General features: G+C 36.9%; 2 protein-coding genes across 3 annotated transcripts; one reads left to right on the top strand and one right to left on the bottom strand.

Moving 5' to 3' along the window:
• The first annotated feature begins 30,050 nt into the window (after window positions 1-30,050).
• LOC103427983 (kinesin-like protein KIN-UA) lies at window positions 30,051-39,208 on the top strand. Its single transcript, XM_008366069.4, has 19 exons — window positions 30,051-30,604; window positions 31,293-31,393; window positions 31,484-31,606; window positions 32,673-32,858; window positions 32,959-33,180; window positions 33,316-33,472; window positions 33,801-33,950; window positions 34,335-34,423; window positions 34,622-34,825; window positions 35,089-35,235; window positions 35,522-35,653; window positions 35,746-35,877; window positions 36,238-36,373; window positions 36,480-36,572; window positions 37,272-37,397; window positions 37,511-37,636; window positions 38,177-38,320; window positions 38,539-38,667; window positions 38,750-39,208. Exons 1-19 carry the CDS (start codon window positions 30,397-30,399, stop codon window positions 38,908-38,910), a joined length of 2,766 nt encoding a protein of 921 aa, XP_008364291.3. The 5' UTR covers window positions 30,051-30,396; the 3' UTR covers window positions 38,911-39,208.
• Window positions 39,209-58,313: 19,105 nt separating this feature from the next.
• LOC103427982 (AT-hook motif nuclear-localized protein 26-like) lies at window positions 58,314-60,174 on the bottom strand. 2 transcript variants are annotated; one of them, XM_070823477.1, is made up of 2 exons: window positions 59,822-60,174; window positions 58,314-59,589 (listed from the first exon to the last, which is right to left on the bottom strand). In XM_070823477.1, the coding sequence occupies exon 2, from the start codon at window positions 59,566-59,568 to the stop codon at window positions 58,642-58,644; it is 927 nt and encodes a 308-aa protein (XP_070679578.1). In that variant the 5' UTR covers window positions 59,569-59,589; window positions 59,822-60,174; the 3' UTR covers window positions 58,314-58,641. The 2 variants fall into 2 exon arrangements, with proteins under 2 accessions (XP_070679578.1, XP_008364289.3); XM_008366067.4 differs by having other exon boundaries at window positions 58,314-59,638; window positions 59,822-60,173.
• Window positions 60,175-72,089: the final 11,915 nt, after the last annotated feature.

Genomic DNA, 72,089 nt, shown 5'->3' with positions numbered 1-72,089 from the left:
ATCTTATTCGAGTTCTTCTTCTCCCAAAGGAGAAATCCATTATCTTATGATGCTACTTTCCTTTATATCTTTCAAGGAAACTCTTCTAAAGTGATAATTTTCCTTGGATCAAATCTAAGGGGATAAAAACTTTAGACATCTTACTCATCAACTTACATTCTTAAATTCTTTGAAAAACATGTTCATTTGAGCAACATCTATGGCATGCAATTAACAATTAAAGGCGGAATCATGCTGGTATGCACTCAAAAACAAAACATTACCCATGAAATTCAAAGCCTAGTAGAAAGGTGAACCAAGACTCAACTCAAGAACAAAGTGAGTTGAGAGATTTTATACCTTTGTTGATTCCTCTTTGCATAAGCAAAGGCTAATCACCCAAGGAGAGGGCCTTTATTCCTTGCTTCTTAGATCCATGGATTTCTTGGATGAGGATGGTTGAAAGGATTCTCCAAGTTCCCAAAATTGAGAACCTCTAATTTTTCCACACCAAGGAAGGACTTGAAGAAGAGATGAGTGACCTAGAGGAAGTAAGATTGCTAGCTAAAATCCTCTAGGGTAGCCGGCCTCTTAGAGAGAAAGGGAGAGACATTGTGTTCTCATCTTTTTTCTCTAAAAGAAACCCTAATGAAGAAAAGGCTATAAAGTCATAATTATACCTACCTTCATTAGAGTGGCAAACTTGTAATAAGTCCAAAACCCACTCCTTTATCAATTTGGCCGGCCATACGGTGTTATTGGGCTGTTTGGGCCTTTGTGAATATTTAGTCATTAAGTTGTCATACAACTTAAGTCAATGGGCTTCACGTTCGAAGCCCATTGGGCCTTGAGGCCCAAAACTAACCCGAGGTCTTTAACGAACTTTATTCGTTTGATTAATTAACATATTAATTAATCTTTGCCATAAATAATTAAACCGTTTAATTATCGTTACTCATCTCCGTTGTTTCTTCAATCTCTACCTTACACGGTGTACGATCCATTAGGTTCCTTTTAGCGAGGCAGTGGGCGATTAGAACTCTTTCAAATCGATTGTGAATTGAAACTTACTTTCAATTCTCCCTTTAGTGTTTATACACGTTTAGGGCTTCCACAAACCATGAGTGACACCTAGCAGTATGTCATGGTTACCCAAGCTAATCAGAAGAGGTGGAGAACCTATTCAGTTTAGGATTACAATGCAATACGGTCTTTCTCTAATACAATACTCTTGACCACATTGTTTGATTTGATAATTTATTCATGTCTACTATCCAATGTGATTCATTTACTTATATGATTACTTTGAATATGATTTGGAACGACTTCCTAAATCTCATTCATACTCTGGCTAGAGATTCTTAATCATATCATAGAGTATTCTCCCTCAAACGGTTTGAAGGTTAGAGATCCCTTGTTGCGCATTCACTTGCCTCCATGGCTAAGTGGCTTAACCCCAACTATGTCGTGGACACCTCTGACAGAGTGACTTTGACATAGTCAAAGATCAAGGACTTAACCATAAGACAACTATGATGCCTCAGGTCAAAGGACTACTTTGCATTATCCCAAAGAGTTCTCATGTGACATGAGTATGAGAACTCCTCGTTGATCGTGTTCAGTGGACTCATTCTCTATTGAGCACCTCCATGCTTGTCTTGGTGTCAATCACACCAATGACTCGAGACCAATCACTCTCCCTAAGAGAAGACACAGCACATACTGATCTTAACGGACTGTCAATGCCCAATTGGCACTCCTATGATCAAGAACGTTTAGGATATGTATACAAAAGAGAATGGTCTCATGAATCTAACTTCTTTAAATTACATTCTCCTAATTACATATTCCTTGGACTTATCGTTTAAGCATATAACATTTATATGAGACGGCTTAAAACAATAATCTTTGCCCTTGATATTAAACTAGATTAGTTTAACATGTGAAATGTCCGTAAAGTATCATCATATGATTGGTTTTAGGGCACATTTCCAACAGATAAAGATTGCAATTATACGAATAATTAAAAACCACATTACCATAGTGCACTTCTAAACAGAAAGTGATAGGAGTTAAGTACAACAGTACCACTCCTAGTCAGAGCATAAAGTCTTGGTGCAATCGAGTAGGACAAGTACTAGTTATACAGTACCAGGAATGTCCTACTATTATTTAGACAAGTCAGAATAGCCTACGTCCTCGAGCCACATCAAGCATACTTAAAACCTGGAGGGGCACAAAACAGAAAACGTGAGTGGGCAAAAACAAATGTTTTACAAAATCATTTCATTTATCAATATACTAACCCCTCGCTGTAAAACATGTATAATTTTCCCAGAATCAAGATATAAGCATACATATATATATATATATATATATACATATACATATATATCTGAAATCATATCAATTCAGTTCATGCTTCACATAATCATATTCACATGAATGCCATGCCAAAATGTAACAAAGTAAGCAATCCAGGTAATATTAAATTCAGAGAAATATGATATGTTAGCCGGAACTTCTGTGGTAGTCTGTACGGCTGAATTCATAGCTCAAACTCAATCTAGCCGGAGTCACTACTATGACCTATACGGCAATGTACTGCACATAAGTCGGAACCCCTAGACAGGGTCTGTACAACAAACAAGGTTAGGTGAAATATAATTATGCTCAACTCTATTCTCTCATAATAGCCGGGCGATAAATAGCTAGTCACCTACGAGTCGGAACCATGAATAAGGTCCGTACGACAAGACTGTGCACTTAGGTTGGATCCAATATCAGCATATAGTGCAGGAGGTGACGTAAATAAACAGGCCTGTAATTCATATCTCTGGCTAATTCACAATCACCCTAGGTGCAGCTTTATGAGCTCAACATTTCTTAATCACATATCACATATCACATCATCGATGACTCACACAACCGAATATAACTTATCTGAACTCACCTGTGCCTCCACAGCACCACATTCATATATATATGCAACCATGCAATGCATATTCAAAATATAGAAGCATTTGACATATTATTTCTATGCATACGTTCCTTAAAAATGCATTTCTGGAAAATATATCAAGTATATGAATATATACTAAAAACAAAAGCCCACTCACTGATAAGTCGAAGGGTCGTAGCCCCGAGTCACCCGTGGATACACTCATCCTTGGGATAAGTCTCACTTATATGCGAATTAACTATAAAAACGTTATTAAGCACATATACAAAACTAGCTAATAACTTCTCATACATTGCTCAAAATGGGTATATGAATATACCACAGTGATCTACATAACCTCAGGATCATCCCCATATTTTTAGAAATATTTTTGGACCTCCCACGCGCCGCCACGCTCCGATAAGGGCACGGCAAAACGCGCCCCCACGCGCGACCCAAACCTGACGGATTCCCTAACCACCGTTAGGGAATATTTTGTTAAACCTAATAGATTCCGTCTAATCTAACTAACACCATGAGAATATTTCATCTTCGTCCCCGATGAGTCGTCGGTCGCCGGAAAACTGGGTAAAATTTCAAACTCACTATTCTCACTCGTTTCTCAACCATTTTTCATGAAATTTGAACCAAATGAAAGCTTAGAGTGAGAAGAATGACGTTATACCTATTTGAAGCTTCAAATCTCACAAAATCACGTCGGGGAAGCTTCGAAATTCCGACCAAAACTGCAACTCGACGTTTCTCGTGATCCCGACGTCCAAATTCCTCGAACGAGCTACCCCGAGACTCGTGAGGACCTCATTAAGCTTCCTATAAGCTTAGAATTCCCTGAAATGCAAGGTTTTACGTCCACATGAATAGTGCATGAAAATTGGGTTACGGGTTCTTGAGATTTCGAAGGGATTCTTACCTGAAATGGGTACCAATCAACTCGTAACACCACGAGGAACACAATGGTGCACCCAAAACCTTCGATCTATGAAGTTTGGGTGATCTTGAAGCTTGTCCGTACGAATAGCAAGGAGAGAGAGAGAGTGAAGCCAAGAGAGAGAGTGTACGGGGAGGAAGAGAGAGAATGAGGTTTGTGTGTGTGTGTGTGTGATCCACGTGGGTCACCCATCCAAAACCAAAAAATAATCTTTAAGTCTCAATATGTCATACACACACGACAATTTCCCCGTCCAAGGATAAAACTGTCATTTCACATTATCGAAAAATTAATTATTTGGGACGGGCTATGACATTTCTCATGTCCCTTTTACCACTGAATATCAAATTAATTGCCATTCACTTGTTGGTTGCATGAAAGCCATAAATGCCATTCGGCACAAATATTCGTATCAATCTATATATCTAAAAGGTTAACATTATCATTAACAAAAATTATTATTTATTGGTATAGCATTTGGTAATCCATCGTGATTGATGTCACTTCTTGCAAGCAAAAGATAATACAGTTAATTGACAATTAAACTAATGGAAACTAATTGGGGAGAGTAAATAGTGTAAAAATATAGTTAGCCATTTAATTAATTATCACTATAACATTGGCCCACACGTGTGACAAGTTAAAAAGAGATTGGTTGTAAGCTTTTTTTATCAAATGTCAAGTAATTTGTATGTTTTTGTGTGCAAGATATTTGTTCCGCTCAAAATAACAATGAGCTAGAGTTAGGAACTTATAATCCATGATATGATGATTGAGTTGATTCTAGGATTGTTAGTTCATTCTGTACTGAACTAAATCGAAATAAGGTTTTATACATTCTACTTATTAGAAGGGCCTTTTGAACGTATCATAGTAGGTACTAGTTGAAAATAGATTTTACAGTTTAAACACTTATGCCTTGCCCCTCTATGCCATGCAGTAATAATCCTCTGGCATTACGACCTCTACCACTTACATAATTATCATTCTATCCTCATTTTATTAGTTCTAATTTTCTTTATTTTAATGTGAAAATGGTATGCCTCTTCAATTGTAAGTAAGAGATATTATGTTCGATTTTTGTCAAAGGTAAATTTGAACTAACATTTGTTAAAAAAAATGTGAAAATGGTATCATTTGTTAAAAAAAAATGTGAAAATGGTATAATCGGAAATTAAACGAAAGGTTGACATGTGTAGCCTTCTCTTAATCACCTTACTAGTATATGTGTCACAGCCCGTCCCTGATTTTACGAAAATGCACTAGAGGTGAAGGGTTTTTGACTTTCGTTGACCAACGTATAGTGAGAAGTACGAAATTATTTCAACGTATTCCTGAAATACTCGACAATAAGAGCAGAAGAGGATTTGGAGTTACTGTTAAAGTTTTATGGAAATCTCTAACCTGAGAAGTACTTTTACTTTGGTTAATATATATATATATATATAAGTATTATTATTTTATTAGTTGTTATTAGAATTAGAAATGGGAAAAGGAAAGAAAGAAGAAACAGAGAAAAGAGACTGGGCAGAAATGCCCAATCGAGAAAAGAGAGGGGAAGGGAACAGGAGGGACAGAGAGAGAGTCCAGCGAATCGGGAGAAGAGAGAAGGAGATGATGGCCAATTAGAAAGAAGGAAAGGAGAGGAAAGGAGAGAAGAAGGAGAAGAACAAACGGGTTGACCCGTGCACACCCGCAGACCCGCGCGACCCATGGAGATTCCGTCATTTTTCTGGCATTTTTCCGGCAAATCAAAGCAAACCACCACCTAGAAACATCTTCCTAGCCTTCCCTCTTCCATTTCCATTTAAAATTAGAAGGAAATTGGTGGTAATTTATTCAAAAACCGAAGGTGGGTGTCGTGGGGAACATTGCTCGAAATCTACCATTTGTGAAACATTTTCCTTCAATTACCACCACCATTAGCATTCCCTTAGGACCTGGAACAAAGCCCAAGCATTAATTGGAGCATCGGAGTGGTTTTGGATGTCGAATTGAAAACACCCATTTCTAGGGTTCTTCACGGGTTTGATGAAATTGGAGCCTTTCCATGACAAATTGGCCTTGGCCACAGGTATAAAGTTTGCTCTACTCTTTGAGATCTTCAATTCTGTATTTTTTGAGAATTTTTGGAAATAGTTGAATTTTCCGGCGAGCCGGGGTGGCCCGTGCGGCGGCGTGTGGCCAATGGCCAACCCATGTCATTCTTAGCATGTGTTTAATGTTCTAGGTTCAGTTTTGATAATTGATTGACGTAAATTGAGTAATTGAACCTAAGTTCGTTATGATTCATGGTTAGGTGAAAATGTGAATTGACGATCCGACTGTTGGATCATCACCAAACTTTGATACATTGTAATACGTAATATTTGAGGATTACAGGAACTTATGGATTGGGAATCCGATCTACGGATCTTCCGGAATTGGAGTTGTAAGTTTATAAAATAGAATATTAACCGTCACTTGGTTTTGACAATTGACGGAGATCCGACCGTTGGATGGTAAGGAAATTTTAGGATGTTATTCTAGAGATATATTGTGGACCTTTGGAAGTTATGGATTGGAAATCTGAGTTGCAGATCTTCTGGATCGAACTATGTAGTGACGTGTTTTATATAAGTTATATATTCTATCGATATGATTTCTGAGGTTTGATTTGATGATTGTTCTAGGCGTCGATCGTCATGACGCCTTGATGTGTTGTGCTAGGGAGTTGTAGGGCGAACTCCATGTGAGTGGGCAGTTATTTTCTGTTTATACCTATATACTACTGATTTTTCCCAGAAATTGAATTTAAATGAAAGTATGTTTTAAAATGCCATGCATGCATAATATATGAAATATATGAATTAGTATTTGATGCATATATATGAAATGGTGCTGTGGACGCACATGTGAGTATCAAGTGAGTTTTATGTTGTTCATATGATTTATTGTTTGATGTGAATTGTGTTGAGAGATCATAACCTGCACCCCTGGTATTACTGCTTATATTATTCACCCCGCACCACACGCTCACCTTGGATCCAAGTAGCAGCATGTCATACAGACCACTAGAGGTGGTTCCGACATGTTGTACAGACCATTAGAGGTGGTTCTGATTTGTAGGTGACTTTAGATTGTTATACAGTTGTTAATGAGAGAAGCACAAGAGCGTATTCTTACACCATTCTTGTCGTACAGACTACTTCAGGTAGTTCCGATTTATGTGCAGAGTAGCGCCGTACAGGTCACAGTTAGTGACTCCGGTTGGATTGGATATTGAGATATAGAATTAACCGTACAGGACAGCTGCAGGGTCTCCGGTTGATTCCTTATTTCACTTGTTATATTGTTGCATCTTTATTATGTTTTGATGCATAGCATGGCATATTTTCCTGAAATGTGTTTAAGACTTGTGATTTGAGTTTTGTTGTTATATATGATTATATATATATACTATTTTCTGGGAAAGTATACAAGTTTTACAGCGAGGGGTTAGAAGTGTTGTTAAATGAAATATTTTCGAAAAACTTTGTTTTACTGACCCACTCAATCTTGTTTTGCGCCCCTCTGTTGGAAATGTGCCCTAAAACCAATCATGTGATGATACTTTACGGACATTTCACATGTTAAACTAATCTAGTTTAATATCAAGGGCAAAGATTATTGTTTTAATCCGTCTCATATAAATGTTATATGCTTAAACGATAAGTCCAAGGAATATGTAATTAGGAGAATGTAATTTAAACAAGTTAGATTTATGAGACCATTCTCTTTCGTATACATATCCTAAACATTCCTGATCATAGGATTGCCAATTGGGCATTGACAGTCCGTTAAGATCAGTACGTGCTGTGTCTTCTCTCATGGAGAGTGACTGGTCTCAAGTCATTGGTGTGATTGACACCAACACAAGCATGTAGGTGCTCAATAGCGAATGAGTCCACTGAACACGATCAACGAGGAGTCCTCATACTCATGTCACGTGAGAACTCATGGTTGGGATAATGCAAAGTAGTCATTTGACCTGAGGCATCAAAGTTTTCTTGTGGTTAAGTCCTTGATCTTTGACTATGTCAAAGTCACTCCATTCTAGGGTGTCCACGGCATAGTTGGGGTTAAGCCACTTAACCATGGAGGCAAGTGAATGCGCAACAAGGGATCTCTAACCTTCAAACCGTTTGAGGGAGAATACTCTATGATATGATTAAGAATCTCTGGCCAGAGTATGAATGAGATTTAGGAAGTCATTCCAAATCACATTCAAGGTAATCATATAAGTAAATGAATCACATTGGATAGTAGACATGATTAAACTATCAATCCAAACAATGTGGTCAAGAGTATTGTATTAGAGAAATACCGTATTGCATTGTAATCCTAAACTGAATAGGTTCTCCACCTCTTCTGATTAGCTTGGGTAACCATGACATACTGCTAGGTGTCACTCATAGTTTGTGGAAACCCTAAACGTGTATAATCACTAAAGGGAGAATTGAAAGTAAGTTTCAATTCACAATCAATTTGAAAGAGTTCTAATCGCCCACTGCCTTGCTAAAAGGAACCTAATGGATCGTACACCGTGTAAGGTAGAGATTGAAGAAACAATGGAGATGAGTAAGAATAATTAAATGGTTTAATTATTTATGGCAAGGATTAATTAATATGTTAATTAATCAAACGAATAAAGTTCGTTAAAGACCTCGGGTTAGTTTTGGGCCTCAAGGACCAATGGGCTTCGAACGTCAAGCCCATTGACTTAAGTTGTATGACAACTTAATGACTAAATGTTCACAAAGGCCCAAATAGCCCAATAACACCCTATGGCCAGCCATATTGATAATGGAGTGGGTTTTGGACTTATTACAAGTTTGCCACTCCAATGAAGATATGTATAAATATGACTTTATAGCCTTTTCTTCATAAGGGTTTCTTTTGGGAGAAAATATGAGAACAAAAGCTCTCTTTGCTCTCTAAGAGGCCGGCCACCCTAGAGGAACATAGCTAGCAATCTTACTTCCTCTAGGTCACTCATTTCTTCATCAATCCTTCCTTGGTGTGGAGACTTAGAGGTTCTCAACTTTGAGAACTTGGAGAAACCAATTCTTCCATCCAAATCCATGGATCTAAGAAGCAAGGAATGAAGGCCCTATCTCTTGGGTGATTATCCTTTGCTTATGCAAAGAGGAATCAACAAAGGTATAAATTTCTCAACTCACTTTGTTTTGAGTTGAGTCTTGGTTCACCTAACTACTCGGCTTTGAATTTAATGGGTAATGTTTTGTTTTGAGTGCATGCAAGCATGATTCCACCTTTAATTTGTTAATTACATGCTATAAATGTTGCTCAAATGAACATGTTTTTCACAAAATTTCCTTCACCCTCTAGGTTCAAGATAGCAGAGCTTTGGTGGCCACGAGGAATCCAACGGTGTTCTAACAGAATTCGCAAAAGTAGGACTCACCATCGAGTGTTACATCTTAGTAATTGTATCTTTAAAGCTTCCGAACTATGTAAATGGTTACGTCACACTCACGTGATGGCCAGCACGCCCTGATTTTAGGATCGGGGTGTGTCAATATGCCCACACATGAAGTGTGAGCGAAATTTTTTACTTTGGTTTTTATGCTTAAATGTAAAAGTGATCCCTGTGTTATAGCCATATGGCCAATTAATTTTCTATTTGGCTAATTTGGTTCTTGTGTTTGTCTCTGTTGGCCAATTAAGGACATTTCATTCAATCTCTTGTAAAAAAAGTCATAAGAAAAATTATATGAGAAATAATTACCCTTTCTCTTTATAGAAAAATGCAAATCAATGAGAAATAACACATATAAGAAATAAAACTTCCAATATAAAAAATGATTAAGGTTGTGACATGGAAAAGAGAGGGGGTATGTTAGGGAGGTGGTGTGACAACCCGTCCCAAATTTTATTATTTTATAAATCTTAAAATGTGAAATTTACGAGAATAACCTAGAGGCGAGGGTATTGATTTTCGTTGATCGTTAGCTCATGACGCGTATGAACTAATACCTTACCGTATTCCAAAAGTACGTTGGTAAGGATTGTTATTTATTATCTTATTCATTTCTTATTATTATATTTTTTTTATGTAAAGGGTTGTGGGAGAAAATAGAAGAAGAAAGAGGAAGGGGAATGGCTGCTTGATGGCAGCGAAAGAGAGGGAGAGGAAGGAGATGGGCACTGCCCAATCAGAAATGAGGAGAGAGGGATAGTGACGAATAGGAGAGAAGAACCAGGAGGGAAAGGAGAGAAGAAGAAAAGGAGGGAACCCAAAACTGGTCTTCCTTGACTAGTATGACCCCGCCAACGGGAACCATAGAAACCGATGGTTTCCCGGCCAAATTTCGGTGAATTAAGCCAAACCATCACCTAGAAACACCTCCCTAGCCTTCTCTCTACCATTTCTACCCCTAAATTCATACAATTTGACCTTAGATTCGGGAGAAATGCACCGGTGGTGCGTGTGGGTGTTTGGCGGCAATCCACAAATCGTGAAACTAACTCAGCCAATTGTCACTACAAAAATACTCCCCTGAAGCTTAGGAACAAAGGCCAAACAATTTTGGGGGCGTCGGAGTTGCTATGAAGTCAAATTGAGGACACCCTAAAAACTAGGGTTTCCGACGGGTTTTCTTTCTAAACGAAAGGGAATGTTTAACTCCACAAAAAAAGTATTTTTTTTACGAGGTACAACTATAAATTCCTATTTATTTGTTACTGAATCGACCATAGACCAATTCCCTTTTTACTTGGGAGTACTGAATACGCCCATAATTCTGAGTTTCATGTTACTCCTACCAAGAGACATGCCAGATCCAGGGCATCCCAGCAAAATTTGGGCTTTTCCAAGCCAAATTGGACTTGAACACAAGTATAAAGTTTACTCTACTCATTGAGATCTTCATTCCAGTAAATCTTGATAATTTTTGGAAATAGTTGGATTTTCCGACGAGTCGGGGAGGCCGACCGCCACTCGTGGCGGCTGGTGCGGCGGCGCGTGGCTAGGGGCGGTCGATGTTATTCTTAGGCTAATTAGATCCCTTGAGTTCAGTTTTGGTAGTTGTATGACATAGGTTGATTGTTGGAATCTAAATTCTCTACGTTACGTTAATAGATCATTATATAAATCGACGATCCGACCGTTGGATCGTCACCAAACTTTAATACGTTATAGTACGTACTATTTCAGGACCATAGGAACTTACGGATTGGGAATCAAATATATGGATCTTCCCAAAATTTGATTTGTAAGTTCATAAAATAAAAGGTTAACCGCCACTTGGTTTTGACAATTGGCAGAGATTCGACCGTTGGATCGTAATGGGACTTTAGAATGTTGTTCTAGAAGTATAATGTGGATCTTTGGAAGCAACGGATCGGAAATCCAGGATGCAAATCTTCTGAATTGAATTACATTGGGATGTGTTTTATGTAAATTGTGTATTTTATTGGTACAAACTCTGAGATTTAATTTGATAATTGGTCATAGGCGATGATGGTTCATGATGTCTCGATATGCGTGCTAGGGAGTTGTAGCGTGGACCTCAAGTAAATGGGTCTTTTCCTTTTTATCGTATATATATATATATATATATATATATATATATATATGTTTGTGTGTGTGTGATTGGTAATTCCACAACGTTTATAAATTGCTTATTGTGTATAATTATTGTGAATGCTTTGAAGTACTAATGTGAACTACAAATGGCTTGATCCCTATTCAGGGTACGTAGGCAGTCTAACGAGACGTTAGATGCAACCATAAAATAATTGAAACAAAAACCTTGTTTAGGAATTAAGCAATGTGAAGGAAATCAGTAAAAATATGAGCTTTAACCTTATATTTTTAGTGATTGGATGTTGGTCATTGACACACCCCGATCCTAAAATCAAGGCGTGCTGGCCGTTACATAGGCGTGACGTAACCAAAAGTGCGAGGCAGAAGCAATAGATAAGAGAAATACAAAGGAATAAAAACCAATTACTAGCAATAATAACCAAGTAACGTGATAGAGTAAGTTTAAGTGTGAAACACACAAATTCAGAGCATAAGTACTAGGTGCAGTCAATAGGACCATAACTAAATTACAACACCCGCAGGTGAATCCAACATTTATGTAGTTTGTTAGTACGCCGTGGGAATCCTCGTGGGCCACCAACGTTGCTAACTAGAACTTGGAGGGGCGCAAAACAAAATTGAGTGGGTCAGTAAAACCAAAGTTTTTCAAAAACATTTCATTTAAAACATTTCTAACCCCTCACTGTAAAACCTGTATACTTTCCCAGAAAATAACATAATATGCATATAATCTTCGTATATCTCAAATCACAATTCTTTATCAAAACCCAGAAAATATGCCATGCCATAAATGTCAATAACAAATTAAGAATGCATCAATATAACAAGTGACATAATGAATCAACCGGAGACCCTGCAGTTGGTCCTGTACGGTTAATTCAATATCTCAATATCCAAACCAACCGGAGTCACCACGGTGACCTGTACGGCACTACTCTGCACATAAGTCGGAACTACCTGAAGTAGTCTGTACGACAAGAATGGTGTAATAATACGCTCTAGTGCTTCTCTCATCAATCATTTGTGCACATAATCTAAGGTTACCTACCAGTCGAAACCACCTCTAGTGATCTGTAAGACTAGCATGTCGGAACCCTCTCATGGTCTGTATGACATGCACCTACTTGGATCCAAGGTGAGCGTGCGGTGTGGGTGAATAATATAAGCACTAACACCAGGGGTGCAGGTTATGAGCTCTCAACACAATTCACATCATCAATGATTCACATGAATAACATAAAACTCACCTGATACTCACATGTGCATCCACAGCACCAATTCACATATATGCATCAAATACTAATTCATATAATTCATATATATGTATGCATGGCATTTTAAAACATACTTTCATTTAAATTCAATTTCTGGGAAAATCGATAGTATATAGGTAAATACAGAAAATACTGCCCATTCACTGGTAAGTCGAAGGGTCGTAACCCCCGTGACGTCCCTAGATGCGCTCGTCCTCGGGATAGGTATCACCTATATGCGAAACAACTATAAAAATGTTAATTAAAGCACATAACCGACAATTCATAATAACTTCTCATACAGTGCTTAATTTGGGTATATGAATATACCACAGTGACCTACTCAACGTCACAGACGTCGACATATTTTTAGAAAAAAAAATTCGAGGCTGCACGTACCCCCATGCGCCGTGAAGGGCACGGACCAACGTGCCCCACGCGCGTCATCTTCTTCCTCCAGTCGCCGAACTGGTTTTTTCCGGTCGCCGAAAACTGGAAATTTTTCAATCTCCTTGTTCTCTGTTATTTCTCAACCATTTTCATGAAATTTTCACCAAAATGTCCTAAATCACGAGGGGAAGAAGGCTATACCTCTTTGGAGTCTCAAAACCTTCGAAAATCACGCTGGGAAACTTCACCAAAACTGGCCACCTTCGAACCTTGTGATCCCGACGTCCAAAACCTTCCAACGAACGTCCCTGAGCTTCGTGAGAACCTCCTTAAGCTCACTATGAACTTGGATTGTCCTAAAAACCAACCATTACAAAGTTCATGAATAGTACTCAATTCGGACCTTGAGTTTTCAACGTGAAAACGAAGGGTTTCTTACTTGAAAATATAACCTTTGAGTTCGTAGGGCACTCACGAACACAATGGTGCTAATCTCCACTTCGATCCATGAAGTTTCAAGGGTTTTTGGGTCGGTCCGTACAGTTTCGAGAGGGAGAGAGTGAGAGTGACAGAGAAGGAGGAGAGAGAGAGGGCACGGGGTGAGGGTATCCCGTGTGTGTGTGTGTGGTCCATCCCAAAACAAGTCCAACTTCTTTCCCTAACCACACAAAACACATACAACCTTTAATCAAAATTCAAACTTTCCAAAACTTAGGGAAAATGCATTGTTCAATAATATGTCACACACCTACCTTAGCACCCGTCAAGGACAATTTTGTCATTTCACAACCTCGATAAAAAAAATAACGGGACGGGCTGTGACAATCCTCCCCCCTTATAAAATTTTGTTCTCGAAATTCATGCAACCAAACAAGCCATTAATATTCATAAAATAACCTCAGATACATCTCTCTCATTCGATCTTCTGTCTCCCAAGTAGTTTCTTCTACTGAGTGGTTCCGCCACAATACTTTTACCAAGCTCACAGTCTTATTCCTTAGAACCTTGTCTTTCTAATCCAAGATAGTCACTGGTTCCTCATCATACGTCAAATCCAGATTAATCACCAAAGGTTGAGGAGGAATCACATGTGAAGGATCTGAAACATAATGTCGAAGCATCGAGACATGCAACACATTATGTACTTTAGATAACTCCGGAGGCAACTCCAATCTGTAAGCGACTTCACCAATCCTCTCAGTGATCTCATAAGGTCCTATGTACCTAGGACTTAGCTTGCCTTTCTTTCCAAACCGCACTACACCTCTCCAAGGTGACAATTTCAAGAATACCAAATTACCCACATCATATACTCGATCAGTAGCATGTCTATCTGCTAAGCTCTTTTGTCAATCCTGGGCTGCTTTCAGGTTAGACTTAATCACCTAAACATTTTGAGTAGTCTCATCCACAATCTCTGGGCCTTCTAACACTCTTTCGCCAACCTCTGACCAACATAATGGCGTACGACAAGCTCTACCATAAAGTGCCTCAAATGGTGACATACCAATGCTCGAATGAAAACTATTATTGTAGGCAAATTCCATCAAGTCTAGGCGATCATGCCAAGAATCACCAAACTGTAACACTGAAGATCTCAGCATATCCTCTAACGTCTGAATAGTCCTCTCTGATTGTCCATCGGTTTAAGGATGATAAACAGTGCTGTAAAGCAGTTTCGTACCAAGAGCTTCCTAAAAAGCTATCCAAAACTTAGAAGTAAATCTTGGATCTCGATCGGAGATAATATTCACTGGAACTCCATGATACTTCACAATCTTCGTAATGAACAACTTAGCCAATTTATTCAGGGGATACTTTTCCCTCACGGGAATGAAGTGTGTTGACTTGGTAAGCCGATCTACAATCACCCAAACACCATCAAATCCATTTCGTGTACGAGGAAGCTTATACACAAAATCCATAGTTATATTTTCCCATTTCCACTGAGTAACGGGAAATGGTTGCATCCGACCAAAAGGCTTCTTTCTTTCAGCTTTAACTTGCTGGCAAACAATACACCTACTTATATATTCTGCAATTTCCCTTTTCATACCCGGCCAATAATAAAATGGTCGAATGGTACGGTACATCTTAGTTCCTTTTGGATGCATCGCATAAGCTGAACAATGTGCTTCATCCAAAATTTCTTTCTTTAGTTCCTCATTATTTGGCACATACATTCTGTTCTCCTGCATAAGCATGCCATCTGATTCTCGAACTCTGAGGTCTTTCTTTTTCCCTTCACTTCTCAATTGAATCATTTCTTGAATTTCTTCATCTACCATCTGAGCTTCAAGTACACAATCAACCAAAACTAGCCTGACTTGGAAACTAGCAAGAAAAGCTTATCTTTGTTCTTCTAACTCCAACTTTACTCCAGTAGCTCTCAAATCTGCAAGAAGAGGAACACGACAAGCAAACAAAGCATTGAGTTGACCTTGAGGTTTCCTACTCAGCGCATCAGCTACCATATTTGCACGACCCGGATGATACTCAATAGTGCAGTCATAATCACTTAGTAACTCCATCCACCTTCGCTGATGAAGATTAAGATCATGCTGAGTGAAAAGATACTAGTGACTCTTATGATCTGTGAAGATCTTACACTTCTCACCATAGAGATAATGCCTCCAAATTTTCAAAGCAAAGACAATGGCTGTCAACTCAAGATCGTGAGTAGGATAATTCCTTTCATGAATCTTCAACTGTCGAGAAGCATAGGCAATCACTCTATTATGCTGCATCAAAACACATCCCAAACCATTCAAAGAAACATCACTGTAAATCTCAAAGTTACCGCTATCATTAAGAAGTACCAATACTGGAGCATGAGTGAGGCAATATTTCAGCTGCTGGAAACTTTGCTCATAATTTTCGTCCCACTCGAACTTAACATCCTTCCTAGTTAATTTCGTTAGTGGAAAAGCAATCATAGAAAAATCTTGAACAAACCGTCGATAATAACCTGCTAAACCAAGAAAACTCCATACCTCAGTGACGGTTCGTGGCTGTTCCCAATTTTCCACTGTAGCAATCTTTTGAGGATCTACTTGAATTCCTTATGCTGATACTACATGCCCTAAAAATGCCACTTCATTCAACCAAAACTGACATTTACTGAACTTGGCATACAATCGATGCTCCCTCAATTTCTTCAATACCAAGTTAAGATGTCGAATATGACCTACTTTTGACTTAGAGTATACCAAAATATCATCGATAAAGACAATGACAAACCTGTCAAGATATTGCTGGAATACCTCATTCATTAGCCTCATGAAAGCTGCAGGTGCATTAGTTAATCCAAATGGCATCACCAAAAATTCATAATGTCCATAACGGGTCCTGAAAGCCGTCTTAGGTACATCATCATCTTTAATCTTCAATTGATAATAGCCAGATCTCAAATCAATCTTAGAGAACACACACGCACCTTTAAGCTGATCAAACAAATCATCGATACGAGGCAATGGATAACGGTTTTTAATCGTTACCCGATTCAATTGCCTGTAATCAATACATAATCTCAAAGTTCCATCTTTCTTCCTTACAAATAACACTGGAGCTCCCCAAGGTGAAGTACTAGGTTGAATGAAACCTTTATCAATTAATTCTTGTAACTGAATTTTCAACTCTCTCAGTTCAGCTGGAGCCATTCTATATGGAGTTAAAGATATAGGATCTGTACCTGGAAGCAAATCAATAGAAAACTCCACATCTCTATCTGGCAGTAATCCCGGCAAATCATCTGGGAATACATCAGGATAGTGCCTGACTACTCCAACTTCCTCCACACTGCTAGGAACAACATCATTTAACACCACATGTGCTAAGTATCCTTGACAACCTTTCGATAACAACTTTTTTGCTCTCATGGCAGAAATAACACCATGTCTCACCCCACTGCTTTCACCCACAAAAGTAACTGCTGGTAGTCCAGGACGATGAAAAGTAACTGACTTCCCGTAATAATCTATATGGGCATGATTATAATGCAACCAATCTGCCCCTAAAATCACATCAAAATCCACAATATCTTACGGGATAAGATTAGCTGGCATAACTACACCATCTACCATCACTGGACACCCTGGATAAATACTATCAACATAACATTTGTCCCCTCTAGGCATAGCAAACTCTAAATCAAATCCTAGAGGTGTAGGGTGAGGTTAAGTCATTTGAGCAAACGTATGAGAAATCACAGAATGTGTAGCACCACAATCAATCAAGACTCTAGCAAAATGACCAAGAATATTTAATGTACCCATAATCAAATCTGGATGGTTCTGAGCATCTTGCAGTGAGATGTGATTAACACGTCCCTAAGCTTGCTGTCGTCCACCACGACCTCTGTTGCCTTGGTTACCTCGCCCCTGAGAAGTACGTCCCTGTCCTGGTTGACTAGACTGCCTAGATGGTCATTCACCACTAGCAGCAACATCCCCCTGACGGGGCTGACCTCCCTGATGCCATTGAGATCCACTAACAGCAACCTCCCCCTGACGGGGCTGACCTCCCTGATGCCATTGAAGGTTAGAGATCCCTTGTTGCGCATTCACTTGCCTCCATGGCTAAGTGGCTTAACCCCGACTATGTCGTGGACACCCTCCTGATTGAGTGACTTTGACATAATCAAAGATCAAGGACTTAACCACAAGACAACTATGATGCCTCAGGTCAAAGGACTACTTTGCATTATCCCAACCATGAGTTCTCATGTGACATGAGTATTAGAACTCCTCGTTGATCGTGTTCAGTGGACTCATTCATTATTGAGCACCTACATGCTTGTCTTGATGTCACACACACCAATGACTCGAGACTAGTCACTCTCCTTGAGAGAAGACACAGCACGTACTGATCTTAACGGACTGTCAATGCCCAATTGGCAATCTTATGATCAGGAATGTTTAGGATGTGTCTACGAAAGAATGGTCTCATGAATCTATCTTCTTTAGATCGCATTCTCCCAATCACATATTCCTTGGACTTATCGTTTAAGCGTATAACATTTATATGAGGCGGCTCAAACAATAATATTTGCCCTTGATATTAAACTAGATTAGTTTAACATGTGAAATGTCCGTAAAGTATCATCATATGATTGGTTTTAGGGCACATTTCCAACAATCTCCCACTTGCACTAGAGCCAATCAGCTTGGTCATCAGTGATGATACCTCTTCTGTAGTCATTTCATAAATGGCTGAATAGTAGGCCTAGACAATGAATATCTATATGTTATCCATAGAAGCAACCTTGAGAATAACGACGTCACCATTATACATGATTCTTAATCATGTGGTTCAGTCTCTCATTTGAGTTCGGATCTTGATGAGACCTTGATTCCCTGGCTTGAGCTATCGCCACATTAGTGTCCTAGTGTTGGTACACTAGAGACACTTTCTGGTTGGAACTGAATAGAGAGTTCATAAATGAACTTTCCCATCCAAACAACATTGTTGTAAGCTTCTATATGGCAATATATTTTGCATTCATAATGGAACACACTAAAGTCATTACTTTTAATGTTTCCATCCAAATATCTCTTTAGTCATAATAAAGAGATATCTGATTATCTCTTCATTCATAATGAAGAAATATCCAATGATGGATTAGATTCATAATCTAATACATTTACGCTTCCATTACGTTACTCTAATTCTTCCTCATTCTTTGAGGAATCTATCCTTTAGTATTTCTTAAATACTTAAGGACTCACTTGACAGTTGCCGTGGTTTTGATCCTGGGCTTGCACTGATATCGTCTTGTACCTTTCTAGGTACAACTCATATCAATGTTTTTCATACAATATGAAATACATAAATCACCTCTCTGCATATGCATAAAGGATTCTATTTACGCATTATTTCTTTGGGAGTCAAAGGGTACGTTCCCTTTGAGAAGGGCAACTTGCTAGTCTCACTAGAGTCGTCCTTCTAATTGAAGTTTATCATCATATGAGAAACTTCCTAGCATCTCTTGTCTATTATTAGGGCTTGATATAATCCAATTATATCCTAAAATCTATCAATATAGATTTCCATCCCATGTATATAGATTATGTCTCCCATATACATTCTATCTTCATATAATGTTTTAAAGTCATAACTTTAACGAAGAAGTATTCTTTTCATTTCCAAAATCAATATATCATATATTTGTATATATATATATATATATATATATATATATATATATATTCAAATTTAGGAACATGATTAACTCCCACTAATCTTTTGTAAACCTAGTAAACAAAAGATTCATTTACATCTTTATGAGAAATCAAACGTTTTGATCTTTCTCTCATAAGACGTTTACAGCTCCCACTAGCTTGCTAAGATCCATGATGGTTGGATCTCTACAACTTGCATGTCTTGTGATTCATAGTTTTAGACATATATTATCAAGACTATCTTAATAATGGTTTCAGAAACCTATATTATGTCCAAACATTGAATCACCATTTAGTTGTAGCTAGCAATCTTCGAATTAATTGAAAACAAGACTACGTCAAAGATGGGTTCTTCAAAGTCAACCATTCTCTTTGATTGTAGTCACCTTAAGCTACCAATTAGCTATTTAAGGTTTCATTATTTTGGGTCAAATGGTACTTTACCATTTCCTTGAGTATATATCGTATATACACTCAATGTAGTCATAAGGATTTTCATTCTTATTTCTTTCGAATTAAGAGGTGGAACTCTATGACATAGTCATAAAGTTCAAACCATTCAACTGAGACGGTTTATAAATCCTTCTCGACTACCTTGGAGCTTGTGGTATAGGAACTAGGTTGTTATATTTGTTGATCACTATCTTGTTTCTTAAAGAACCATTCTTTGACTTCTATCCCTCATTCATTTGCTCTATCTTGGGCAAATCCTAGTGTAGGATTACAATGAACTACCCAACAAACAACATTTGTTAGTTGGTTTATAGAAGTGATATCCAAATGTTAATTTAAGGATATCCACAAGATAATTCTCAAACAAATATTGCTTATTAGCACACAACCCCAAATCTTAAGATGATTAAGATTTGTCTTTCTTTCCAACTACATCTTATGGAGTCATGAAAATTTTGGAAGATCTTCTAATTGACAATCATATTGTCTTAGAAGCATATATCCTATATATGGGTAATTGATAACATCCAACGAACTAAATCTTATTCAAGTTCATTCTTCTTCTAATGGAGAAATCCATTATCTTTTGATGCTTCTTTCCTTGATATTTTTCAAGGAAACTGTTCTAAAGTGTTATCTTTCCTTGGATCAAATCTAAGGAGGCAAATACTTTAGATGTCTTACTCATCAACTTGCATTTCTTGAATTCTTTGAAACCTTTTGCAAAGTATTCGGACTTGTGTTTATTCAAAATAAACTATAATCCAACCGAGAGTGATCTTCGGTGAATGTCATACAACATGAGTAGTATTATGTTGTGGACAAGTGCCACTAACATCTAAGTGAATTAACCTCAACAACTTTGTGATTCTTTCTTCTTTCCAAAAGAATAAAGATTCGAACATTTCACCTCTATACAATTTTAATAAGAAGGTATTGGATCCGGATCTTACGATCCAAAGCATCCATCTATGACCAACTCGTATTTTATGTTTTTGAGGTATCACAACTCAGTTGGGATTAGTCACTACCTTGCAACCTTTTGGGTTTTAAGCATCATTATATTCTAAACAGTTAACACTACCATATCATCTCTACTATAGAGACAATCAATTAGATTACTGTAATCCAATCATTGACTAATAAAGAACAATGTTTTGTCAAACAAAACATTCATCCATCTCTACTATAGTGACGGAATTAAGTTCCTTAAAATTGGAATGTAAAGACAATCTTTGGTTTTTCCAATTTCTTTGGTAGTTCATATGAGGAAGTAAGTACTATCTGCTTTCGCAGAGATCTTTATTTTATTCACGTTCCGAATGTGAAGCACCTTTTTCTTCTCTCATATATCTTCTATTTCTTATTAGTCACACTTTTACAACGATTGTAAAACATAATTACTAATACGGAATCAAGCATTCAAGTAGAAGAACCAACTGTTTTGAACTATTCAAGAACAATTTACAACACCTTCGAAAGGTGTGTTCTTGACACTTGCAAGACATTTCTTGCAAATACCCCTTCCAATGTCCATCCTTTCATAAAGAAAGTTTGTTCCCTTGGAGTTAATTTTATCTTCTTCATTTGACTTCTCCTTTGACTACAAGAGTCATGGTCCCTAAACTCCCATTGTCTCTCTTGAAACTTATTTCAATTGTGTTATACACATCAAATGATTTGGAGAGCGTGTGGTTATTGTTCACTATATAGTTTACAATAAACTTAGTGAACCATTTGGATAGGGACACAAAGGTGAAGTCCTTGCCTAGTTTCCGTCTCTAGAATTGGTGTACCACTTCAACACTCAATGATTCAAAATCATCATAAGTCCATGTTGATGGACTATTTTTGTCAACCAACCATTATGTTCTAAACATAATTACAAACTTTCAAGAGTTGTTCAAGGCAACTCTCATTTCTTCATACAACAATTTGTAAGTGAAGAATCATGGCACATAAAGTGTCCATGCCCTTGTGCTTACTTCTAAAGTTCCTTGTTCATGTAACAAAGAAACAAGCACTAATGTTTGCATTTAACTAAGAGTTGTTCAAAGCAACTCTTATTTCTTCATACAACAAATTGTAATTGAAGAATTATGACATTAAAAGTGTTGTCCTCTTTATGATAGACTTTTTCTAACATATTCTTCTAATGATGCATTATCAATAGGAAGATTGAGAGGATTAGACTACTTAGGTACATATACAATCCATTTAAGACAATCTTTGGGATTGTGGTACCAAGTCCGGAAACTAAAGCATTTGGCTTTTCTTTGTCAAGTTTTGGATAGCGTTTGCAAATATATTGGTAAACAAATACATAATGAATATAAATTGATTGATTTTAAGCCATTTGATTCGGGTCTTTAAATCAAATAGCACCACCCACTATTTTTGGCAAATTCCATATCCCTCATTGGAATTCGAGAGTTTTGGATGAAACTCTTAGTAGGATATGGGAGACTCACCATTACCAAGCCCACCTTAGAAGAATATCATATTGGCTAGCAACAATAATGATGAGAGGATAACGCTTTAGCCATTTACAACTTTTGTAATTACCCATCTAATTTGGCCTCTAGAAAATGATGCCTCAGAAGAATATCATATTGGCACCATTGCACTTAGTTAAGTCATTCCCACCATGCTAGTTCAAGTAGGGGTTCAAGAATGGCCTTAGAAGAATATCATATTGACCATACTCGTTGCCTACCTTCACTTCATCATATGTTTATAGGCTTCTCCTAAATGTAAGCACATACTTTGCATACCCCAGAACTGGACGAATACGGTGTATGAGTCACAAACGATTGAAGCCCACCATGGTGGAAGGCCTACGCAGAGATGCTCAAAACATCTCTCGCTTATCAACTTAATAATGGTTTGGTTGAGGGTTTTAGGTCTCATCATATATGAACATACATTTTAATCTTATTAAAACAATTTTGGTCCTATTACAACTATTGGTCCATTTGATTGTTTTAGTTGTACATAATACTCCCACTATGCTTATAAAACGGTTTTTAAAGCAAGAGTATATGATACTACTAACATAAACTTTGCATTCATTTGATGGACTATATAGTTGCCTTAGGGCCTTAGGATGACTATGAACCTTTGTTTAGATTCAACACGAGCCTAGTGTTGAATCTCGGTCTAAGGATGGTGATTGATTTTAGTTACGCATTTAATCACATTAAGGCATGTTGTCTTAGGGGCGTTGGACCCTCTACTCCATTTTCATGCATATCAAATAATACAAGAAAGGAGTACTTCAAAGTAAAGATGAGCTTATGCTCTTTACAACATTTGAATAAAACAAATTACTTTAAAGTAAAGAAGAGCTTATGCTCTTTTACAACATTTGATCAAATCAAATTACAACCAAAATCTAATCTACACATTCCCATGGTTCAAACAAATTTGAAACGGCCTTTCACATAGCTCAATTATCGTAGGCTTAGGTTCATAATCACCCTTTAATTAATTAACACTTTAACTAATTAAATTGAATGCAACATTTTCATTTGGTTTTTGTATCCATAGAATTGATTTAAATGGAGCTAAATGAAATGAAAATCCAATTCTCATTTAAAGAGACAAAACCATTTTGTTCTCAACCTAATTTGGGCCAAAATGCAATAACCTCAACTTTTTGGGCTATGTTGCAAAACTTAAACTTTTGAGCTCATTTTGTAAAAACACAAAAGTCCACTACTTCATGTAATTACAACTAGAACCCAAAAATTTCAACAAATTCAAGAACTTCATTAAAGGAACGAAACAATTTGTCCTTTAATGATTTTGGGCCTTTACGTAAATACGTAAACTTTTGGGTCAAACTACAAATTACACAAAAGTACCAAAACTTTATGTAATTGCATAAAAGCCCCAAAAACACCCCACTTGTAGGGTGGCCGGTTTTGGAGAGAAGGGAGTGATGTGTGTGTTGATTTGTAGTTTTAGACATAAAGTCATGCAAGTGGTGCATGACATAAATGTCATGCAAGTGGTGTGTGTGAAAGGGAATTAATCCTTACACACCCACCAATATTTCTTACACCTTTCTAAATAAATATCTAACACATTTAAACATTTGAAAAATATAAAACATAAACTTTATGAAATAAATCAAAACTTTGAATCAAAACACCAAACTTTTTGTTCTTGGCAAAAATGTCAAGAACAATGAAGAACACTCATGAAAAACTCAAAAAATTTCCATGAACATTTTTCACCCAAAAACATCCCAAAACCATTCAAACTTAAGGGAAATAACATATAACCAAACTAGGGTACATAGGGGTTACAAAAGTTACTTGAAAACACTTTTAACAAGTCAAACAAGAACCCAAAAATCCACCCTTTGGATTTGGCCGAAAATTCCCAAAAACATGGCACCAAATTTTAGCTCCAATATTCATGCTCATATGAACTACATCTACAACATTTGAGATGGCAAATTTTCTAACAAAATTTACATTCAAAGAAGCAAGAATAAAGCTTGTAACAATTACAACATTCAAATCATAAACTATGATAATACAAAACCCAAAAGGATTCACCAACTACTAGACCTAGGCTCTGATACCACTTGAAGGAAATTTTGTGAAAAACATGTTCATTTAAGCAACATCTATAGCATGCAATTAACAATTAAAAGGCGGAATCATGCTTGTATGCACTCAAAACAAAACATTACCTATGAAATTCAAAGCCTAGTAGATTGGTGAACCTTGACTCAACTTAAAACAACATTTGTTAGTTGAGAAATTATACCTTTGTAGATTAGTCTTTGCATAAGCAAAGGCTAATCACCCAAAGAGAGGGCCTTCATTCCTTGCATCTTAGATCTATGGATTTGGATGGATGAAATGGTTCTCCAAGTTCCCAAAATTGAGAACCTCTACGTCTCTTCACCAAGGTTAGATTGGAGAAGAAATGAGTGACCTTGGAGTAGTAGGATTGCTAGCTAAAACCCTCCAAGGAGGCCGGCCACTTTAGAGAGAAATGAGAGCTTATGTTCTCATCCTTTCCCCAAAAGAAAACCCTAAATGAATTTTGGCTATAAAGTCATATTTATACCTTAATTCATTGGAGTGGCAAACTTGTAAATAAGTCCAAAACTCACTCCATCTCTAAATGGCCGGCCTTAGGGTATTATTGGGCTAATTGGGCCCTTGTGAATCATTATTCATTAAGTTGTCATACAACTTAATTCAATGGGCTTGACGTTCGAAGCCCATTGGGCCTTAAGGTCCAAAACTATCCCGAGGTCTTTAACGAACTTATTCGTTTGATTAATTAACATATTAATTAATCCTTGCCATAAATAATTAAACCATTTAATTATTCTTGCCATACAATACTCTTGACCACATTGTTTGGTTTGATAGTTTATTCATGTCTACTATCCAATGTGATTCGTGTGCTTATATGATTACCTTGAATGTGATTTGGAACTACTTCCTAAATCTCATTCATACTTTGGCCAGAGATTCTTAATCATATCATAGAGTATTCTCCCACAAACGGTTTGAAGGTTAGAGATCCCTTGTTGCGCATTCACTTGCCTCCATGGCTAAGTGGCTTAACCCCGACGATGCCGTGGACACCCTCCTGATTGAGTGACTTTGACATAATCAAAGATCAAGGACTTAACCACAAGACAACTATGATGCCTCAGGTCAAAGGACTACTTTGCATTATCCCAACCATGAGTTCTCATGTGACATGAGTATGAGAACTCCTCGTTGATCGTGTTCAGTGGACTCATTCATTATTGAGCACCTACATGCTTGTCTTGATGTCACACACACCAACGACTCGAGACTAGTCACTCTCCCTGAGAGAAGACACAGCACGTACTGATCTTAACGGACTGTCAATGCCCAATTGGCAATCCTATGATCAGGAACGTTTAGGATGTGTCTACGAAAGAATGGTCTCATGAATCTAACTTCTTTAGATCGCATTCTCCCAATCACATATTCCTTGGACTTATCGTTTAAGCTTATAACATTTATATGAGACGGCTCAAACAATAATCTTTGCCCTTGATATTAAACTAGATTAGTTTAACATGTGAAATGTCCGTAAAGTATCATCATATGATTGGTTTTAGGGCACATTTCCAACAAGTCCTACATTTATGTAGTCTGTCAGTACGCCGTGGGAATCCTCGTGGGCCACCAACGCTGCTAACTAGAACCTGGAGAGGCGCAAAACAAAATTGAATGGGTCAGTAAAACCAAAGTTTTTCAAAAACATTTCATTTAAAACATTTCTAACCCCTCGCTGTAAAACCTGTATACTTTCCCAGAAAATAACATAATATGCATATAATCTCCGTATATCTCAAATCACAATTCTTTATCAAAACCCAGAAAATATGCCATGCCATAAATGTCAATAACAGATTAAGAATGCATCAATATAACATGTGACATAATGAATCAACCGGAGACCCTGCAGTTGATCCTGTACGGTTAATTCCATAGCTCAATATCCAAACCAATCGGAGTCACCACGGTTACCTGTATGACACTACTATGCACATAAGTCGGAACTACCTGAAGTAGTCTGTATGACAAGAATGGTGTAATAATACGCTCTAGTGCTTCTCTCATCAATCATCTGTGCACATAATCTAAGGTCACCTACCAGTCGGAACCACCTCTAGTGATCTGTACGACTAGCATGTCGGAACCCTCTCATGGTCTGTACGACATGCACCTACTTGGATCCAAGGTGAGCGTGCGGTGCGGGTGAATAATATAAGCACTAACACCATGGGTGCAGGTTATGAGCTCTCAACACAATTCACATCATCAATGATTCACATGAATAACATAAAACTCACCTGATACTCACCTGTGCGTCCACAACACCAATTCACATATATGCATCAAATACTAATTCATATAATTCATATATATGTATGCATGGCATTTTAAAACATACTTTCATTTAAATTCAATTTTTGGGAAAATCGATAGTATATAGGTAAATACAGAAAATACTGCCCAATCACTGGTAAGTCGAAGGGTCGTAACCCCCGTGACGTCCCTGGATGCGCTCGTCCTCAGGATAGGTATCACCTATATGCGAAACAACTATAAAAACGTTAATTAAAGCACATAACCGACAATTCGTAATAACTTCTCATACGGTGCTTAATTTGGGTATATGAATATACCACAGTGACCTACTCGACATTACGGACGTCGACATATTTTTAGAAAAAAAATTTGAGGCTGCACGCGCCCCCATGTGCCGGGAAGGGCACGGACCCACTCACCCCACGACACGTCATCTTCTTCCTCCAGTCGCCGGACTGGTTTTTCCGGTCACCGGAAACTGGAGATTTTTCAATCTCCTTGTTCCCTGTCATTTCTCAACCATTTTCCATGAAATTTTCACCAAAATGTCCAAATCACGAGGGGAAGAAGGCTATACCTCTTTGGAGTCTCAAAACCTTCGAAAATCACGTCGGGAAACTTCACCAAAACCGGCCACCTTTGAACCTTGTGATCCCGACGTCCAAAACCTTCCAACGAACGTCCCTGAGCTTCATGAGAACCTCCTTAAGCTCACTATGAACTTGGATTGTCCTAAAAACCAACCATTACAAAGTTCATGAATAGTACTCAATTCGGACCTTGAGTTTTCAACGTGAAAACGAAGGGTTTCTTACCTGAAAATGGAACCTTTGAGTTCGTAGGGCACTCACGAACACAATGGTGCTAATCTCCACTTCGATCCATGAAGTTTCAAGGGTTTTTGGGTCGGTCCGTACAGTTTCGAGAGGGAGAGAGTGAGAGTGACAGAGAAGGAGGAGAGAGAGAGGGCACGGGGTGAGTGTATCCCGTGTGTGTGTGTGTGGTCCATCCCAAAACAAGTCCAACTTCTTTCCCTAACCACACAAAACACATACAACCTTTAATCAAAATTCAAACTTTCCAAAACTTAGGGAAAATTCATTGTTCAATAATATGTCACACACCTACCTTAGCACCCGTCAAGGATAATTTCGTCATTTCACAACCTCGAAAAAAAGAATTACGGGACGGGCTGTGACAGTCATAAATCAATGTGGAAGGAATTAAGAAATTGAAATAAGGAAACGTAAGTAATGATAGTTAATTAAACTAGTGTTTAGTTGGACTTATCCCTGATAATTCTTCCCGCAAAATAAATAATTCGGGAGTAAGACATTATAGTTTATGCATTTTTATGCCACATTATATATATATATATATATATAATTGGAAATGCTATAATGTGGTTAAGTATCAGATTTCATCGTGGTTTATCTATATGTATATTACCTGCACACAATTATTATGAACGCTTTGAAGTGCAAAGGCGAACGCAGGACACCCAGGTAAGTTCAGGTGAGTTTATGGTATTAATTGAAATGATGGGGTTATGGTATGACTACATGTATGTTTAGGCAACTCTGACCTTGTCATGTAGGTTGCAATGATAGGCAACTCTGACACTGTCGTACAGGTTGACCATGAATCGTATATGTGACAATAGATACAGTTAGAGCTCATAAACCTGCACCCCAGTGTTAGTGCTCCCCCTCGTGGCCAGGGCACAATCATTCACGTGATGTTCACCTTCTACACCTTAAGCTCACCTTGGATCCAAGGTAGGTGCACAGTCCTGTCGTACAAACCACTATAGGTGGTTCCGACTCGTAGGTGACCCGTGATTATTCGCATAGTCTTCACGTGATTGTAGCACTTGAGCGTATTTATTTACACCTAGTCTTGTCGTACAGATCACTTTAAGTGGTTCCGACTCGTGTGTAGCTATACTTATTGAGCTATGGAAAAGTCGTACAAGTCACTAAAGGTGACTCCGACTTATGAGCTAGCATATGCGATGAGATATATGATGAGCTAGCATATGCGATGAGATATGTGATGAGCTAGCATATGCGATGAGATATGTGATGAGCTAGCATATGTGATGAGCTAGCATATGATATGTGATGAGTTAGCATATGTAATGAGATATGTGATGAGCTAGCATATGTGATGACATATGTGATGAGATATGGGTAAGTTGTACAGGTCACCATAGGTGACTCTGACTTGCGTGTTAGTATGAGTTATTAATCACATGATTATTGATATTGCTGATGAGATGTTATGTTGTGGTATATTTATGATATTTTTTTTTTAAACTATATAGGTGTTGTAGTGAGGGGTTATAATGTTTTATATGGTCTCTATTAAAATTTTAATTCTAGGGCCACTCACCCTTGTTTTGTCTTCACCTTCCAGGTTTTATTAGCTGAGTTTTCTTATTGTCGAAGATTCGTGGCGATTCTTAGTATTGGAGATTATTTCGAGAGTACAATTCTTAATTTACTCAATTGTACTTACTTATGCTCTAACGTTATGTGTGAAGTGAGTTCATTCCTGCTCACCAGCGCATTCTGGTATTTAGGCACTCTTAGGTTTAAATTTATTCACATTTTTTCCACATCATCATACTTTATGACTTCGTCACCCTCTAGATGTTGGCCAACACAGCTCGATTCAGAGTCCTAGTGGACATCCAGGGTCGGGGTGTGTCAGGAGGTCGAAGAGTTGGGAAGAGAATAATTTATCTTTTAATTTTAAATTTTATTTCATTGTAAATATTTTTTTTTTAAAATCAAATAAATTATAATTTTACAAATGTTTATAATAATTTATAATATTTTTTTATATAGAAATTAGATGGAAATGTCCTTAATTGGCTAATGAAGATAAACACAAAGACCAAATTGAAAACACATGAACTAAATTGACTCAATGATTAAAACACAATGACCATTTTAATATTTACGCCTTATTTTTTAAATTGAAGGAGAGAGGAAGAGAGTGAGAGAACGTGGGAGTGAGGAGAGAGCGAGAGATTTGTTTTTTAAATTAGAGATGATAAAATTATTTGTAGGTGAGGTTTAAACAAAAAACAACCAAAAGTTTGTTTTGTAAAATTACGTTACTGTTCTTAACTTTATTTTTTGTGATAGAAGATAAAAAATATATTTTTATCCTTTTAGTTGATAAGTTTTTTTTATTAATATGTAGTTGGGTTTAGATATTCCCAACAAGAAATATGATCATATGAAATCTGGTGGGTGTTAGTGGGGTCAGTTTAGTCAATTCATTGTAGTTGGTAGTTGTAGTCGCAACTTGTGCAAAAACAAAAGGAAGGGTATTGTCGTACTTTCCGCCTAATGAACAAAATGTTAGGCCCACCAGAAGATGTGACGGGACCATCACTCTCACTTTCTTCACAAGTAAACGAGGTCAAATACATACTCTCTCTCCCTCTCTCCCGGTGTCCCCCTGTACGCTTCGATAAAAAAAACCCCGGATTTTTCTGACTCGCTAAAACTACTACCAATCTCCCACACAAACTGTCATCTTCAAATTTGAAAACCAACCTGGGTTTTTCTGGGAACCTTTCAAATTCGAAAACCTTGCACCTGGGTTTTTCTGGGAATTGTTCAAATTTTGAAAACTGCCACTTTGGTTTTTCTGGGTATTCTCCTGGGATTTCAAAGATAGCCCCTTTTCGTGTGTTCTTTCCCTGCCCTTTTGTGAGCTGAAAGATCCATTTTTCAAGCTTCATTGCTGGTTTGAATTGCAATGGCGGCGTCGGGCGGGTATAATTACCGAGATGGCAGTCAGAGGGGTGCTTTGAGGGTGGATAGGCCTCTCTCTGTAAATTCCAATCCCAAGTCTTCTGTCAAATCCAAGTCTTTGCCTGCTTCTGGGCCACGCCGGAACAGCACCGGCTCCACTGGCGGCGGTGGCGCTACTGGAGCTGCTGCTTCTAAGAATGATAATACAGGAGGTGAGGAATTTTGGGTTCTGGTGGATTTTGTGGTTTGTGATATTGAGGAACTTATTTCTTGTTTTATATTTTCGTAGTTTTGATAGGTATTGTGTGTGAAAAATATGTGATTTAATTATGTACTAATACTGGCAATCTGTATTTGCATAGCTATACAAGCAAGAAAAGTACTTCCACAAAGCTAAACAAATAAAGTTGCCGAATTCAAATTTCACTTTCTGAGGATGGATAACTTTTTCCAATTTTTGGAGCCAAATTCTTTTCAAATTAGGGAGCATTTGGTTGTTTTTTAATGAATTGTGGTATTCCACATGAATCAAGTATACAGAAATACTTTGGTGATTAAAAAAAAATGAGAAATAAATTATGGAGTTATTGAAGGGGATTTTATTTTATGCATGATTTATGTGTGGAAAGCTCAAGCCCTTTTATGGTCCTTTGTAATTGAGTTGTAAATTCATTTCGAATGCTAGGTTAGTGAAAATTAATTGTCCTTTTCTTTTGCTAGTGTAAATGCTAATCAGTAAACTCTTACATTGCCACTAGCATTACTTTTCCCAAATTGTCATTTTTGTTCATAAAAAGAGGTTCCTAGTATGAATTCCTTTTCCTTTCCCATAATTTAGGAATTAGATTCTTAATTCGTAGTTGTTCATTACTTCGTTTGACCTTGTTTTATTGGGTATAGTTCTTGGAAGAGTTCGAGTAGCTCTAAGATTGCGACCACGTAATGAGGAGGAAATGGTTGCAGATGCTGATTTTGCGGACTGTGTAGAGTTGCAACCAGAGGTATCCTCCTTATTCTTAATTGAGTTACAGCTTACTGTCTTACCGTTGTTTTATGGTCACGGATATTAAATCTGTTTTGCTCTATTTCAGCTAAAAAGGTTGAAACTTCGGAAAAACAATTGGGACACAGATACTTATGAGTTCGATGAAGTGCTCACAGAGTTTGCATCCCAAAAACGTGTTTATGAAGTAGTGGCAAAGCCTGTTGTTGAGGTGCATATGCGTTAAACATTAGTTTCCTTCTTGTACTCATTTAAAGCTCAATTTTTCCCCTTTTAAACTGTACTTTGGGAAGTTTATTATGCTAAAATTTTAATATTGGGAAAACTTTTGCTAGGCATTTAGTCTGTTCCAAGGGTCCACAAAATCTGTAACATGGATCTTACTGAAAGTTTTTCTTCTTCAGCTACTTATGTTTGAATCACACTGTAAAAAATATCTACTTTTAGTTGTCGCTACTAAATTTTTTGATAGAAAATAGTATGCTTTTGTAGTTAAGAATGTTATACTTCTACTTGTAGCTGGTAGAATTTATCGTTACCGAATATTATGTTGGAAAGTATATCACCCAAGCCTTAGATATTGGAGTTAAGAATTTACATAAGCTTGTTTTTTGTTTGTTTAGGCATGCTTGTGTTTGTACGAGGATGATACTTGAATTTGTTTTCTTAAAGAAAAACCAAATTATTATTGGAGAAACTAAAAGCTAACACCCAAGCACCACTTGATTCTGTGCATAAATATATAATTGAAGAGTCTCTTAAGTTTTGGGGAGATCATGGGCATATGTGTAGGTCTAGAAAGCAATTCGGAACTTGTGGCTAGCTCTTTTGGGTGCGTATTCATGTTGTCACACATGGTATCAGAGGGGATTGAACCTATTGGTTCATGTGGGTTTGAAGCTTTCAAGGCTTTAGGCTATACATGAGTCAGTCGTTGTGTGTGGGATTGAGCCTGCCTTGTCTCAGTATGTAACTGGTTTCTCTTCTGCCAAGGACACCAGCTAAGGACTAAAGGGGGAAAGTTGTGCTCTAAATGTCAATTGGGGAAATTTGGGTGTGTATGCAGGTCTTCATAATCCAATTACCTTTCTAGACATTTGGGTGAGGACTTGTGGTGTTTCATATGTTGGGAGTGTGCAAGCATATATATGTTTATATGCTTATATATCTATATTTATGAATATACCTATTCATACTAGTAAGAAGCACTTGTTTTGCTTTGATGTTTTGTGGAAGTTCCTTCAAGTGACATGCCATCTTGTAATTTCCTTCACCAGAGTGTTCTGGAAGGTTACAATGGAACGGTCATGGCATATGGTCAGACCGGTACAGGGAAAACATATACTCTTGGACGACTTGGAGAGGAAGACACTGCTGCTCGTGGAATAATGGTTCGTGCTATGGAGGATATTTTAGCAGATGTATCTCTGGAGTCCGATTCTTTGTCAGTCTCGTATTTTCAGGTAGTTTTCCTTCTGAATCTGGTGTTAGTAATAGGCTTATATATCAGTGTTATTGTTGGTTTAAAGATTTTTCATATTGGTTCTTTTTGCATGTATACAGCTTTACATGGAAACCATACAGGACCTACTTGATCCTGCTAATGACAACATTTCTATAGTGGAAGACCCAAAGACTGGTGATGTCTCAGTACCAGGGGCTAGCCTAGTCGAAATCAGGGACCAGCAGAGTTTCGTAGAACTACTAAGATTAGGGGAAGGCCACCTCTTTGCTTCAAATACAAAATTGAATACTGAATCTTCCCGCAGTCATGCTATTCTGATGGTCAGTCATTTGTTTTTCCTGTTTTGCTATGCTTATGTCTGTGAAAGTGAATGGAATTCTAGATTTTATAATTGGTTATGTTGTAGCATTATAATTGGTTATGATCTAAAAGAAAGGGGATATCAAATGGTACAGGTAAATGTAAAGAAGTCTGTGAAGGGAAGAGATTCAGCTCTTTCAAGCCAAAATGGGAACAATTCTCACATGGTAAAAAGTCTAAAGGCTCCTGTTGTTCGAAAGAGCAAGCTGGTTGTAGTGGATCTTGCAGGTTCAGAGCGCATTGACAAATCAGGTATGGGCATGATTTGAATGGAGATAATAACTGTTTCCCTACTTATGATTGACTGACTATTCCTTTTTTTTCCCTAATACAGTATTTTGTTCTTGAGGACAGATAAACCTCGTTTTAAATCCTGAAATAATTATCACAGAAAATTTAATCCTTTCTTGCCATAAGCTTAGGGTTTGTAAACCAGCCATTATTTAGGAATGGCTGGGGATGGGATTGGCGTATTGTGGTAGAGGCGCAGATGTGTTACATACTTATTTTCTCTATCGTACACATTTTGTTTATGGGGGTAGGTCTGATATTGGTTTTTTGTTAATCTTTCATATGGCAGGAAGTGAAGGACATACGCTAGAAGAAGCCAAATCAATCAATCTCTCCTTAAGTGCACTGGGAAAGTGCATTAATGCATTGGCAGAGAATAGTTCACATGTTCCAGTTCGAGATTCCAAACTCACAAGATTGCTTCGGGATTCATTTGGAGGTAAGATGCATTAAAATTTGCATTTAGCTTTTTCTTGTTACACAGTTTCGACTCTGCTTTGTATTAAATTTTATTAGAATATGCTATCTTCATTCATGTGTATGTGTTTAGATGTTTTGCATTGGTATCTTTGAGTATGATTCTTGACCTTCTCAAATAGTTCAGTTCTGTTTCGAATAGATGAACAGGAATCAGGACACAGAATGGATTAAAAGATACTTTTCCGTCAAAGATGGATAAATAAATAATAAGTGAAGCGTTGCATTATTCAATGCTGCTTTTTGACATAATAAATACAGAAAAAAACTCTTACACGAAGCAGGATTTGCAGTATATCTTTTGACATTACAACATAATATGCCTGACACCTGTAAATTCCAACAGGCACGGCAAGAACTTCACTAGTTGTTACTATTGGTCCATCCCCACGTCATCGAGGAGAGACAGCTAGCACTATTATGTTTGGACAGCGGGTGGGTTTCAAAGTCACTTCCTTGTTTCCTTGTACTTTGAATTTGCCTCTCTAAATGTAAATTTCTGCCAAATAGTTAGTTTTATCTGTATGATCAAATATCACTGACAGCGGAAAAAACATGGAAATACTTTGCGCAAAATATACGTGTTATGCATATCTGTTATTTGGAAGATGCTGAAACCTTTTTCCTACTTAGGCTATGAAAGTGGAAAATATGTTGAAATTGAAGGAAGAATTCGACTACAAAAGTTTGGCCAGGAGGCTAGATATACAATTAGACAAAATCATTGCAGAACATGAGAGGCAGCAGAAAGTATTTGAGGATGAGATGGAAAGAGTAAGCATAGAAGCACAAAATCGGATCTCAGAGGTTGAAAGGAACTACACAGATGCACTGGAGGTAAATTTTTTTCTGACATTTGGAAAGCTAGTTGCCTTTCATACGGTATACACTTTAACATGTTTTAGTTACTGATTTTTTCAAAAGTACTGTGGCTCATTATTGCGAATGAAAATATAGCTGATGATATTTGTTTGCTAAGCAAAAAAGAAAGAATTTAATGTATTGTCTGCCAGCCTTGAATGTACATATGAGCGCACGTATGCTCATTTTCCACCAAAGAATGTTAATGCTTATTTAAATCCATGTTCTCCCCCTTGTAGAAGGAAAGATTGAAATATCAGAAAGACTATATGGAATCAATAAAGAAGCTCGAAGAGCAGTTGGTGATGACTCAGAGAAAGCATGGCAGTCAAAAAATCACAAATGGACATGAGGATGATGGCTTTAACGTGGCATCAAGCAAAGAGGTACTATGGTCTAAACTCTAGGAAACAATGATATATATGTTTGCGCTATTCCCTTGTCATATAATTAAGGAAAAATTAGTATCCGGTTCCTAGTTATTAATGTTCATTGATTGAGATCTTATTTATTTTCAGATTTTAATTGAAGTCCTTAGCATTACTGTATCAACAAATTTACATGTCAGTTTTAGTAATTGATTTAGGGTTTTATTACTCACACCTTTATTAAGCTCCCTGAAATGGTTGTGTTCAATTTGTTGAAGAGTATTAACAGTTTTATTGTACATAGAGTTGCAGGCTGCATGTTGAGGAAATTGACGACCTAACAAAGTTGCTCCAGAAAGAGACTATGCTTAGGAAGGCTGTTGAGGAGGAAGTGCATAATCTTAAAAGTCAATTGACTCAGTGGAAAAGGTCAGAGGTGCGTTATCACTGACATAATAATTTTATCTCATATAGTCAGTCTTTGACATCTTTTTGGTGTCACATAGAGAAATTATGTTGATGTTCTAGGCAGCTGGAAATTCGGAGATCTTAAAGCTTCGTAAGATGTTGGAAGATGGGGAACATCAGAAAGAGAAACTTGAAGGAGAAATAGCAAGACTACACAGTCAGTTGTTGCAACGAAGTTTTGAAGCTGATGAGGTATGCTGCACGTATAATTTTTAAGTATTTTGTTGGAATCATTTCTATTTGCTTCGCAAATTGAACTTAACCATAATGAATTGGTCAACATGCTCCATAATGATATTCCTAGACATTCACATTTGCGTATAACATGAATCTGAAATTTTGAGACGTCATCTCTCGCAAAGATAGTGAAGCTGAGAGCTCTTAATTTTGGAAACTGAACTAAAACTCTCAGCATATGAGGAGGCCCAATGCATCCCTCTGCTCATTTATATTTTATATATGTCCTTCATTATGCATCAAATGGGCCCGTTTCAGGCAAGTCCTGTGTCCGCATAGTCTTAAAACCTGCATTTAACGGATATGGTTTTGTAGACAAGTCAACAACTAGACAGGAGTGGGGCCGAAAAAATTGGTGCTCTTGAGTCCCTTATGACTCAAGTTAGGAAACCGCAGCTTAAAGATTCAGGAAATGAGGAGAAAGCCTCGATAGCAAAACTCTTTGAGCAAGGTTACTAACTGTTCCTGTGCTAACTTATTCTCACTTCATGGTAGATTTTTTTAAGTGAATCGATCATTCCTCTTGTTTATTACTTAACAAAAGGCAATATTGTCAGTGGGATTGCAAAAGATCTTGTCATTGCTTGAAGCAGAAGATAATGATGTGAGGATTCATGCTGTTAAAGTTGTAGCAAATCTTGCTGCTGAAGGTCAGACCTTTTTTGTCTTCCGTACACCGATACTGTAATATCACATACTTGTTAGTTTTTCAAATCATTCACGATCTTCATTTTGTAATTATTTGCTTATTCTTGGAAAATATAGTTGGGTGTAAGCTGCGGAACAATGCTTCATATTGAGGGTATAGAGCTGCTTTCTTTTTTCTTTTAGTTTCTGTTATTTGTTGTGGTTTGTTTAGAATCAATGGCAAGTGCAAAGGAAATTAGGCGATACTTCATGATATGATTGTATTAGAGGGCGGTCGGTTTTAGAAGAGAGAATTGAAAAGAATAAAAAATGCTTAAAATGATATAAAGGAATTATTGGTTGTGTCTGGAATCCAATTTTCAGTTCAGTACTATGGATAGAAGATCCTTTTATGTTAATATAAAAGACAAGTATGGTAAGCTACCAAGATGGTGATGTGAAAAGCTGGGATGAGATAGTTTCACGCGGTCACATTTGATTACGTACATTCTGTTATCTGTTTTTGCACTAATTGCTTATTGTATTCAATTTCTCTCCTTTATTTTTTTGGTCATGTCTTCCTTGTATATGATTGACGTGGGTTAGGATTGCCATGTTGAATAAAGCTCTACCTCTATATCTGATATTACCACTTAATATCAATATTTTTAGAACTCACTGCATCAGCAAGCAATAACACGTACTCTCCTCCTAATATTCAGAAGCAAATCAGGAGAAAATCGTAGAAGCTGGTGGTCTTACATCCTTGTTGATGCTACTTAAAAACTCTGAGGATGAAACCATACATAGAGTTGCAGCTGGTGCAATCGCAAATCTAGCTATGAATGGTATAAACTTTGAGTCCACAAATTCATAATTATTAGAATATTTTACAATATTGGCTGAGAAAGTCACTGGTCTCTAATTTGCGCTATAATTCTTCTTTGGTGTTTTAAATCAGAAACCAACCAGGAGCTGATTATGACTCAAGGGGGAATTAGTTTGTTATCTATGACAGCAGCCAACGGTGAAGATCCCCAAACTCTTCGAATGGTTGCTGGAGCCATTGCTAATCTATGCGGAAATGGTAAACTTTCTGACGTCTTTGTGTTCAATTCCTTAATGGTATCCTAAAAGTAATCATATATACCTGAAATGAAAGCTCATGAAATCAATTTTCGAATTTAATGTTCTTCTGTAGCTGCAATTAGTGACCTTACTCTAGATCAAAGTTAGTCTATACTTGCTGGACACCATGGTAAAGCCATCTTGTATTCTCATATTGAGTGGTCATAATTCATTTAAGTGCTTGTGGTTGGGTTAGTCAGATTAACTCAAAGAAGTAAACGACTCACAATGTATTAGTTAAGGTTTTTCCATATGCTGTTACTAATAAGGCTTAACATTTAAGAGGTTATAATTACATCAAACTTCATCCAAACTAGGTTTTTGGATTGTGGCCAGTCCATCTGTTGCGAGGTGTAAACCGTGTAATGAGTTCGGAAATGCAGTTTTTACAATTGCATTAATTCCTTCTTGAAGTGCTTGTAGTGGTGTCATGAAATAAAAGCAAATTTAAGTTAGTCTGCTCTACTGTTACTGACAAAAATGAAATTGCATTGCTCAGATAAATTACAGAATAAGATAAGGGGTGAAGGTGGCATCAATGCGTTGTTAGGAATGGTCAGATGTGGACATCCTGATGTTCTTGCACAAGTTGCTCGAGGAATAGCAAACTTCGCAAAATGCGAGTCTAGAGCATCTACACAGGGTAAAGAGGCATTGGTTCATGGAAAAGTTCTTCCTGTGTGTCTGAAAAAAGTAGTCCATGCTTATGAAATTAATCGCTTGTTATCACTGCCTATTACTTAATAAATTTGTTTGCTTCTGTTGATAAAAAATTGTTTTATGAAGAATTCATGAAAGCATATATAGTTTAATCATCATTTGGACGGAGTGAAAGTGGTTATTACCGTTATTTCATTGTAGGTACCAAGACTGGAAAGTCTCTTCTGATTGAAGATGGCGCAGTTGCATGGATTGTGCAGAATGCTAACAATGACGCCGCACCAATCAAACGCCATATTGAACTTGCACTCTGTCATTTAGCGCAACATGGTAAGCTGTCCTCTTCCTCGAAACATTATGATACAAGCTAATCTTCTGTTAGAATGTTTGCTCACACTGTCTTCTTTTTCAGAAGTGAATGCTAAAGACATGATCACTAGCGGTGCCCTGTGGGAGCTGGTCCGCATTTCTAGAGATTGTTCACGCGAAGACATAAGAACTCTTGCATATCGAACACTAACTTCGAGCCCTACCTTCCAAGCTGAACTAAGGCGGCTACGGATTGATAACTAAAGAATCATCACAGAAGGGAAACAAATGGGCAAAATGCGAGGATTAATCCCAAGATGCAGCAGCAACAAGCATGAACACTTCGGCCAGCTTGTTCATCAGGAAGTCACTATTAAATTAGCCTCTCGTTTACTTTATAGTCCTAAAATTTAGTTAATTACACACGAAACTCTAATTTGTTGATCTACTTATCGTCAATTAGTTCATGTTTCAGCACATCGCACTGTAGCTATGCACTACTTTGTATATTGATTTGTATATGAAACAAATAGGCAAAAGAAACTAACTTGTTTATTGGGCATCCCTTGTGTGAAATGAGCTAAGCATGCCATGTTTGCCTGAGGGAAATGATTTCCGCCTTGCCTTGAATTTTCTTTAATTCATTCATTCAAGACCAGATATAGTTAGACGTGTGCGAGAGAATAAAAATAGTATGCGTTTAAGCTAGTGCATCATCATACAAGATAAAATAAAATAAATTGGATATTAGGGAAAATGGACAAACAAAAGATTACCTTCTGTATTCGTGTGTACAATTTCGTACCGACGATTCCAAGACACAATGAGGGAATGTGTGGCGCATAGGAATATAGGAGGATCCTCGTTGGATCCTCTTTGTGAGGATCTTGAGTATCCTTCAATCATATATGTTCATCATATATCGTGCAGTAAGAAATTATTGTAAATTTTTTTATTTAAAATTGAATATAAATAGTACCTGACAAAAACTAGTCGTACGATGTACGATAAACGGATATGATTAAAGGATCATCGGGATCCTCACAAAGAGGATTTGGTGAGGATCCTCTCTCCATAGGAATGACCAATTTATGTCCCGGTACTTGTGACATGCACGCATGTAGTGTTACTAGTACACTAAAAAAGTTACAAGTTAAACTTTTAGAGATATCTTTCTACTTTGTTATTGCACAAAATAATTGCTCTAAATTATCAGGAATCATGATGATAATTACCCGAACATATCATTGTTAGCTTGATCATGCATGCAAGGTTTTTGTTTTCATAGAAAAATTAAAAAAAAGTACAACTAAAAGTGAATTTGATTTATGAATTCATCTTGCACCGCATAAAATACTATATATATATATATATATATATTGTTTTTTTTTAAAGAAGAAACAATACTTGATTTTGTTCATAATATTGAGAAAGCGTACCATCTTAAAAGAGCATCCCGGAGAAGATCAGGAGGTTCCTCAAATCATGTGACAACCCGTCCCAAATCTTATGTTCTTTTACAAAATTTAAAAGTGTGATTTTACGAAAATGCTTTTAGAGGCGAGGGTCTTGACATCCGTTGACCAACGTATAGCGAGGTGTATGAATTAATACTTAGCGTTTTCTTGAAGTACTCGACGTTACGGAATTATAAAACCGAGAAGTACTTTTGTTTAGTCACTATTTATATATTTTATACATTTTTATAATGATATATTTTGTTTATCATTTAGTGATTTTAAAAATAGTTGAGGAAGAAAAGGAAGAAGAACGGGGGGGGGGGACGAGAGAGAGAATAGAGGGAAGGGCTGCTACCCAATCAGAGGAGAGGAAGAGAGAAGACTGCCCAATCAGAAGCAGAAGCGAGGAGGGAAATGAGGGAGAATGGAGAGCGGGGGAAAATGAAGGAAATCTTTTGGGAAAACATGTTCATTTGAGTAACATCATATAGCATGCAATTAACAATTAAAGGCGGAATCATGCTTGTATGCACTCAAAAACAAAACATTACCATGAAATTCAAAGCCTAGTAGATTGGTGAACCAATTAATCAACTCAAAACAAAGTGAGTTGAAATTAATACCTTTGTAGATTCCTCTTTGCATAAGCAAAGGCTAATCACCCAAAGAGATAGGGGCCTTCATTCCTTGCTTCTTAGATCCATGGATTTGGATGGAAGAATAGGTTCTCCAAGTTCCCAAAATTGAGAACCTCTAAGTCTCTTCACCAAGGTTAGATTGTAGAAGAAATGAGTGACCTTGGAGTAGTAGGATTGCTAGATGTACCCTCCAAGGTGTTGGCCTCTTTAGAGAGAAAATGGAGAGACAATTCTCACCAATTTTCCCCCAAAATTAACCTTTTTAATCCTTTATGAATATTTGGCTATAAAGTCATTTATATAGTCACTTCTTTAAGTGACCTAAATAACCAAAACCCTAATTCATCACCATATGGCCGGCCACCTAAGGAATTTTGGGCTTTTGGGCTTTAATGAATCTTTATTCATTAAATTGTCATACAACTTAAGTTAATGGGCTTGACGTTCGAAGCCCATTGGGCCTTAAGGTCCAAAACTATCCCAAAGTCTTTAACGAACTTATTCGTTTGATTAATTAACATATTAATTAATCCTTGCCATAAATAAATGATTAAACCATTTAATCATTCTTACTCATTTCCGTTTAATCTCCAATCTCTACCTTTTATGGTGTGCGATCCATTAGGTTCCTTTTAGCGAGGTAGTGGGCGATTAAAACCATTTTACATCGATTGTGAATTGAAACTATTTTCAATTCTCCCTTTAGTGATTACACACGTTTAGGACTTCCACAAACCATGAGTGACACCTAGCAGCATATCATGGTCATCCAAGCTAATCAGAAGAGGTTAGAGAACCTATTCAGTTCGAGATTACAAATGCAATACGGTCCTTCTCTAATCTAATACTCTTGACCACATTGTTTGGTTTGATAGTTTATTTCTCATGTCTACTATCCAATGTGTGTCTTGTGCTTATATGATTACCTTGAATGTGCTTAGGAACGCATTCCCTAATCTCATTCATACTCTGGCCAGATATTCAAATCATATCAGAGAGTATTCTCCCTCAAACGGTTTGAAGGTTAGAGATCCCTTGTTGCGCATTCACTTGTCTCCATAGATAAGTGGCTTGACCCCAACGATGCCGTGGACACCCTCCTGATGGAGTGACTTTGACATAATCAAAGATCAAGGACTTAACCACAAGACAACTATGATGCCTCAGGTCAAAGGACTACTTTGCATTATCCCAACCATGAGTTCTCATGTGACATGGAATATGAGAACTCTTCGTTGATCGCGTTCAGTGAACTCATTCTCTATTGAGCACCTACCGTACTTGTCTTGATGTCACACACACCAATGACTCAAGACTAATCACTCTCCCTAAGAGAAGACATAGTACGTACTGATCTTAACGGACTGTCAACGCCCAATTGGCAATCCTATGATCAGGAACGTTTAGGATGTGTCTACGAAAGAATGGTCTCATGAATCTAACTTCATTAGATTACATTCTCCCAATCACATATTCCTTGGACTTTATCGTTTAAGCATATAACATTTATATGAGACGGCTCAAACAATAATCTTTGCCCTTTATATGTAAAACTAGATTAGTTTAACATGTGAAATGTCCGTAAAGTATCATCACATGATTGGCTTTAGGGCACATTTCCAACAATCTCCCACTTGCACTAGAGCCAATCAGCTTGGTCATCTTGATGATACCTCTTCTGTAGTCATTTCATAAATGGCTGAATAGTAGGCCTAGACAGTGGATATCTATATGTGTTATCCATAAAAGCAACCTTGAGAATAACGACGTCACCATTATACATGATTCTCAATCATGTGGTTCAGTCTCTTATTTGAGTTCGGATCTTGATGAGACCTTGATTCCCAGGCTTGAGCTATCGCCCCATTAGTGTCATACACTTTCTGGTTGGTACCGAATAGAAAGTTCATAAATGAACTTTCCCATCCAAACAACATTGTTGTAAACTTCTATATGGCAATATATATTGCATTCATAATGGAACACACTAAAGTCATTACTTTAATGTTTCCATCCAAATATCTCTTTAGTCATAATAAAGAGATATTCGTTTATCTCTTCATTCATAATGAAGAAACTTCCAATGATGGATTAGATTCATAATCTAATACATTTACGCTTCCATTACGTTACTTTGATTCTTCCTCGATCTTTGAGGAATTTATCCTTTAGTATTTCTTAAATACTTAAGGACTTACTTGACAGTTGCCATGGTTCTGATCCTGGGCTTGCACTGATATCGTCTTGTACCGTTCTAGGTACAACTCATATCAATGTTTTTCATACAATATGAAATACGTAAATAACCTTTCTGCGTATGCATAAAGGATTCAATTTACGCATTATTTCTTTGGGAGTCAAAGGGTACATTCCCTTTGAGAAGGGCAACTTGCTAGTCTCACTAGAATCGTCCTTCTTATTGAAGTTTATCATCATATGAGAAACTTCCTAGCATCCATTGTCTATTATTAGGGATTGATATAATCCAATTATATCAAGAAATATATCATTATAGATTTCCATCCCATGTATATAGACTATATCTCCCATATACATTCTATCTTCATATAATGTATTAAAGTCATAACTTTAACGAAGAAGTATTGTTTTCATTTCCAAAATTAATATATCATATATATTTAAATTTTTAGGAACATGATTAACTCCCACTAATCTTTTGTAAAACTAGTAAACAAAAGATTCATTTACATCTTTATGAGAAATCAAACGATTTGATCATTTTTCTCATAAAATGCAAATAGCTCCCACTAACTTGCTAAGATCCATGATGGATGGATCTCTACAACTTACATGTCTTGTGATTTATAGTTTTAGACATATATTATCAAGACTATCTTAATAATGGTTTCGGAAACCCATATTATGTCAAAACATTGAATCACCATTTAGTTGTAGCTAGCAATCTTCGAATTAATTGAAACTAAGACTACGTCAAAAATGGTTCCTTTAAAGTCAACCATTCTCTTTGATTGTAGTCACCTTAAGCTACCAATTAGCTATGAAGGTTTCATTATTTCGAGTCAAATGGTACTTTACCATTTCCTTGAGTATATATCATATATGCACTCAATGTAGTCATAAAGTTCAAAACCATTTCAACTGAGACGGTTTATAAATCCTTATCGACTACCTTGGAGCTTGTGGTATAGGAACTAGGTTGTTATATTTGTTGATTACTATCTTGTCTCTCAAAGAACCCATTCTTTGAGTTCTATCTCTCGTTCATTTGCTTTTAGGCAAATCACATTGTAGAATTACAATGAACTACCCAACAAAACAACATTTGTTAGTTGGTTTATAGAAGCGATATCCAAAAGTTATTTTAAGGATATCCTACAAGATTGTTATCTAACAAATATTGCTTATTAGCACACAACCCCAAATCTTTAACATGCTTAAGATTTGTCTTTCTTTCCAACTACATCTTATGGAGTCATGAAAATATTGGAAGATCTTCTCATTCACAATCATATTGTTTTTAGAAGTATATATCCTATATATGGGTAATAGATAACATCTAACGAACTAAATCTTATTCGAGTTCGTTCTTCTCCTAATGGAGAAATACATTATCTTATGATGCTATTTTCCTTGATATCTTTCAAGGAAACTTATCTAAAGTGTTACCTTTCTTGGATCAAATCTAAGGAGGTAAATACTTTAGATGTCTTACTCATCAACTTACATTTCTTGAATTCTTTGAAACATTTTGCAAAGTATTCGGACTTGTGTTTATTCAAAATAAACTATAGTCCAACCGAGAGTGATCTTCGGTGAATGTTATTCAACATGAGTAATATTATGTTTGTGGACAAGTGCCACTAACATTTAAGTGAATTAACCTCAACAACTTTGTGATTCTTTCTTCTTTCCAAAAGAATAAAGATTCGAACATTTTGCCTCCATACAATTTTAACAAGAAGGTATTGGATCCGGATCTAACGATCCAAAGCGTCCATCTATGACCAACTCGTAATTTATGTTTTAGAGGTATCACAACTTTAGTTGGGATTAGTCACTACCTTGCAACCTTTTGGGTTTTAAGCATCATTATTTTCTAAACAGTTAACACTACCATATTATCTCTACTATAGAGATAATTAATTAGATTACCATAATCCAATCATTGATTAATAAAGAACATTGTTTTGTCAAACAAAACATTTATCCATTTCACATAGTGACGGAATTTAGTTCCTTAAAATTGGAATATAAAGACAATCTATGTTTTTCCAATTTCTTTGGTAGTTCATATGAGGAAGTAAGTACCATCTGCTTTCGCAGAGATCTATATTTGATTCACGTTTCCGAATGTGAAGCACCTTTTCTTCACTCATATATCTTCTACTTCTTATTAGTCACACTTTTACAACGATTTGTAAAACATAGTTACTAATACGGAATCAAGCATTCAAGTAGAAGAACCAACTGTTTTGAACTATTCAAGAACAATTTACAACACCTTCGAAAGGTGTGTTCTTGACACTTGGAAGACATTTCTTGCAAATACCCCTTCCAATATCCATCCTTTCATAAAGAAAGTTTGTTCCCTTGGAGTTATTTATCTTCTTTATTTGACTTTCACCTTTGACTACATTAGTCATGGTCCCTAAACTCCCACTATCTCTCTTGAAACCTTTTTCAATTGTGTTATACACATCAAACATTTTGGAGAGCATGTGGTTAATTTTCACTACATAGTTTATAATAAACTTAGTGAACGATTAGGATAGGGAAACAAAGGTGAAGTCCTTGCCTAGTTTCCGTCTCATTAAGTGGTTATATCACTTCAACACTTAATGATTCAAAATCATTATAAATCCATGTTAATGGACTATTTTTGTCAACCAACCATTATGTTCTAAACATAATTACAAACTTTAAAGAGTTGTACAAGGCAACTCTTATTTCTTCACACAACAAATTGTAAGTGAAGAATCATGGCACATAAAGTGTCCATGTCTTTGTGCTTTCTTCTCAAGTTCCTTGTTCATGTAACAAAGAAACAAGCACTAAGTGTTTGCATTGACTAAGGGTTGTTCAAAGCAACTCCTATTTCTTCATACAACAATTTGTAATTGAAGAATTATGACATTAAAAGTGTTGTCCTCTTTATGATAGACCTTTTCTAACATATTCTTCCAATGATACATTATCAATAGGAAGATTGTGAGGATGAGACTACTTTGGTACTTTTACAAGCCATTAAAGACAATCTATGGTTTTGTAGTACCAAGTCCGGAAACTAAAACATTCGGTTTTGTCAAGTGTTGGATAGCGTTTGCAAATATATTGGTAAACAAATACATAACGAATATAAATTGATTGATTTTAAGCCATTTGATTCAGGGTCTTTAAATCAAATAGCACCACCCACTATTTTTGGCAAATTCCATATCCCTCATTGGAATTCGAGAGTTTTGGATGAAACTCTTAGTAGGTTATGGGAGGCTCACTATTACCAAGCCCACCTCAGAAGAACTCCATATTGGCTAGCAACAATAATAATGAGAGAGTACGCTTACTCATTTGCAACTAATGCAAGTACCCATCTCGTTTGGCCTCTAGAGAATGATGCCTCAGAAGAACTCCATATTGGCACCATTGCACTTAGTTAAGTCATTCCCACCATGCTAGTTCAAGTAGGGGTTCAAGAATGGCCTCAGAAGAACTCCATATTGGCCACACTCGTTGCCTACCTTTCACTTCATCATATGTGTATAGGCTTCTCCTGAATGTAAGCACATACTTTGCAACCCCAGAATTGGACGAATACGGTGTATGAGTCACACACGATTGAAGCCTACCACGGTGGAAGGCCACGAAAGAGTGTTCAAAGCACTCTCACGCTTATCAACTTAATAATGATTTGGTTGAGGGTTTTAGGTCTCATCACATATAAATATTCATTTTAATCTCTATTAAAACAATTTTGGTCCTCTTACAACTATTGGTCCATTTGATTGTTTTAGTTGTATATAATACTCCCACTATGCTTTTAAAACGATTTTTAAAGCAAGAGTATATGATACTACTAACATAAACTTTGCATTCATTTGATACTACATAGTTGCCTTAGGGCCTTAGGATGATTATGAACCTTTGTTTAGATTCAACACGAGCCTTGTGTTGAATCTCGGTCTAGGAATGGTGATTGATTTTAGTTACGCGTTTAATCACATTAAGGCGTGTTGTCTTATGGGCGTTGGACCCAACTACTTCATTTTCATGCATATCAAATAAAGCAAGAAAGAAGTACTTCAAAGTAAAGGTGAGCTTATGCTCATTACAACATTTGCATATAACAAATTACTTTAAAGTAAAGAAGAGCTTAAGCCCTTTTACAACATTTGATCAAATCAAATTACAACCAAAATCTAATCTACACATTCCCATGGTTCAAACAAATTTGAAACGCCTTTCACATAGCTCAATTATATTAGGCTTAGGTTCATAATCACCCTTTAATTAATTAACACTTTAACTAATTAAATGAATGCAACATTTTCATTTGGTTTTTGTATCCATAAAATTGATTTAAATGGAGCTAAACAAAATGAAAATCCAATTCTCATTTAAAGAGACAAAACAATTTTGTTCTCATCCTATTTGGGCCATCATGCAATTAACCTCAACTTTTGGGCCATATTGCAATAACAAAAACTTTTGGGGTCACTTTGTACAATACACAAAAGTCACAACTTCATGTAAATACAACTAGAACCCAAACTTTTAATAATGCAAAAACTTCATTAAAGGAACAAAACAATTTGTCCTTTAGCGTTTTTGGACCTAAACGTAAAAACGTAAACTTTTGGGCCAAAGTGCAAATACACAAAAGTATCAAAACTTTATGTAATTGCATAAAAGCCCCAAAAGTACTCCCTTTGAGGGAGTGGCTGGTTTTGGGGAAGGATAAGATTGGTGTGTGTGTTGATTTGTGAGTTTTGTCAAAAACATGCAAGTGTATGTAAGATAAGTTTTTGAAATAATTCAATCACAATTATTTCAATCATCATTTATACAAATATCTAACACTTTAAATACATGATAAATCATTTAAAAACATATCACATAAACTTTATGAAATAAATCAAAACTTTGAATCAAAACACCAAACCTTTTTGTTCTTGGCAAGAACATCAAGAACAATGAAGAACATCCATGAAAAACCCAAATTTTTCCATGAACTTTTTTCACCCAAAAACATTCCAAAACCATTCTTACTTAAGGGAAATAACATCTAACCAAACTAGGGTACTTAGGGGTTCTAAAGAACACATTAAAACACTTTTAACAAGTCAAACAAGAACCCAAAAATCCACCCTTTGGATTTGGCCGAATTTTCCCAAAAGCATGGCACCAAATTTTAGCTCCAATATTCATGCTCATATGAACAACATCTACAACATTTGAGATGGCAAATTTTCCAACAAAATTTACATTCAAAGAAGCAAGAATAAAGCTTGTAACAATTACAACTTTTAAATCACAAACTTATGAACTACAAAACACAAAAGGATTCACCAACTACTAGACCTAGGCTCTGATACCACTTGAAGGAAATCTTTTGGGAAAACATGTTCATTTGAGTAACATCATATAGCATGCAATTAACAATTAAAGGCGGAATCATGCTTGTATGCACTCAAAAACAAAACATTACCATGAAATTCAAAGCCTAGTAGATTGGTGAACCAATTAATCAACTCAAAACAAAGTGAGTTGAAATTAATACCTTTGTAGATTCCTCTTTGCATAAGCAAAGGCTAATCACCCAAAGAGATAGGGGCCTTCATTCCTTGCTTCTTAGATCCATGGATTTGGATGGAAGAATAGGTTCTCCAAGTTCCCAAAATTGAGAACCTCTAAGTCTCTTCACCAAGGTTAGATTGTAGAAGAAATGAGTGACCTTGGAGTAGTAGGATTGCTAGATGTACCCTCCAAGGTGTTGGCCTCTTTAGAGAGAAAATGGAGAGACAATTCTCACCAATTTTCCCCCAAAATTAACCCTTTTAATCCTTTATGAATATTTGGCTATAAAGTCATTTATATAGTCACTTCTTTAAGTGACCTAAATAACCAAAACCCTAATTCATCACCATATGGCCGGCCACCTAAGGAATTTTGGGCTTTTGGGCTTTAATGAATCTTTATTCATTAAATTGTCATACAACTTAAGTTAATGGGCTTGACGTTCGAAGCCCATTGGGCCTTAAGGTCCAAAACTATCCCAAAGTCTTTAACGAACTTATTCGTTTGATTAATTAACATATTAATTAATCCTTGCCATAAATAAATGATTAAACCATTTAATCATTCTTACTCATTTCCGTTTAATCTCCAATCTCTACCTTTTATGGTGTGCGATCCATTAGGTTCCTTTTAGCGAGGTAGTGGGCGATTAAAACCATTTTACATCGATTGTGAATTGAAACTATTTTCAATTCTCCCTTTAGTGATTACACACGTTTAGGGCTTCCACAAACCATGAGTGACACCTAGCAGCATATCATGGTCATCCAAGCTAATCAGAAGAGGTTAGAGAACCTATTCAGTTCGAGATTACAAATGCAATACGGTCCTTCTCTAATCTAATACTCTTGACCACATTGTTTGGTTTGATAGTTTATTTCTCATGTCTACTATCCAATGTGTGTCTTGTCCTTACATGATTACCTTGAATGTGATTAGGAACGCATTCCCTAATCTCATTCATACTCTGGCCAGAGATTCAAATCATATCAGAGAGTATTCTCCCTCAAACGGTTTGAAGGTTAGAGATCCCTTGTTGCGCATTCACTTGTCTCCATAGATAAGTGGCTTGACCCCAACGATGCCGTGGACACCCTCCTGATGGAGTGACTTTGACATAATCAAAGATCAAGGACTTAACCACAAGACAACTATGATGCCTCAGGTCAAAGGACTACTTTGCATTATCCCAACCATGAGTTCTCATGTGACATGGAATATGAGAACTCTTCGTTGATCGCGTTCAGTGAACTCATTCTCTATTGAGCACCTACCGTACTTGTCTTGATGTCACACACACCAATGACTCAAGACTAATCACTCTCCCTGAGAGAAGACATAGTACGTACTGATCTTAACGGACTGTCAACGCCCAATTGGCAATCCTATGATCAGGAACGTTTAGGATGTGTCTACGAAAGAATGGTCTCATGAATCTAACTTCATTAGATTACATTCTCCCAATCACATATTCCTTGGACTTTATCGTTTAAGCATATAACATTTATATGAGACGGCTCAAACAATAATCTTTGCCCTTTATATGTAAAACTAGATTAGTTTAACATGTGAAATGTCCGTAAAGTATCATCACATGATTGGCTTTAGGGCACATTTCCAACAGAAAAAGGGGGAAACGGGTTCCCAACCCGTGACCCATGTACACCCAGTCCAATTCTCCATATTTTCCGGTGGTTTTCCACCGGATTTCTCATGAATTTGGACCAAGAAATCATTCCCAATCATCCCCTAGTCCTTTCCTGTGACATCCCACATCGCCTAGGGGAGTGATCCTTAAATGTATATTCTCATCCTTACCTAGCACGAGGCCTTTTGGGAGCTCACTGGCTTCGGGTTCTGTCGGAATTCCGAAGTTAAGCGAGAAGGTGGCCAGAGCACTCCCATGATGGGTAACCCACTGGGAAATTGCTCGTGAGTTCCCAGAAACAGAAACAAAACCGTGAGGGCGTGGTCGGGGCCCAAAGCGGACAATATCATGCTAAGGTGGTGGAGCGGGCCCGGAAAATGATCTGCCCCAGGCCGAGATGTGACAAATGGTATCAGAGCCTAACCCTGGCCGTGGTGTGCCGACGAGGACGTCGGGCCCTTAAGGGGGCTGGATTGTGACATCCCACATCGCCTAGGGGAGTGATCTTTAAATGTATATTCTCATCCCTACCTAGCACGAGGCCTTTTGGGAGCTTATTGGCTTCGGGTTCTGTCGGAACTCCGAAATTAAGCGAGAAGGTGGCCAGAGCACTCTCATGATGGGTGACCCACTAGGAAGTTGCTCGTGAGTTCCTAGAAACAAAACCATGAGGGCGTGGTCGAGGCCCAAAGCGGACAATATCGTGCTACGGTGGTGGAGCGAGCCCGGGAAGTGATCCGCCCCGGGTCGGGATGTGACATTTCCTCTTCCATTCCCAGTCAAATTTTATAGGATTTGAGCTTGAATTCGAGTAGAATGAAACTGTGGGTTCCGAGGGTGCCATGGCAAAATCCGACGATCGTGAAGGTAATCCAGCAAATTTCTATCCCCACTAGACTCCCTTAGAACCTAGGAACAAATCCCAATCAGTGGTGGAGGTGTCGGAACACGTTTGGAGGTCGAATCGAATCACACCCAATTCTAGGGTTCCGACGGGTTTTGATGAAATTGAAGCCTTTCCAGGCCAAATTGGCCTTGGTCACAGGTATGAAAGTTGTTCTAATAATTGAGATCTTCTTCAAATCTGCAAATTTTGGTAATTTTTAGAGATAGTTGATTTTTTCGGCGAGTCGGGGCGGCCAACCGCTACCCACGGCAACTCGTGCTGCGGCGCGTGGCCAGTGATAGGAGCATATTTATGCGACTTAGTTGGCTTGTTCTTGTGCATTTATGTCGTGTTTCCTTAGTTATTTTAATGTTTAAAGTCATTTTCGTGTGTTTTCAGACTCTAAGTACAAAGTATGCAAGAAGATGCATTTTGGAGGCCTTTGGAGCATGTTTCGGGCTTGGAATGGATAGCAAATGCATGGGCCAAGTGGATGGACGAATTTGAGAACTAAAGAGGCCAAGAACATGAAGAATTATGGTCCAAAAGATGAAGAAAACAACCCAAAAATCTGTCACCCAAACTTGCATTCCTTGCCATGCAAACCACATAGAATTCCCTTTGGATTCCATGCCATGCTTGATCACTCTTGTCCCCTACATAATTTCTAATTTCATGCTTCAATTCATTTAATTATTACACTCAATTGCTTGATACCTCTTGTTCCCTTCACTCATTAGATTTTAGACAACATTTACATCCATTACATGCACCAATTGATGCTCCATCATTCACATTTGGAATCCCATGCCTTGTGTACCACATGTTGCTGCACCTTTGACCCATTTATTGACACATTTTCACCTCCCTTTCCATCTCTATGCAATGTACACAATCATTCATGCCCCCTAGCTACAAGACCACTCCATTTTACCCTTCACACTTTGCATCATCACTTCATTTTCACCCTTGGACCATTGCACACCACACACACAAATTGCCATGCATTTCATCCTTAACCTAACCTGATTTTCTAAGGTTTTTGGGGCCTATAAATACATGTTTACACCCCTTGGCCAAAGGACAATCCCCCATATTCATCATTTTATCACAGAAATTCGTCCATACACACCCTAGGAAGCAAAACACCCCAAAAACACCATTCTAGTGCCTAGAAAACATAACAGCCACTCCACCTTCTTCCACCCTCTTTGCCTAGTTCTCTACCACTCCCCAACCATCAAACACTCTTCCACTCTCACCCTAAACCCTTCGACAAAATTCCCCATCCATTCTACACCATAAATCCAACCAAAAATCTGTCCACAAGCTTCATGCCGCAAGCAAGGGAAAGGAGGAATCTTGGATGCACTTGCTACCAAGTTGGAGCATTTTAGGTGTTTTCTTTCCTTTGATTTTAATGTCTAATTTTATGTATCTTTGCTTTGTGAGTATGAGGAACTAAACCCCTCTTAGTTAGGGGGTGATTCGAAACCATGTACATGCTTGCAATATGATTTGATTACATTCAGTTGTTATTTCATAAGTTGCAGATTCAATTCGTTCATCTACTTGATTGATAACTTATTTGTGTATGTTGATTGAGAGTGCACGCTTAGTTTTCATGCATGAATATGATGCTAGATTATGAGGGAGTTTCACCTAATAGTTACAATCTTATAATCACAAGTAGTGAAGGTCGCTTGAAAACGATCGCGTTGAATGAATTCTTGGCACTAGTTTCATGCTCATCATAGTAACGAATGCCTCGTCAACACTTATAGTTCTCATTGTGCTTCATGATTCTTGATTGTATCTTTATTGTGCTCATCACGTAAGGAACCTTTGAGGAATGCTTTGAATTGTTGTATGCGCTTTTCCATCCAATTCATTAACTTAAGGAGAACTTGAAGGTTAATTTAAGCGTATCTAATTAACTTGGGGTGTTGAGTTTCATAATTTATTGAAAGAACAACTGAAAATCATTTTGTTTGCAAGTGTGTCATGTGTGGAGAAGAACCTCTTAACTAGCCTTTTATCCATCCTTTTCATCCAAAAACGTTTTACAATCTGTTTTGTTTTAAAGTTTCTGTTTTGTTTTCAATTTTCGTCCAAAACAAATCCCCCTTTATTTTGAAGTCTTAGATTAGTTAGAAAGTGTTTTGATTTGTGTTTCTAAGTGTTTTGATTCAAGTTTTCATCCAACTTCGTCCAAGTTCTTGTTAGGTTCTCAAAACTGCCCAGAAAGTGGTTTTTAGGCAGTTTTGAGTCATTAGGTTGCTGTTTTGAGTTTTATGTTTGTTTAAGTATTTTAAAGTATAGTTTTGCATTCTTTGAGTCTAGTTTAGTGTTTTAAATTTTGTTTTTATATTTTTAAGTCAGTTTTCAAGTGTTTAGCAATCCCTCCTAATCCCCGGCCTAGAACGATACCCTACTTACATCTATACTACAATTGTCAAAAAGAGGGTTTAATTTGTGTGTCAAGTAATTCTTGCATCAGCCAGAGGGCTGCCAATGCTATTTTTAGGCTATATTTGATGCCTTGAATTCAGTTTTGAGAATTGAATGACGTAGATTGATCATTAGAACCAAAATTCTCTAAGATACGTTAATAGGCCATTATATAAATCGACGATCCGACCGTTGGATTGTCATCAAACTTTAATAGGTTATTATTCATAATAATTGAGAAATATAGGAACTTAAGGATTGGGAATCCGACATACGGATCTTCTCGAATTGGATTTGTAAGTTCGTAAAATAAAATGTTAACCGCCACTTGGTTTTGGCAATTGACGGAGATCCGACCGTTGGATTGTTCCGAAACTTTAGTATGTTATTCTAGAAGCATAATGTGGATCCTTGGAAGTTACGGATCAGAGATCTGTTTTGTAGATCTTTTGGACCAAATTACGTAGACTCATGTGTGATGTAAGTTATGTATTGTATCAACGAGAATTCTGAGATATGGTTTAATAATTGGTCACAACTGCCGATCATTTATGACGCCTCGATGTTTGTGCTAGGAAGTTGTAGCGCGGACTCCAGGTGAGTGGATCCTTCCTTGCTTATCATATTTTTTATGATTGATAATTCTATAAATGCTTTTAAATAAAACTAAGAAATTTATGCCATGACATATATATATATATATATTTATATGTTATGAAATACTATGTGATGGTTAAGTTTAGATTTCATCGTGATATATCCATATGCGTATTACTATAAATGATTATTGCAAACTATGAATGGCTTGATCCCTGTTTAGGGTACGTAGGTAGTCTAACGAGACGTTGGATGCAGCTATATAAGAAATGAGATTATATAATCGAGACAATAGCCTTGATTAAGGAATTGAGCAATGTGAGGGATATTGGTGAAAAATGTGCGTTTTAACTTTATGTTTTGGTGATTAATAGTTAGTACACCGTATTATATAATTGGAAATACTATGAAATGTTTTTATTTTAGATTTCATCCATACGTATATTCTTTGCATATAATTATTGTGAATGCTCTGAAGTGCAAAGGTGAATGCAGGACACACAGGTAAGTTCAGGTAAGTTTAGGTAAGTTCAAGTAAGTATACAGTATTAGTTGAATTGATGGGGTTATAATATGACTACATTTATGTTTAAAACAACTCCGACACTGTCATACAGGTTGCAATAGTAGGCAACTCCGGCATTGTCGTACAGGTTGCTTATGAGTCGTACATGTTGTATTAGATGCATTCAAAGCTCATAAACCTGCACCCCGGTGTTAGTGCTCCCGCTCGTGGCCAGGGCACAGTCCTTCACGTAATGTTCACCTCCCGTACCATATGCTCACCTTGAATTCAAGGTAGGTGCACAGGCCTGTCGTACAGACCACTACAGGTGGTTCTGACTCGTAGGTGACTCTTCACGTGATCGTAGCAGTAGAGCGTATTCATTTACACCCAGTCCTGTCGTACAGACCACTACTGTGGTTCCGACTTGTGTGCAGGCGTAGTGCCGTATAGGTCACTAGAGGTGACTCCGGTTTATGTGCTAGCAATGATTAATGAAATATGAGTACAGTCGTACAAGTCACTAGAGGTGACTCTGACTTATATGCTAGCCACGATTGATGAGATATGTGATGAATATGTGATGAGCTAGCATATGTAATGAATAAGAGACAAGCTAGCATATGTGATGAGCTAGCATATGTAACGAATAAGAGATGAGCTAGCATATGTGATGAGTATGTGATGAGCTAGCATATGTAATGAATAAGAGACGAGCTAACATATGTGATGAATATGTGATGAGCTAGCATATGTAATGAATAAGAGACGAGTTAGCATATGTGATGGATATGTGATGAGCTAGTATATGTAATGAATACGTAATGAGCTAGCATATGTAATGAATATGTTATGAACTGGCATATGTGATGAGATGGGTAAGTTGTACAGGTCACCCTAGGTGACTTTGACTTGCATACTAGTATGAGTTATTAATCGCATGGTTAGTTGATATTATTGATGAAATGATGTGTTGTGGTATATTATGAATTTTCTGAAAACTATACAGGTGTTGTAGTGAGGGGTTATAATGTTTTGCATGGTTTCTATTAAAATTTTACTTACAGGGCCACTCACCCTTGTCTTGTTTTCACCCTCCAGGTTTTATTAGCTGAGCTTTCTTATTGTCGAAGATTCATGACAATTCTTAGTATTGGAGATTATTTCGAGGGTAAGATTCTTAATTCACTTTTCTGTACTTGCTTATGCTCTAACGTCACATGTGAAGTGGGTTCATTCCCGCTCACCGGTGCACTCTGGTATTTAGGCACTCTTAGGTTTAAATTTATTTACAATCCTCCACATCATCACATTTTATGGCTTCGTCACCTTCTAGGTGTCAGCCAGCATAGCTCGATTAGGAGTCCTAGTGGACATTCCGGGTCGGGGTGTGTCAAATGAACAACTAGAAAAATTGGAAATTAAGGGAAACTTGGCCATTCTATGTGCCTCATAATTAGCGGATCAACGAACATGGTGAACTCTAGCAGAATCAAAACCCCAAACTACACTTGGTATGGTATCCTCAATCAATAATCCATTGGAAGAGGAATCACATTTGAGGTTGCCAATAGCTTGAACCACCAGAATAACTTGCGTCCAATTACATTGAGATGCCAGTCGAAGGCCCTCTCGAGCAGCTAGGATCTCAACAGTAATGTGAAATTTTCCGAGCGACAGGCATAGCTACCGGCTCAAAAACTAGTTCTGATTAACACTTGGATGATATAAAAAATTTCTATTTGGTTTTACCGCTCAAAAACTTAAGTAATAAATAATTGCATGAATTTGTTGAAATGATGCTCTAGAACTGCTAAACCGAAATATGGCAGCAATATTTATTTTGATGTTGTAGGTTGGGAATTATTGAGGAGAAAAACAAATGATGGATCGGTTTACACATATTGTCGACCAATTACGCACCAAATAATTTTGGGAATAACCTGGTCAGAAGGGACTCTAGAATAGCAGAACGTTATAAATAAAATGGAATTAAAAATCATGTCTTTTGACGACTTCCGAATGACAATTTTACCTTTTCATGATCTGTTAAAATTAAAGAGCTTGCACTTAGGTATATGGAGAAAAAGATGATGATGATGGTATCCTTTGTTAAGAGAAAGAAGCTATGATCAACAATACGTGTAAGAGAGGATTGTTGGTTTGAGTTTAGATTAGGGTTTGTGGTGTTTTTAGACAGAAAGACTATCTTATAGTTTCAAGTATTGTTTTTTTTTTTTTTTAACAAACGATATTATCTACACTAAGGGGGTGGAGGAGTAGGCTAAGTCTCTTATGAGCGAGCCATAATAATGTGGTTCAAATTCACCTTAAGTAATATGCATGTCTCTTTTTACCCAATTTAATTAATAGTTTAAAAAAATATAAGTTAATTAGTAATAAGGGTAGAGTTTAACAACAGATCATGTTGGCTCAACACTTGATGAAAAGTAATCACAGTAATAGAATAACATTGACTAAGCGGACTCTAGCAATGTACAAAACTAGTAATTTCTCTTACTAAATAGCACTGTTACACGGTTAATGATTAGAGAAATGACTTATGCTCATCTTTTTTCTCTTTCTACACATTGTTGTCTATGTACATTCGTTATTCACCTTTAATTTATCAATCTAATTCCAAAAATAAATAAGATTGTGCATGACGAGTAAAGGGGTGTGTTAAAATCACTCCTCAGTAATTACTCATGAGTTTTTAGTAGGTAAGGTTATAGTAATTAGGGTTTTGATTACTGTTAGATAAAATAACATGTTAAACTACATTAGTGTTTCTTAGAATCTGTTGTTGGCTCAACACATGTTGCAAAGGTAATCACAGATGATAAAGAAAATTTAAAGTTAAATGTGACTTGAAGAAGCAGCTGACTCCAACAAAGAATGGACAAGTCTAGTAAGCTTCTAAAGCTTGGGGAAAAGCAAGAGCAAAGTTGTAAGAGAGCAAGTTCGAGAAGTACAGTTGCCATTAGCTGCAGCTGCTTGCCCAATCCTTATTCTCTGAAACAGAGAGAGAGAGAGAGAGAGAGAGAGAGAGCTAGTTGTGCGCGTTTAATGGAAGAGTAGTGTTGTAGATGTTTGCCTCGAAAAGGAGCTTGCAGTGCACGTGTAAACCAGTACCAAAATATTTTCATGTCTCCATATCCCTAAATATTTCTGATAAAATCTCTCTCTAAAACAAAGGAAAGAAGAAACACATGGAAACTCTCAGGAGCCCATACCTCCTCGTTTCTCCTGGCCTTCTCCTATGTATTTGGCCATTCCTTTCAAATATCAAAGTTTCAAACCCTAAATATTAATCATGCGGCTTCGATTACCAAGTAAATACAGGTTTAGTGATACTTCTTTATACTTTGTTAGAAAATATTTTAAGTTCATATTCTCTTGTTTCTATGAAAAATAATGAGTACTCTATATATCAGTATATAAGTATTGTAATTATGATAAGATATCACAAAACCACATAAAATATAGGTTAACTATAAGAGAATACAAAAGTTTTCTAACAAAGAAGAGATTGATGAACATGTTTAAACTTAATTCTTGATACAAAAATAAGTACTAAAAAACGCATAAGGGTTTGGTTTGAACAGCCTTTTCCTATTCATAGTAAAGATTAACTAAAATAACAAGCTAGCTTGAAGATAGATTGTTCTTCTTGGATGTTGCTCCTCTTCATATTAAACAAAGCTCTGGCAATAGTACATTTCACTAAACGAAAACTCACCAAGAATAATCCATGAAATATAGTCTTTCAATCAAACATGTAAAACATATGGTACGTAATCTAATCATCGAATATTTTTTTTTTGGTAAAAAAAAACCAACTCGAAAAAAGAAGCAAAACATACTAAAAATCCGAAATGCTGATCGACGACAAACCCAAATTCTTCTTCTATCCGTACAGCTCGCTACTACCTAGCTACATAGTCGGTGATGACACATCTTGGTAACATACGTAGGTGATGATGACAAAGCAAATGAACTCTCCTGATGATCTAATAGGGCTGGTCCGGTGGTTAGAATGGCGGGCGGCTGGTAGCCCAGTACGCTGCCTCAGCTGGCAATTCCATGGAATTCAGAAGATTGGGATGCAACCCATGAAAAAGAGGCGCATTTGAGTTCGCAGCTTCAGCCAAAAGTTGTTGGTGCTGCGGTTGTTGCTGCTGCTGGTTCTGATGACCAACCCCGGTTGGAGAACCAACACTTCCACCTCCACCTTGCATTGGCAGTTGACCCTCGTCTTCCTCTAGTGGAAGCCGCTCATATGCCGCGTTGCTAAACGAAGCTGCCATGATGACAACGGGGCCAGAAGCAATTAGCGTCCCCACAACGCTTCCCCCTACAACTTGCCCTTGCCCTCCTGCCAGATATATGGTCAAACCAGTCGCGGCAGGTGGGGCTGGTGGGGGAAGAAATGATCCCGCAAGTGATAAGATCTCGAATCGACCGTGCAACGTCACTACGGACCCTGGGGAGGCGGGCTGCCTGAGGGTCACATTCGTGACTGTGCCGGTCCCGCTCATAATGCAGACGCCTCTCTGGCGCCTGCGAGCAAAGGTGGCGACACTCTCCACTATGTCACACCCGTCGGCAATCTCCATGACGTGGGAGCGGAGCGCATTGGCGCTGTCCCGGGTGATGATGATGGGGGGCTTAGGCTTGTTCTTGGATCCGGCAGGTCTCCCTCGGGGCCTTCTCGTCATTTCTGATCCGTCACCACCGGACATGGTGACATTGAGCTCTTTGCCTAATTCGCCTCCATTGCCACCGCTGTCATTGTTGTCGATATCCCGCTCTCTCTTCTGTCCCTTGTTAAGGCCACTGCTTCCTGTTTGCTCGTCTTCGGAATTCTGTTGCTGGTGGAGGAACTGAGGATGCTGCTGCTGGTGATGCAGGTGGAAATCTCTCGTATGGAAAGGAGGGGGAAGGGAATGGGTGTCCATATCGTTAGGCTTAAATTTTCACTACTTGGAAAACAAAACAATCTTATTCTTTCCCTCCAAAAGCACAGAACTGAGAAAATAGCAAGAAATTGAGAATAGAAATGAGTGCAAGCTACCTAGCTAGAACAAGAGCTAAAAAGTTGTCTTGAGTAGAAAAATTCAAAAGGACAGAAAGTGGGATGAGAAGCTAGCAAAGAAAAGGTAAAGGAAGACTTGGGCTGTCTCGCTTTTGGGGTTGCTTTTAGTTGTTTACCTTGTTAAGTGAACCACGATTGAGCGGAAAGGATGAGGGAGTTGCTGAGCAGATTTCTGGTGCCACCCACAAAATTGGAGCTGAATTTGGCATGCTGCTGCTTCTTCAGCCTTGACTGTTGAGGGTACAGGGAAATTAAGGTTAATTTTGTGTTGAGGAGGAGGAGGAGGAGATGAGGAGAGAAAATAGGTATGGGGATGGGGGTGGTCTTGGTCTTTGAAGGATCGTGAGGAGAGTGTTGGGTTAGGGTTAGATTGAGATGAGAAATAGAGAGGGGATGGATATGGGTTTGGTTTCGGTAAGAGTAAGACTATGCGCGCTTATGGGCGGTGGAATGGTCCCCACACCCCATCCTTCTCTCTCTAAAACCTCTTTCCCTCTCTCTCTCAAAATTGGTTTGAATTAAGGACAAACCTTGGCTCTCAAAGATTTGTAATTCCTTCGTAAAAGATTAGTTGACAATGTTGAGAGTACCAATCTTATATTGAAGAAATGAATGGTTTTTCATGTGCTTATAAGTAATTGAGTTATTCTTGATTTTATGATAAAATCTCAACTTTCTTCATACGAATTACAAAAATTTGTGTTTATGATAGAAGCTATTTATATTGTAATGCAAGGATCATTTCTCTAAAATATTAAAGTACGTTCTTTAATTAATCAACTATAGCAAACAGATAAACAGTTTGTAATGTTTTAAATAATTTTGACTATTCGTTTTTATAAAGTTTGATAACTAAACAATCTTGCAGATGGCGCTTTACTACGATGGCAAAAAGCAATAATAGCTATGCACCCTGGTGCGTGTTTGATCTCCATTAATCCCTCCCCCTAGCATTTAACAATTTAACCCACTCGTTTTGTTCAAAAAAAAAAAAAAATAAATAAATTAACAATCTCATATTTTATTATTTTTTTTGCAGAGGTGTTTTTACATAATGATTTTAATATTTCAGGCCGTAAATAGAAGAGGTTTTTGCCGATAATCTTACAATTTAATTCCTGAATATTAAGTCATTGTCAATTTGTACTATAAACTTTTGTTTTGACCAATTATCCTTAGAATTTTTATAAATAATTATTTACTTCCTACTGTGCGTCAAATTTTCAAATCCTTTCTTTTCGTTTATATTTGTCACGTGAACAGCACGTGAAGAACTTAAAAAGGTAAACACGTAGTTTAATACCTGCCATAGATGAGTGGTTGCTATAAAAAAGTCAATATTTAGACTTGCTCCAAGGAGAATTAGGTTCTGGGTTGTAGTGAAGAACAAAATTGTATTTACTTTTGAATGAGGGAAAATTGGGATCATACTTGGACAAAGTTTTGATGTTGTTAGGTAATCGAAGGGTGAGAGGTAATATTTATTAAAATTTAGATGAATAATTAGCTGAAATAGAAGTTCAAGGTAAAACTTAGTAAAGTGGAACAAGTTTAGAAAATAAATTGGTCAAATTAGTCTTAATTTGTAATAAAAGTTAGTAAATTGAAAACGTAGAGAACCAGCTGTCATATATAATGGGACCATTTTGTCTCCAAGTCTCTCTTGTTTTTTTCTTTTCTTCTTATCAAATTGAATCCCATCGAATCTACTAATGCTGTCAGCACGAGTGTAATTCGAAGTAGAGGAGCCAAGCAATTACTACTAAGTGGTTTAGTGGTTGGGGATTAATTGTTGACTCGTATTCTACACGGTACATTTTGAGTTCGATTTTTTATGTTGATGAACCACACGATGGTAACCAGGAACTGAAATGCCTCTATGAATCTTTTCAGCTCTCTAAATGATAGATTATCGTGACAAAGTCACCGTTGATATTAAAAAAAAAAAAAAAAAAAAAAAAAAAGAGAGGAGGCAAGCATATGCAGCTGTCACATTGAAATTGGGCTCTCGTGTGATTACATTGGCGAGAGAGAGAGAGAGAGAGAGAGAGAGAGAGAGAGAGAGGGCGTGATTCAATTTTCCATGACCCACATGCACCATTGGTCTGCGAATTCCATCTTTATCTTCTAATTCGTTTAAACCTTAACGCCTTTATTTGGCAACTGTCCACTTGCTTTTGTAATGACAAGTGTCTATTCCCCCGCTGCTTTCGGGTCTCTTTCTGTAAAACTCATCTTCGCCTCTTGGATGTTTACTGATGGTTTCACACATTGACATTGATTGCGTCTTTCTCATACATGACATGATTTTGGTAGAAGACCTTTCTTATCTCTGTGTTACTACAATGATTTACGTGTTGTAACTGGTTATCGTGTAAAGTAATATGTTAAAACGATCACATAACAGTCAAACCTTATCTGTCACAAGAAGAAAAAAAATTAAGACAATCAAACTTGAGATCTTACTATATTGGGAAAAAAACACTATATTAGTGCTATCTCATTTGTTTTTAGAAAATGTAACATCATTTGCCACCCCAAATTGATATAAAAGAATTTGGAGAACTTTCAATAACTTTCGATATTGTTCTTAGTTTGTGCTTAGTGAGTGCCTTTATTGGGTAATATTTTCCATCTTTTGAGTAAGACCTTTGAAGGTTTCAATTGGCCGGGGCGTGTACTTGGGTTTGGCGTAGGGTAATATTAACAATATCAGTAGCCCACTAAAACAGAAAAGAAACAAAACCAAAGACTAGTTAGGGCTAGTTTGAGGTTGCTGTGATGTGAAAAAAAAAAAAATATTGTTTTTCAAAGTAGGGGTAAAGCTGCTTCTGTTTTTTGCTGTTTTGGACTTATAATTTTGACAAAAAACACTTTATTTATTTATTTACCAAACATAATTTTGACCCTTGCTTTTAAAAAAAAAAAAAAACTACTTTTGAAATAATTTCAGCAATGTCAAACCAGTCCTTACTTGGCTACGTATTTCTCAATATCTACTTTACAATAGAGGGGTTTAGAATCTCATGAATGTATAAAGAAGAAAGATGCACAACCTTAAATCTAAATATTGGAACAATAAGTAGGAAGAAAAAAAAGATTGATCCCACAGTTTAACTTTCAAGGTGAGCCCAGATTTCATAATATTATAGATAATCGACGATTATGTAACTCCAATGTCATAAATTGATGGTTTGATTGGTCTAGAATGGTAGTTACCTCAAGACACACTCGTAGTCATACGTGGAAGTACAATTACAGGAGCATAAAGCAATAGCCGAACATTGACAAAGTTACTGTTTTTTTTTTTTTTTTTTTGAAGAGGCACTATAATAGCCCTTCATTTTCAAGGCCTTTTTTTTTCTTTTTCTGAAAACTCATTTTCAAGGTCTTTGAAGTGACAGAAAAAGTTAGAATGACCAAGAAAGATATATATGATTAATAATTTTTTGAAGATTTAAACCGACAACAATATTTCTATTTTTATTTGAGCAACGAAGTTCTCAATTAAGTCGACGACGTTAAACTATTGGAATATTTTAAATAAACTAGAGTACATACGAGATACACCTATGTTAAAATATTTTCTCAACATATCTTCTAAAAACTGTTAGGGTTGTTGCTCCGGATGTTGTTCTCCCAATGTGAAACCAGTTGATTTCGTACTTTTTGAATTTTGCTGATCTCAAATACTCCATCTCCATCATTGTGTATGGGAATATAGAGAGAAAAAAGGAAAAAAAGCATGAACGAAACAATTGTGTGAAATTAGCGAATTTATCCAGTGACAAGGATTTTAGAAATATAACGAGCAATATGTTTACGTGTTTATATCTGTGGCATAGTGGTCTCTCAAGGTGACCTAATTTTATGAAAAAAAAAAGAAAAAGAAATAGTGTTACTTATACTGATCTTGTGAGACTGTTTGCCAGTCTGAGTTAAAATTGAAATATTGGTCATAAGCTTTGTCTAAAGAGTAAATTGTAGCAATGATACATTAACGGTAATCAAATTGGAGCAATGGTCTCTCAACTAAAAATTCATTAGCATTAGTCCCTCAACTCATCAAAATGTGTAGCTATAGTCATTTTCATCAATTTCGTCAAAATTATGTCAAAATAAGTTATGTTGGAATAACCATTTATATAATTAGGGTTCCTCAACTCATCAAAGTGTGTAATTATGATCATTTTCGTCAACTACGTCAAAATTTTTGTCAAAACGAGTTATGTTGGAAGGACTATTGCTACAATTGGATTAAAGTTAAGGGACGATTTCTCCAGTTGAATTAAAGTTGAGGGACCATAGCTGCACGTTTTGATGAGTTGAGGGACCAATGGTAATGTATTTTTAGTTGAAGGACCATTGCTCCAATTAAGTGAAAATTAAGGGACCATAGTTACAATTTACTCTTGTCTTAAAGTTGCACTTGCATATATAGGGCTCACATATTGTCGATAAAAGTCATTTCGTGAGAATTTGTATAAAATCACTACACCACGTGGGTATTATTTAACACATAGTTCACTACATGGGTTACCTTGGGACATCCGCATGACCACATGCATGATATTGTATAATTTGGTCTTTTATGTTTATAGGTAAATCCCACAAATATTTTGGGTTTTGCTTCGTCATTTAAAAGTTCTGGAAGTGCTTTTAAAATAATTAAAAGTGTTTTTAGTGAAAATATTTTCAGATTAATCCTTAGTAAATATGCTAGTGAATCTTTAGAAAAGCACTTGAAATTGATGCGAAAATTAACTTAACACACAAATTAAACCCTCTTATTGACAATTGTAGTAAAGATGTAAGTAAGGATCGTTCTGGACCGGGGATTAGGAGGGATTGCTAATCTACTCCAAACTGACTTTAAAACACAAAACTAGGCTTGAAAACACTTAACTAGACTTAAAGAACTCAAAACAAACTGAAAAGACTCAAAACTAACTAGAATGACTCAAAACAGCTTAAAACAACTAAATAGACTCAAACTAGACACTAGAGAGTGATTTGGACGAAAATTGAATTAAACTTGACTCAAAACACTTAAAAACACAAACTAAAACAGATTCTAACTAATTTGACTCACTAAAGTAAAGGGGATTGGGTTTTGGACGAATTTTAAGTAAAAACAAGTAACTAAAGACTTAAGATAGATTTTGGATGAATTTGGGATAAATGGATGGGTGATCAGCTAGCTAGAGGGTTCTTCTCCACACATGACACACTTGCATACAAAACGATTTCCAGTTGCTTTTCAGTAAACCATGAATCTCAACACCCCAAATTAATTAGGTACGCTTAAATTAATCTTCAGATTTTCCTTAAATCATTGAATTGGACGGATAACGCATCGACAATCCAAATTATTCTTCAAAAGTTCCCTACATGAACAGTATAATAGAGACACAATCAAAGATCATTAAGCTTTATGAAAATCATAAGCATTAACAAAGCATTCGTAACTATGATGAGCATGATACTCCTGCTAGGAATCTACTTAACATGATTGTGACTAGCAACCTTCACTACTTATGAATACAAGTTCATAACGATTAGGTGAAACTCCCTTGCATTCTAGCATCAAATTCATGCATGCAAACTAAGTATGCATCTTTAATCTACAAACAAGAATAAGTTATCAATCAAACAGTTAAGTAAATTGCATTCAAGATTTATAGAATCACAACTGGAAGTAATCTATTCATATTGCAAATATAATCATGGTTTCGAAATTCCCCCTAGCTAAAAGGGGTTTAGCTCCTTATGTTCACAAAACAAAGATACATAAATTTAGACATTGAAAACAAAAGATTGAAAACACCTACGAATGATCCAGCAATCCAAACTTGAATAGCAAGCACTCCAAGGGTCCTCCTTCTTCTCTTTGTTGCGGCACAAGATATGTGTGAAGGTTTGAGTGGTGGTTTGTATGGGAGAATGGCTGAAAGTATGTATGGTGGTGAGTGGATGAATGGAAGGCTGCGGCAAGAAGTGGTTTGATGTGTTTTTGAGGGTTTTGGATGGATGGTGAAAGTGTATGGAAGTGAATGATGATGAATGACTCCTATTGTGTGCGGCAAAGGGGTTTTATTTAAGGTTTTAGGAAATCAAAACCCTAACTTATTTTGGTTAACAGAAATTAATTCAAATCCACTAGAAAAAGGGAAATAAAATCAGAATCCTAAGGGAGAAGTCAAAGGGATATGCGGCAAAGGTTTAGGGAAAGGGGAAAGGGTATGTGAAACAAGGAAAAAGGAAAGGAAAGGAAATACCTTGCACGGCAAGGGAAGTAAAAGGGAGGAAAGGTGCGGCACCACCTTGGAATGGGATTTAGGGTTTCTAGAACATTTATTTAAGTGTCCCAAAGTATTTAGGAACCCTTCTTTGTTGCTGGAACTCAGGGAATTTTAAGGATTAGGAAAGGTCAAAACCATAGTAGGAAACCTTGGCTAACATTCCTTCTTGGAGTAGGAATCCTCATTCTTCTAGGAATCCTTCTTTGACTAGGAATCCTTCTTCAACTAGGAATCCTTGCATCTTTAGGTCTTCAATTTTGTCCATCCACCTTCCTCCAATCATATGCTATCCATTCCATGCCCAAAGCTGCTCCAAAAGGCACCAAAATGCACTTCTTTACCTCTTTAACCCTTTGGACTTACAAACACACGAAAATGGCTTGAAATACTAAATTAACTAAGAAATAACAACATAAATGCACAAGAACAAGCTAACTAAGTCGCATAAATATGCTCCTATCAGAAATTCTTCCTACAAAAAGCATATAATTTGTATTTTTTTTCAGGAAACACTTCAAGTGCTTTTAGAACCTAAAAACATTTTATTTAAAAGCACTTTCAGTCATTTTAAAAACACTTTCAAATGAGACCTACTCTTTCAAAGTTTTCTTTGAACTACACTACGTTAATCATGTGCTTACTCTACGTTGACTAATAATCGCATGCCATGCCTCCATTTCGAATCATCATATATGATACACTTGTTAAGGTTTCAAGTTGTTTAGACTCCAATGTCACATCGATATTATCTTGAACTTCATAATTAGAGTCTCAATTCAGGTATGAAGCTTAACTTAGAAGTCGTAGTTTAACTTATGTGTATATATATCTAGATGTTGAATAGTCATCAACCTGATGTGGGGCAATTGTATTTGATCTATATTATTCTTAACAAGTTACATTCCAGTACTTTAATCAATTTATTAGAATATAATACATGGCACATAATATACATAAATCCTCCAACATGTTTTCGTTTGTGTTTTGCAAATAAAAACTATCCAAATGTTTATAAATAACATAAGCAATCAAATCCTAAGTAGCTGATCCGCCAATAGAGTAATGGACAAAGAACAGTAAAATATATAGCAAGATTTTCCATTATATGTATAGATTAGGATCCGGGACACACATTTTTATTACACATTTTGATACTCATTTTGTAGGGCTCACTTCGTAATGTATTTCAACAATCTGAACCATCTATAATGTACATCATTTATAGATCATTATTGCAAAAGTTTTATAAATCCAAAATCATTAAGTTATTCATTTGAAGTAAAGAAAATAGACGAATACATTACTAAAAAAATACTAAATTTACTCTAACAGTCATATGATTTTGAATTTGAGTAATTTTTTATAAACATGATTTTGAAGTAAGACATAAAGATAGACGGTTTGATCGTTGATAGATTATGAAGTGAACTCCACAAAACGTATGTTAAAATATATGTAAAAAGTGTGCCAAATCTCAACCCTATTATGTATAGAGAAAAATTAATCTTTTAAACCGATTTGAATGTATGGCTAAGGCAAAGCATTCGAGACAATAGCATATATAGAGAGGGACAAGGTGTGAAGGGTAAGGGTAATAGTCGGTTGGTGTGGGGAAACAAATAGCAAAATAGCAAAGTATAAGTATTAGCAATAGCCAGTACGGTTTGACCGCAGAATCCAGAGTGTTTGGGGTGTGGGAGTGAGAGCAAAAGACGCGTGGGTGGCGATGACACTCAACAGAAAGAGCCACTGCACGAGCGCCGGAGAGTTTGCTGCCACCACTGCTGCAGCCTGCACTGCACACACGAACTTCGATCTCATGTATCTAAAAGAAGCTAGACGCTAGTCGGACAACGGTTTGGAACCTAGCGTCTAGACGGTTAGGCGAAGCTTAGAAAACATATAATTTTATTGGGATACATAAATTACAAAATAAAAGTATTAGAACATACTGAAAACATAGAGAACAAGCATTTAATGAGTTTTCATCCAAGTATTCAACAAGTTACTTTTATTTTATTGACAAAATAACATGAAAAAAGAAAGTTGTCAAGTTTATGTTTAAGTGAGAGTCGAGACCTATGCGGGTGCCTAAGCGGGTTTAGCCAGACTAAGAGGATTACGTCTAGGGACTAATTGGGTTGATGATCAGCCGCCTAGTGCCTAGTCAGGATAGACGGAAATTTTTAGAACAATGTATATAATATTCTAGATATCCGTATATATTCAATCGATGTCATCCGTCGCCATTGGTCCACCACAACAAAAGTTGAATTCTAACTACCTCCAACACAACACACCAGTTACTCTTTTTTCTTCTTTCTTTCTTGTTACTTTCTTTGTACTTGATGATCACAAACAGAAGCAAAGAAACAAAATTAAGAGGCTAGTCACACTCTGCCCCTCTCGCATGCACTCTTTGGACGCAAACCCATGTAACGAAAGATGCTCTTCGTCGGTCTCTACCTCTCTTTGTGGACCCCACAACCCCAATGATCGATCCTCTTGTTCTTCAACTTTCATTTCCTCCAACCCCTCCAAAGTCCAAAACATGTCAAATAAGACACCCAGGTTGCTCCACACCATATGTCAATTGTCATGTACCAAAATAGTCGTTGAAGTTGCTGCTATTTTATAAAAATAAATATACAGATACAAAGAGGTTGTTATGTTGTTGTCTTAACAGTATAATATTGTCAGACTGTGAAACTAAATAACTAAAAGGTTTGACATTCTAAAATTAGTTAAACTTTATAATATGACAATATAAACATTTATCTCACGACAATATTGTAAAAATAAAACATTATCATGTTCATATGATTATTCGGTTAATCATCTTTCGTACAATTATATTAATTGTAAGGACGATAATCATATGCAGTTTGATAAGAGCAGACTTACATTTATATGATTAGGTTTTCCATATGATTACCATTCATTTGCGATTTTATTAGGGTTAAAAAATATTGAGCTAGTTTTTATGGGACCACCCAAAGGATAGTACGACAAAACAAATAACAAAAAATTGCTAATTATGTGGATTAGATACTATATGAATTGTTAATTCGTGATAATTAAGTCACATAATTGCTGTGAATATTCGGTTGCAAAAATAGGTTTCTAAAATTTTGAGCTAATTTTTTTGGGCGTCAATGCCTCAAATATGGCATATATATTAGATTATCTAATAAAAGTTTCGGGCATAATCCAAACATAGCCGGATCTTGTTTCTCCTATTCCTTTTTCAATAGTTGACCATTTAAACTTCTTGATTGTTAACGAGTAATACATACCAACGGCTACTACATATAATAAGAGAAATATTGGCATGGCCCAAAGGCATGAACATTGTCATTTGACTTTGATTTTAAGAGCTTAAATAGGAACTTAGTGAAATATATGCATGAATTAATTAATGCTAAGAACTCTTTTTATTTTTTTTCCTGAACAACCGATATTAACTACATTAAGGGAGGAGTGAGTTTAGCCTCACAATGGACTAAAACTAAGAACTCTTATCATTAAAATCTTACACGGGTACATGACGACTGCAATATATTGATATTTACTTAGTTTAACAATCATCTATAATCAAAATTACCTTTTACTAGTAATCACTATGCATAAGAAATATATAAATTTATTATGGATAAATTTTTTTATTTTTTTTAAAATTTTTCTATTTTCTATTAAACTCTTGTTATATAAGTTTTCTTTACTTTTTTATTTAATGTAAACTAGATGGCCTCAACATACTATGACACATCCCGCCCCGGAATGTCCACTAGGACTCTGAATCGAGTTGTGTTGGCTGATACCTGGAAGGTGACGAAGCCATAAAGTATAGAGATGTGGAAAATATGAATAAATTTAAACCTAAAAGTGTCACAGCCCGTCCCGAAATTTATTTATCGTGGATATGAAATGACGGAATTGCCCTTAAAGGCTATTAAGGTACGTGTGACATGTTGTTTGAATATTGCATACTCTCCTAAATTCTTGGAAAATTTTAAGTGGATTAAAAGTTGTATACAATTTGTGTGGTTAAGGACTTAAAGGAATTTGTATTATGGTTTGTTTTGGGTGGACCACACACACACGGGACAAGCACTCACCCCGTGTCCTCTCTCTCTTCCCTCTCAGTTCATTCTTCCTTTCTCCCTCTCGAACTCGTACGGACAAGACCCAAAAACCCTCAAATCTTCACGGATCGACGCCAAAAAGGTGAGTTCTTTCATCCTTGCAAGCTTGTGAGTTTATTGGTATCATTTTTAGAACTTAGAACCTTCGAAAACTCCTGAAATCCGAACCCCCAGTTTTGAGTAATGTTCATGTGGACGTGAAATGTGGATTTTTAGGGAATTCTAAGCATACAGGGAGCTTAGTGAGATCCCAAGGAAGCTCGGAGTACTTAGTTTGAAGGTTTTGGACGTCGGGATCGTAGGGTTCGAAGTTGGCCGGTTTTCTTTGATTTTCTTCGATGAGATTTCATGTGTTTTTTAGCCTTAAAGTAGTGCATCGTGATTCTACATGTTAAGGGCTTCATTTTGGTATAAAATGCATAGAAAATGGCTGAGAAATGACGGAGAATAAGGAGATTGAAAAATCTCCAGTTTTCCGGCGTCGGCGAAACCAGTCTGGTGACTGGAGGTAGGGGATGACGGGTGTGGGGGCGCGTGGCAAGTCAAAAAATTATTCTAAAAATACCTCGACATCCGTGACGTCGAGTAGGTCACTGTGGTATATTCATATACCCAATTTGAGCATCGTATGAGAAGTTATTACGTATTGTTGGTTGTATGCTTTAAATGATGTTTTTATAGTTGTTTCGCATATAGGTGAGACCTATCCCGAGGACGAGCACGTTCAAGGGTGTCACGGGGGTTACGACCCTTCGACTTACCAGTGAGTGGGCAGTATTTTCTGTATTTACCCATATATTATTGATTTTTCCCAGAAATTGAATTTAAATGAAAGCATGTTTTCAAATGCCATGCATGCATATTATGAAATATATGAAATAGTATTTGATGCATATATGTGAAATGGTGCGATGGACGCACATGTGAGTATCAGGTGAGTTTTATGTCGTTCATATGGTGTATTGATGATGTGAATTGTGTTGGGAGCTCATAACCTGCACCCCTGGTGTTAGTGCTTATATTATTCACCCCGCACCACACGCTCACCTTGGATCTAAGTAGGTGCCTGTCGTACAGACCATTAGAGGTGGCTCCGACATGTTGTACAAACCATTAGAGCTGGTTCCGACTTGTAGGTGACTTTAGATTGTTATACAGCTGTTGATGAGAGAAGCACTAGAGCGTATTCTTACACCATTCTTGTCGTACAGACTACTTCAGGTAGTTCCGATTTATGTGTAGAGTAGTGCCGTACAGGTCACAGTGGTGACTCTGGTTGGGTTGGATATTGAGCTATAAAATTAACCGTACAGGACAGCTGCAGGGTCTCCGGTTGATTCCTTATTTCACCTGTTATAATGTTGCATCCTTATTCTGTTATTGACGCTTATAGCATGGCATACTTTCTGGTTTTTGATAAAGATTGGTGATTTGAGTTATTTGAAGAATTATATGCATATTATGTTATTTTCTGGGAAAGTATATAGGTTTTACAGCGAGGGGTTAGAAATGTTATTAAATGAAGTGTTTTCGAAAAGCTTTGTTTTACCGACCCACTCAATTTTGTTTTGCGCCCCTCTAGGTTCTAGTTACCCGTGTGGTGGCTCACGAGGATTTCCACGGCGTACTGACAGACGACATAAATGTAGGACTCACCGTCGAGTGTTGTAATTTAGTTATGGTCCTACTTGACTGCACCTAGTACTTATGCTCTGAATATGTGTGTTTCACACTCTAACTCACTTTAGCATGTTAGTGGTTATTATTGCTAGTAGTTGGTTTTATGTCCTTCTTATTTCTCTTATCTTTTGTTTCTGCATCGTACTTTTGGTTACGTCACGCTCACGTGACGGCCAGCACGCATTGATTCTAGGATCGGGGTGTGTCAGTTTGGTATCAGAGCTTAGGTTTACAGTCCTGTATAAATTGTTAATGCT

Source organism: Malus domestica, chromosome 06, assembly GCF_042453785.1.
Source record: "Malus domestica chromosome 06, GDT2T_hap1".
Lineage (NCBI taxonomy): Eukaryota > Viridiplantae > Streptophyta > Magnoliopsida > Rosales > Rosaceae > Malus > Malus domestica.
The sequence above is the reverse complement of the archived record's forward strand: the minus strand, read 5'-3'. Positions and strand labels throughout refer to the sequence as shown.

What these genes read in the sequence shown, in the direction of transcription:
- LOC103427983 (XM_008366069.4), top strand. Translation starts at nt 30,397, where the DNA reads ATGGCGGCGTCGGGCGGGTATAATTACCGAGATGGCAGTCAGAGGGGT. An exon ending in GCAGTCATGCTATTCTGATG is followed by an intron (nt 33,181 to 33,315) that starts GTCAGTCATTTG and finishes CAAATGGTACAG; the next exon opens with GTAAATGTAAAGAAGTCTGT. An exon ending in CGCAAATCTAGCTATGAATG is followed by an intron (nt 37,398 to 37,510) that starts GTATAAACTTTG and finishes GTTTTAAATCAG; the next exon opens with AAACCAACCAGGAGCTGATT.
- LOC103427982 (XM_070823477.1), bottom strand. Translation starts at nt 59,568, where the DNA reads ATGGACACCCATTCCCTTCCCCCTCCTTTCCATACGAGAGATTTCCAC.